The sequence below is a fragment of the Pistacia vera genome, unplaced genomic scaffold (assembly GCF_008641045.1).
Source record: "Pistacia vera cultivar Batoury unplaced genomic scaffold, PisVer_v2 Contig123, whole genome shotgun sequence".
NCBI classification, from domain to species: domain Eukaryota; kingdom Viridiplantae; phylum Streptophyta; class Magnoliopsida; order Sapindales; family Anacardiaceae; genus Pistacia; species Pistacia vera.
Genome location: NW_022195282.1, coordinates 770854 through 831801, shown reverse-complemented (window position 1 = coordinate 831801; position 60948 = coordinate 770854). Strand labels below are relative to the sequence as shown.

Below are 60948 nucleotides of genomic sequence, written 5' to 3'. Positions count from 1 at the left end.
CATCCATTTGTCCCCATTTGTCTCAACTAAGGCCATTTCTGTGTCCGTTTAGTTTAATTTATTGTAGTATTAATTACAATAAAACTTAAAAAAAAATTATTTTTTTGTTTGATTGGGAAAATGTGAAGAGTTTTTGAGTTTATCCTGTTTTAAAAATTGATTGCTGATATCAAATTGTTTTTTATTGAGCCTATATTATTAAACAAATATGAAATAAAATAATTCAACTATGAATTTGAATGATACTTTTTTGTATTGTTATATTTTCAATTCCTACATGAATGATGAATTTGGTTACTAAAAGTTCAACATGGCACCCTGCACCCTGCACCCATTAACAAAAGGTTCCAAAAAAGCCATCAAGCCCTCTTGGTAAACCTCATGAGGCCGCCCACATCTTATCCCTTCTCACAGTTAATAAATAAAATAAACAATAAACCAATCAACATCCCGTTGACCTGAATTGAAACGCAGAGATAATTCACACACCACCCGCGTTTTACCAAGTCGAAGACTCCTACATCACTCGTTTTTCGTGCTGTAATGCTGGTTGTCTGATTCTCTTCCCTCTTCTTCATTGACAGTAACCAGTAACCACTAACCCCACTTGACTGGAACTCCCACAACTTTGCCGCACGTTCAACACGCTTAAGCTAAAACCAACTTCTAAACTTGGACCAAATGCAGGGAGAGTCGAGTGTTTCCCACCTGGTAAAAACCCTAGCTTTAATAATGTTTTTGTATTCATTTTGTCTCTTTCGTTCTTGAGGTCCCACTTTTTTGAACTATGTGAAATGTGGGTTGATTGCAGGTTATTTGTGGTACTTTTTTTATTAATGTGGACCATTGTTTATTTATGTTGCTCATGCAGTATGATGCCTTTTTTTTTTTTTTTTTTTTTCATATTTGTGCACGCACTTTACTGTTCATGGAATGTAGGAACAGGAAATTATAATTAATATTTTTTTGGTATTTTATTTGTTAAAATAAGTGCGGTGTTTGTGCTTTTTTGGGATTTTTTAAACACTGTTTTAGGTTCTCAAAGTTGATATGTCACACATACTGTGTAGAAATAATGGTGATGGGTCTCTTGAGCTGAAGACTCACTTAGTACAGCCGCTCGGGGTTGCATTTTATTTTATTTTGTATTTTTTCCTTATTTGCATCGTATGTGGAATCAATTGATCTCTTATTCAGTAACTTATCTTGGACAAGCATGGGTTTGCAGACGAGATCCCGTAGTGAATAGGGTTTTGGCTAAGTTTTATTTAATGTTCACCATAGTTGGTTACTAGGAAGAATAAATAATGAAACAATCTTAACTAAACTTTATTAACATGGCATGTGACAACCTTCAAGCTCACATTAAGAGAGGAATCTTAAATCCTGTCCTTCATGCCATGCAGTGACATATTAAATGGTGTTAAATTTGGGGTAACCTAAGAGAAAAAGAATGGATGTCAAGTCTTGTTTGTATTTAATTAAGTTCCTTTTTGTTTCCTCACTAATAGATAACCATGTGTTCCTTTTTGTTTTCTTACTGAGAGATAACCATCTATACCAATAATTGAGATGAGCTTTTTTCGTTTTGCAGGACAAACCATGTGACATTTGTGGTCATTTTGGTTTTCAGGAACTGCTTGTAACTTGCTCCAAATGTTGTTGCGCTCGTGAGCATGTGTAAGATGTCTAGAAACTGCTATATGTATGTATGTGAGCATGTTTGTGTATTCTTTTTTTCCTGTTTCCTATTGTCAATTGTATTATGTGTGCCCTGCATATAATTAATCAAATAGAAAGCAAGCTGCATCATGTGATTGCTAGCTTCTTCAAGGTTAACCAATTGCTTCATTTTCTTTATCCAGTTGTCTTTTATAGCTTAGTACCCTGCTGTATGTAATACTGTTATAACCCTTATTGCTGAACATGATATCCTCTTTTTGTAGTTATTGCATGAGGGTTTGTACTGAGGAGGTGCCACAAAGTTGGGTTTGTGAAGCATGCCTATTGAGCAATGACATGCTTTCACCAAAATCCGGAACTATCAATAAGGCTTGCAATGATTCACAGTTCCAGGTTCACTCGAAGAAGCTAAAGTCTGTTGAATCCGGCAAGGTCAAGTTCCTTCCCGCAGAAGAAGCTATTAGGCTATCATTAGGATCCCAGAAAATGGGATCTTCTCAACGAATTAACTTCGGATTAAAATGGGGTTCATCAAATACCGTTCTACCTAGGAGCAGAAGAACTCCCATTCCGTCCAAAATTGTGAGTCAAGTCTTCTCCTGTTTGCCAGAAACGACAAATCCTAATGTTATATCCTAAGGATTTTTAAATTCTTCTTCACAGAGTGGTGCACAAATTAATTCCATGATGAATGATCAGGCAGCAAATATGTCAAAACAATCAAAAGGTGAAAATGCTTTTTACATATTTGTTTTCACAATTTTTGTTATCCATAGGATTCACCGACTTAAAGATGAAAGAAGTTAATCTACCCTGCCTTTCCTAAGTCAGGCCCCATGAGTTATGTTATCTAGTTATGTCCCTAAGTGTCACAGGCATGCCTGTCCACTATGTCCTGTTGCGAGGCTCCGCCCTCACTCTGCATTGGATGACTTCAGTGTCTTTACTTGAGTATTAGAATGAAGGCTACAGGCTTCCTTAGTCCCTCTGGAAGCCGTTTCCCTTCTTGGCCAGCCTTGGGAATAACAGGCACTGTTTGTGTCTTTTAGTGACTTGATAGCTTCTTGTAAATTATGGTGCCAAGACTTCCGACTAGTCATTTGGAGAGGCTTTAATTTTTGGGTTGAGTAGTCATATAACATGATATCAAAGCCAAGTTCACCAAGTGGTCTTGCGTTTGAATTCTCCTCTTGTGTCATTTATTATAATAAATTGTTTGTGTTAGACATATGTGTTGTGTACATGTGAAGAGTGTTCGAAATTTTCCTCTCAATTAATGACATTATTTAATGAGATTGAAATTCTATTGTTGTTGCCTGTTATGACCATGTTCAGCTATTTGATTATATGGTAATTAAATTGCCTTTTCAGTTGGTCAACCTTTGTTTCCCTTTTCCTAATTATTTCAGGCAAAGCTATTCATGTTGCTGAACCAAAAAAATTTGCTGTTGAGGAAAGAGATTTACAGAATATGCGGCTTAAATATGAGCAGCATCGTCGATATCTCCCTGCTTTGGAATCAACTTGGAGGTGGGTAGCCTATTCTTTTACAATGTTATAAAATCATGAATTTATTTATTTGCCAATGCATCAAAGCGAGGTGGAGCTATTTATGGTCCTGGACCGAGGTCCCACAAAAAGTTTCAAATTTCATCCCTCAAATTTCCTTTTTTTTTCTTTGGTCCCTTCATTTGTTGAATGCTACACTTTAGCCCCTTTAAATGCAATTTCCTTAATTTATTTCCTATTTTCCATAAATTTCCTTACCAGCCCAATGTAATTTATGTAAATTTCCAATTTCTCAATAAAGAGACTTCAATTAAGATCATAGCTATCTTAGTACAAATAACAAGCTAGATTTCTTAAGTTGTTGTACCAACTAGATCTGTCTTTTGGGATAAGTCACATGATTGTTGGACAGACACAAGGTTAGTAATGCTTGAAAAACAGGGCATGGTTAAACTTGGATAGGGTGTTTAAAACATCTACAAGTTAATCATGATTGGTTGGTTAAGGTTGATGGAAAAAGAGTCATTTTAATGATCTTTTATCTCTCAAAATCTGAAATTTCCTTGAAGGGAGTCCAGCATCAAGTTGTAAAAGATTTGCAAATTTTAATTAATTTCACTCTTATATAATTGTCAGTATCTTAAAGTTTGATGTTGTTGTTAGATAATTTTGTAAAATTAAAATTTTCAAGGAACACTTGTTAGTCTTGGCATGGTTTTGCTCCTTCATGTTGTTCTCTTGTTTTCTACCTGGTCACTTTTCTTGCTACATTAAGGACACTAAACTATTTACCAAACTGCATGAATTCGATAAATGCATGTTTAATGAATTTCGGCTTTAGCTCATAGAAGAGCATTTTTCCTTAGAATGTGTAGGGTTTCTGTTTATATAAGGTAATACATAATTGCAGTAATTCAGGGAGAAGCTTTTTTAATCATGAAAATGTTATTTGGTAGCTGAGCAAATGTCCCTTACGTGTATTAAAGCATGTAATTTGATGATTATAGTTTACTTTAACTGCACTCAAGCATTTACCTTGATTTACTTGAAGACAAAAAGCATCGAAGAACCGGATGCCTAATTATACTTATGCCCTTTTTCAGTGGAGGCTTCAAATTTTTTGATTCTGCTACTCCCGGTAAATTTTATGGTGGTATCCAGGCTCAACCTCCAAGCAGACTTCATCCTATAGCCCTTGAGTTTGCACAGAGAATGCCTAAAGTCGTTCAGGTTAACCTACTGCCTAGACGCCAGTTTTGGGCAGATTTATTTGGGAATGATTTCCCTGATTACTGTGACATCTCACTGTATTTTTTTCCGGCTGATAATATCGAAAGGTTTGTATGACATCTGATATTGGTGTTGTGATTTCTTATTTCCAATTTTGTTGTCCTAAAATTTTCTAACATGTGTTCTGTTGACTTTTAGATCCAAGCAGAATATTTTTTGCCTCTTTGAGCTGTTGGAGAGCAATGATTCCTTGATGAGAAGTTACATTGATGGTCTGGAGTTGCTGATATTTTCATCTAAACAACTGCAAGAGGACTCTCAGAGTGAGCTCTCTAGTTTCTTTAACATTATCCTTCAACTTTCATTTAAATGAGTATGTTAAGGAATTGCTTTCAGATTTGTTTAAGGTGTTTTTATTTTTTAGAGAGATATATTGGCAATGAAGGCCAAATTTCAGGAAATAGATTGGCAACAAAGTCCAATTTTTTCTGAAAAGAGACTCAGAGACAGTGAAGGCAAAAAGAAAAATAAGAGGTTTCCAATATCAATATCTCTGATACATGTTGAAAAAGAATGTCCTTTTCATGTGAATTAAGTTTTCTGGTATATGATAAACTACAGGATACATGTTATTTTGGAAATAATCTTCCTAAACACCTAAATAATGAGGGTCAACTATTACAAATAGGAAATCAGGGATACAATTATGGGCTATACATACAAACTAGTGTGATATAACTTTTTTATTGACACATCATTCACCTATATTTATAAAAACATTTATTGAATTGACTTTTTATATGCACTTATTCATTCATTCACTTTGTGTCACGTCAATTTATTTGGAAGAGTTTATACATCTAGTATGATTCTACAAAATAGTTTACAAATATCTTACATTTGTGGGATTTGAATTAGGTAACTTTCCTCTTTTTTGAATTCAGCAAGATGTTCTGTGAGGAAGTCAGTACTAAATGACTTATTTGTTGCAATTTTAAGGGTAACCTTATTGAAAAAGCCATTGAAATCAATATGCTATTGGCCTTACATATTGGTATTGCTATATAGTTTGGCATCTTCGTTTAGCTTTTTCTATTGTCTCATTGTTTGTGTGGAGAGTACATAAAACACTGGACCCTCTTTTTTGCCATTGTCACATTGCCGAAAAGCTTTTTTTTTTTTTTTTTTTTTTTAAGTGCATGAATAGCTGGATTTGTGAAAAGTTTGAGCTCAATCTTTCATTGCCTTCATGAAGATAATTGAAACTTTTTTATTAATAGGAATTATTGCAAGGAAAAACACAGAATACTTCTTATGGGGAATCTTTCGCCTTGTAAAATCTGATCAAATTCTTCACAAGGGGCATGAAGAACTCCCTTCATTGGTTTCCCCTAAGGAATGTGCTTTTGATTATGCCAAAACAGAGAACTTTGACGTTATAGATATGGATGTTGACATGGAAGGTGGAAGGATTGTAGGGACTGTTGATTTGGTTGTTTCGAAAGATTTACCACGGATTACATGTGGAATTAATGGAAAAATAGATGTGGATTCTGCTGCTGAGAAGATATTGTTAGAGCAGAAGCCTAACTTTTTTGATTCATCTACTAAATTTACAGAGAAAATTCAGCAAAAGTTTGCTTTTGAGCACCCAATGCAAAGCTGTCGAGGGAAGTTAGCAAATGCTAAAAATGACATTGGTGTTTCTCCAGGTTTCAAAGAGAAATCAAGTAAGAAAGAACCAGAAGTTGTTCCATTTTCTGATGAGCATGCAAATTCCGTCAGTAGAGGACATGCTGAAGATAGAAATAGGTGTCGCGAACCTTACCTTGTAGAAGTTAAAACTGAAAGCAAGATGGATGTGCCAGTACACTGGAGTCCTCCCCCAAAAGATTGGGTGAAATTAAATATTGAAGGCAGTTCAATATGGCAGCTGGGTTGTGCAGGAGCTGGTGGAATTGTGCGCAATGAATTTGGCAAGTGGCTTCTGGGCTACACCGAAACCCTAGGGAATTGCAGTAGTTTGGCAGCAGAGTTGAATGCTCTTTATCAGGGCTTAAAGCTTGTTTGGGAAAAAGGGTTTAGAAAAATTCTGGTGGAATCTGCCTCCCTTGAGGTAGTAAAATGTTTGGAGCAAGCTTCTGCTTCTTTGGATCCTAATAGAGATCTCATTGAATCCTGCCGAGATCTGCTCAAGCGCAACTGGGAATGCAAAGTGAAACACAGTCATAGAGAAGCAAACTTGTGTGCTAATTGGTTTGCAGCTCACGCCAAATGCCAACCATTGGGGACACTGACAATTTTCAAGAACCCACCTTGGGGGCTGATTCCTATTTTTCATAAAGATTGTACAGGGACCACTCAGGCTCATGTTAGCTAGTCTCAACCACGCTACGCCTTAACAATGCACAGATGAAGATACTTAACTGAACTGCAGAATAGGTTACTCTATAGACACCGCTCATTTACACGGCTGCGAAGGTGTAGGATATGTCTGTAAAGATTCTGTACATGAAGACTCTGCTTATCACTTTACCACTAGTCATGGGGATCTAACCCTTCAGTTGTTCATATGTTGAAAGTGAAACTACTTTCTGTAAGACCACGATTTCTTCCTTGCTGGGTTTGTAGTAAAATTGATGCTAATTGTTGTCTATCTGTGATACAAATCTTGTTTATATCCGGTGCTAAATGTTGCAATCGCACATCATTAAATTTGTTTGTTTTATATAAGGATTAAATGGTTTATCCATCACCAAATTGCCCACAATTTTCCTCATATTGAAACACCATCAACTATATAATCTTTTTTACATATTTATTTTTGTTAAATTTTGAAAGACGATTTTTTGTTTCTATAATATTAAAAACTATAGCTACATTAATTATCACAAACAATACATTGAATTTATAAAGCAACTTCTCTCCCATGTCCCAAAATTAATACTGATACTGTGGAAAAAAAAAAATAGGAGGCAATTTCATTTCAAAATTTAAATCCCAAAATTTGACTTTTCGCCTACTCAGAACATTTTCACTTGAGCTTGTGTTTGAATAGAGAAAAAGAGAGAGATGTTTAGGGCTTGAAAATGAAGGTGGAATCAGGTGGGAGCAAGACTTAAAAAAGAAGCGTTGGGTTACTCCACCACGAAAGAATGTATAAACATCATGATCCTGATGATGATCAACATCCCGAGAATCAAAGCGAATTAAAACAATTGGTCCTGAGATTTGTTAATGACACGGACCAAAACAAATCTGACAGAGACTAAAATGTTACTGAAATTTTGTATTAGACTAAAGTTTATTTAAATCAGATGTAGGGATGAAATTGGTATATTCCTTATTTCATTGTGACTCGATCTGCCATGCTTCAAATAAAGGGTGAAGGACATTTTCCCACACTCAAGGTTTAGTGAAATGACGCATTCCCACCTTTTGTTATATTCTATTTGTGTTTTCTGTTAAAATTTAGTTAAGTTAAAAACTTTAATTAATTAATTAAAAATATTGATTTTCTATGTTAATTAGTAAAAATAAAAAATATTATATTATGAAGAACATTATAAATTTAATAAATTATTGAATAATAGTGATGAGATATTGATGATATTATAAATAAATAAATATTAAGGTCAGTTAACTTTAAACAATTTTATAGTATTATTCTTAATTTTTTAAGTGGGGTTAACTATTTTTTCTTTTTTGACTTTTTGGCTAATTAAAAATCATAAAAAATTTATAAAGTTAAATATTTATATGTATTTTTGTCTTTTCTGTAAAATATTAACAAAAAGCATAACAAAACCTGAAGAAGGATGGGAAAGTGAAACTTGAAGGGTGGATACTGTCGTTTCACGAAACATTGGGTGAGAAATGTCGTTCTCCCTCAAATAAATAACCAATTTGGGCCAGGATTGCCCGAGTGAGGCTCCATGTGTAATTAAAAAGTGAGAGTCTGGGCTAGGGAAAAGGCCCATTTTCTTTATGCCCTGGCTGGGCTTACCCGGGCTTTTTGGCCCGGTTAAGTGATTACAACATTGTTTAAGTCTTATATTTAATTCAAATTTGATTTAATTGTTAAACTTTTAAATAATATTCATTTGTAGACTTAGAAGTTAGAAATAATATTCATTTCTTTTTTATATTTTTTTTTATATTTCTGAGGTTATCATGGGTGAATTTGTTGTCACTGTTACCGTTTGATGAATTTGTTGTCATTTTTTTTTAATGTAATTTTATATTAAATATGATTGATAATTATTAAATTTAATACTTATGTTCGTGTTGGATTGACTTTAGGTACTGTTAATCTAATCGGGTGGTCTTTTAACATGTATTTTAAAATAATAAAATGTTATTTCAATATAGTAGCAATTATTATTTTTAAATAAATTATATTGATATGATTAACTTTTTTGCCACATACTAAATGATGACATTAGTTTGTTTTTATAATTGCAAATTATTCGATTTATACTCACTACTCAAAATTTTCTAAAAGTTGATTCAAGGAATCGGTTACAAGAATCAATTACTAACATTGGGAAAACTTTTTCTTTTAATGTATATATGCATAATATCCGGGGAAATTTGATACAATTTATATGACTTATATTTATATAAATTCAGTAAATATTATGTATGCAATATTGGCATCTCAGCCAATAACTGATATACAACTCCCATAATGTTAAATCAATAATACTATATATCCCAAAATTCCTCTCTTAACTGATGTGTTATCATATGTGATACGTAATGATATGAAAATGTTATGTAAACTAGTTTGAGATATGATTTTTGGAATATATTTTGGGATGAGTAATATCACTCATATTAAATTGAAATATCAAATAATGTGATTGTTGTTTATCAATATCACATTAATTGTAATGTTGTATTAATATGTGTATTGCGCATCAATAATTTAACGTATCCAAAATTAGGATTCAAACTTTATATAAATAACATTATTTGTACAAATTTTCATATTTATGAAAATCTTAGGATCTATTTAGTACAGCTATATAAAAGAGTAAAATTTATAAAACAAATGGGGATAGTTTTGAAATTTTAATAAATATTTTTCAATATTTATGGCTTAAGCTTTATCCATAAGTCGCAAGATAAATTCTTTAAATGCATTAAACAGTGGAAAAGACTATTTAAAACTTTAAATAATCTTTTTGAACCAATAAATAAGTCGGAGTTAACGACGTCAATCCTCTTAAGGTATGATACGATAACATTTTTTTTTAAAGATTTTTGAAATGACATAAATCCTATTGTCTTTAAAAAATTATTAATGAGTTATTAAAATTTATATTATTAACTATCTGTGAGTAATTGATGGTTCGATAAAGACTCTTGAATATCATGATTTTGAATCTCTTTTCGATTGCTAATAGCGTTAGCCACTAAAACTCTTACCTGATCAGTAATTTTAGGGTCTTGAGAGATTAGTTGATGTACTCGTAAATTGACCCAGATACCCCAGTCATCAAAATAAAATAAAATTTATACTATTATAAATTAGGAAATATTATCTAATTACCTTTCTCCTGCTTATTTTAACACTTTAATAAAGAAAATTTATGTTATTTTAAAAATCTTAAAAATATTTATATAACTATATAATCCTGAAGCCCACCCTCTTTAGCGATTGCCATTTGGACTCTACATAGGATTCTAGCTAGATCTTTTAAATTCCATGTAGGCTTCTAGCTGGATCTCTATAAGTGATACAGGTGTTTGGCCTATTTGCTTTGTAGAACATTCAATGTTCTGTGTAAATTACTCGCATCCACATTCGCTTTGGTTTGTAGAACTATTCGCATTCGCATTCAATGTTTTCTAGAGGTTTTTGACATTTTGTTTGTTTATTGTTTAATTTGATAGATATTGATAATTCGTATGCATTCATTGTTTTGTAGAAACCTTTGGCATTTGTATTCACATAATTGTTTTAATGGTTGAATTGCTTTTGTATATGTAAATGTGAAGTGGCGCATTTTTTTTTTTTGGTTTATTATTTAATTAATCAGATAAATACTGATAATTTATATGCATTAATTGTTTTGTAAAAACCTTTGGTAATAGTAATTGTTTTGATGGTTATATTGCTTTTGTATATGTGAATGTGAAGTTACGCATTTATTTATTTATTTATTTTTTTGGTGAACGGCTATACATGCATGGATACACATGAATAGTAATGGATTGATAACGTGTATTATTGATTTTTGTGAATGTGAAGAGAGACATTGTATCAGTTGCAGAATTAATGACTTTGAATCCTCTACATATAGGTCAATTATGTAACAGTTTGTTATACCATTTATCTGAAGAAAGACAGGTGTGTCATTCCTAATTGTTATTTGTCATTGTTTTATTTTAGTTTTGTCAGTTTATTATTAAACTTTTGATGCTCATGATGTATTAATTTGTCTAGGAATTTTTAATTGGTTTGAATAATTCTCTGTTGTATTGTTATCCTAGTTAGCAAATACGGGTATGGCAAAAAAAGGGTACGGGAGTTTTACGGGTATAATACAGCAAACAGTGAAAAATACGTTTATAAAAATTTGGCCATAAAATTCGGACACGGGAAAAATACGGTACGGGTATATACGGGTTTAATACAGTGCATTGTCAATAATACGTTTTGAAAAATACGGCAATATCAATCTTAGTTTTAATACTTTTATGAATTACTTGACTAAAATCAACATAGTATTTCAAATGTAAAGTATTCAATTAACCAATAACACAAATATATAATATATAACTGATATTTAAATTATAGTCTCCAGACTCAAACACAATATTTAGCTATGATTCTTTACTAATTTAAAACTTGATAAGTTTGATATTAAATGCAACCAATTTTAACTTCCTATTAATCCATTAAATTATTTAAATCAAAAACTAAAATTTTGTCTCACAAATCTATATAAAAGATTAGTGTTACAATAGTCCAACTATTATTTTATACCTATAATATATGACCTTTTTTTTTTTTCATAATAAATTATTATTTTAATTTCATTAATCCAATCTAATTTATTAGATAGCATGGAAATAATTTAAAATATGAAATGTGTTTTGACTCAATATCATAATTAAGCACATTACTATTTAATTCAAGAAAATTATTCATCACAAAATGAATACAAAGAGGTAGGTGAAAACGTGAAATCTCCATATTACTTTTGAGTTTAAAATGTAAAGGTGTCAGGTGTGGGGGAATGGGCGGGAAAATGGATGTCTTTGGGCGGGTTAGTTTTTTTATTCCCCCCCTTTTCCAATCTCTTCTCTTATGCCTTACCACTGACTTCTTCTTCCCCACTAAAACGACGTTGTTTCAATTATTATTATTATTTTTTTAAAAAATTCACTAATAATTCGCGAATGATTCGTGAATTATTCGCGAATGAATCATTCGCGAATTATACGGATACTCCTATAATTCGCGAATAATTCGACAGTCCTTTATAAAATACGTAAATACGCGTTTTATACGCTAATTATACGGCTAGGATTGTTATAGTCCTGTTTGATTTGCAGGTTATAAGAAGATCTAGGTGGACTACGTTGAATAATTTTTTTGTCTATGTGGTGACCAATTTTGAACAATGCTTTTGTTGCTTGATGAACAATCCTGTTTAATCCAATAATTGTAGTCGTTGCTGAACAGTCCTGTTTAATGTTAAGAGTCAGGTTGCAAAGTCATTGGTATGTACAATGCAAACTTTTGATGCTCATAATGTATTAATTTGTCTACGAATTTTGAATTGGTTTCAATTTATTCATTGTTTTGTTATTATAGTCCTGTTTGATTTGTAGGTTATAAGAAGATATAGGCGGACAATGACGAACAATTATTTGTGTCTATGTGGGGACCAGTTTTGAACAATGCTTTTGTTGCTGTTTACCGATGCATTTGCCACACCGTTTCCCTATAATTGTTGCCATTGATGAACGATCCTGTTTAATCCTATAATTGTAATTGTTGCTGAATAATCCTGTTTACTGTTAAGAATCAAGTTGCAAATTCATTGGTTTGTACAGTGAGATTATAATTGATTATTTGCCGAACATTTACAGTTACCAAATGTAATATTGTAATGCCCTTTTCGGTTAATATTATATTAAAAGTTTTTTTGTTTCATTCATGGTAATTGATGCAATGAAGTTGCTGATCAATATGTTTTTTCGCAAATACTGAGCATTTTTTTATGGTATTTTTTCTGATAAAGTATCTTCTTATTGCAAGAATTTCCGGTTCAAAAGCATCAGGTTCAAACGTGCATCGTACAGTAATAGCATATTATAGTAAACTCAATTTTCTCCTGTGACTTACTTTTTTCACAACCCGCAAAGTCAACTTTTTTGGAGTATATCCTCACCAAATCCAGAAGAAGTATGAAAGAACTTTATATGTTACAGCATCAAAGTCATTTAGCAAGATATCCTGTGCAAAGCAAAAAAAAAAAGAGATAGATAAAGGGGAAGAAAGTAAAGTGGAACCAGAAATAAACAAAAAAATGCACTGAATTAAGATGTGTAGTATTCTGTTTGCCGAACAATAGTGTTGAACTTAATGAACAATTACAATATATTGTCTACCGCACAATCCTGTTGAACTTATTACCCATTAACAAAAGTAATATTGTAATGTCCTTTTTAGTTCATATTATATTAAAAGTTTTATGTTAACTTATTTGTGATAACTGTTGCAATCAATTTGCCGAAAAATATTTTACATAAAAGTTAATATTGTTAATTTTTATCTTTGCACGCAAGTTATGACAGTGTCAAATATTACGTTTAAAGATATTAACTAATCACGAGATGATTGGATACTTACTTTTAGAGTATCCAAATTATGAAAATGTTTAAATTTCAGAAAGGATAGCGAGTTGATTAGCCTTGATATGGTTTTGATTGACGAACAGGTATAAAATATATTTCTAGAACAATATAGAGTTTATTGAAATTGAAACTATACAAGGTTAATAACATGTTATTTTTCCAATTACTCTACAGCATAATTTGATTCATGGAACTATACCAAAGAACAAAGTTGTAAAATATAAGAACCAAATACGTGAAGGTCTTATTTATTTAATTAAAAATGTCAAAGTCATACCATATTCTGGTGTTCACAAACCTGTTGAAGGTCCTTACCGTTTACAATTTCTCATGATAACTTCTATTGAGGAGATCAAAGAAGCTATAGTTGCCATTCCAAAATTTAAATTCCAATTTGCTGGTATTCATGATCTTCAGAATAGATCAAATGACACTACTTTGTTATCGGGTAAACTTCTTTTTGTTTATCCATGTTGTACATCTATACTAACTACTTTATTTCATAATATAACAAATGTTTTGTAGATGTCATAGGTGTTTTGAGTGGAATAGGAGAAATTGAAAAAATTGTATCAACCAAGAGTGATAAACGGGATATAATGTTGCAAATTGAACAGTAAGTCCTTCTGCAAATATTTTAATCACTTGATACAATCAAAATATCTTACTCCGATATTATTTGTAGTGAAACATTTACAGTCTCTTTATGGGGAAATATTTCTAAAGAGATTGATGAGAGTTGTCAAGTTGAGAATGACAAACCAGTTGTCGTAATTGTCACGTCTACCAATGTTAAAGAATTTCAAGGTATTTTAACCTTTTTATATTAGATTAGAAACTTTTTTGATAATTAATTTTTGAATTTTTATGTGCAGGAAAATTATATGTTAATAGTACTTCAGCATAACAAATTTATATAAATTTAGAAATTGACAAGGTGCATCTTCTGCAAAGAAAGTACATATCTTGGCAATTTTATGTTGAATTATACTATTAAATAATTGTATAATTTATATCTTATGTACTATACAATGTGCAATAACGATCATATTCTAGTAGTTAAATTGGAAAAGAGAAAGCTGAATGAAATTTTGGTTGAGAAGGAAATGTTTAAGAATAGAATATCTTTGAACCCGGTCTTACGTGACATAACTGGGATCGGACAACCGATTATACAATAAAGGCAACAATACTTGAAATTGAGAGTAGATTCGGTTGGTGTTATTTATCTTACAATACTTGCAAGAAAAAAAATCCCTAATATGGACAACAACAATTTCTACTATGTTATATGCAACAGAGAGACTCAATTCTCACAGATGAGGTATATCAGTTGTTATTCTAAATTGAATTGTTGGTATAAACTAATGCATGATAATCTTAAAATTGATGTTTAATAATGAATAATTGTTGATATAATAGGTACAAGGTTAATTTGCAAGTCACAGACAGCAATGTTGAAACAACGTTTATACTGTTTGATACAGTATGCCAGTCATTAATTGGGTTCTCATGTACCCAATTACTGAAAGAGTAATACTACACATACATCATTTTCATACAATATTTTTCATACAACATTATGTGGCAAGATATGATTGACTAATTTAAAGTTAAAATTAAACTTTCACCTAATCACATCTTGCCACATAATGTTGTATGAAAAATGTTGTATGGAAATGATGTATGTGTAGTATTATTCTTACTGAAAAGTCAAGAGAACAACCGTAAAACAGTTCCAAGTGTTTTAAATGCAATTTGTGGAAAGAGTTTTATTTTCAAAATTAGGTTGTCAAAAGATGGCTTGAAACAAGGATATGATTCGTATGCTATATTAAAACTTTTTCCCGTGAATGCTGAACTTGAAAATGAGCACAAGCTACAGCAATTGGAAGAGGTTAGTAAAGTTTTTAATTTTAAATAATGGATCATTGAACATTAAAATTATATTAATATTTTGTTAACTTTCAAATGATATTAATATTTTATAAAAAAACAACAGGCAATTGAAGACAAGGATGAAGAAGATTCTTCAACAGCAGATGTGTTTCAGTGTCAAACCCTAACACCAAAATCACTAACAGGTAAGCAAATATTGGATCATTTGTGGAAGGCCAAGAACAAGCCAGAGCATCAAAAGAAAAGGGCAAAGGAACAGAACATCAAGGAAAAGAAAGCAACATAAAGAAAAAATTGAAGTTTTGATAAAGATTCCGTTATGCAACACAAAAAACCTGGACAAAAATATAGTAATTAGCATAGATGTACAACATGGATAAACAAAAAAAAGTTTACCTGATAACAAAGTAGTGTCATTTGATCTATTTTGAAGATCATGAATACCAGCAAATTGGAATTTAAACTTTGGAATGGCATGAGAAACTGTAAATGGTAAGGACCTGCAAGTATTGAAGTTTTCATAAAGATTCTGTTATGTTACACTAAAAACTTGTACAGAAAACTATTGCAAACAATTTTAGAACTAATGTTTGTATATTTAATCTGAATCTGGTAATGCATTACTTAAAAAAATTGAACATTCATATATTCATTTTTAGTTTTGTATTTTTTGACACATGATATAAACCTCTTACAAATTTTACTAAAACTATATACACCAAATCTCAAAATGTTACTGCAGATATATACAAAACTTATGCAATATATACGTAAGATATAAAAGTGTTAATGCAAATATATACAAAACTTGAATATTCGTACAACTGTCGTAAGATATGATCTATCAAGGATCAATGGTATCAACAGAAATATGGGTAGTATTGCATTCAGTCTGATCCTCTTCCAACGTCGCATCTTCTAAAAAGTCTGCACTCTCATCTAGAAAACTTGATTTAAATGCTTCAGCACAAGCTTTTCGAGTTTTGACAAACATGTCTGTCACAACATCAAAAGCTTCATCTTTAGCAAGAGCATATTGTAAATTTGAGATTTTATCAAGTAATTTTCTGTTTTCTTTTTTGAGAATATCAACCTGTTCCTCAGCTTTTGCACAAGAATTTTCAGCAACTTTCACAATCTGCTTTTGATCCTTTAATATATTTACACCTTCTTCCAATCTGTTTTCCAAGCAAATTTTTTCGGTGATATTCTTCTTCCTGTCAAGATCTAAATTTTTTTGCTTTTTTTTCCTAATTTTGCAATCACATTGCCTGAATCTCGCCATCGTCGCTTCATTTCTAAGTAACCTAGCAAAGCCTATGAACAGAAATATGACATAAGGATTACAAAACAATTAATTAACTGGAAGCCTATCAATTGATATAACATTAATAATTTAAAACAAATTATTAACTAAAATAAATACAACAATGACAAAATTAAATGTCTGAAATGAGCAGAATTACCTCATCTGGTGCAAGTTTGTCTAGGTCTTTTGTAGACATAGCCTTGAGATCAATAAAAGATTGCTGGTTTGCATATCCTTCTGCATTTTCTTTTTGCCGCTTGCTTCACCTCATCAATTGGCACTTTTCTGTATCCTGATGTTCTTATTCAATCAGATTCTGATCTTCTTCAATTGTGGATTGTCCAGAATGCGGTGAAACCAGCAATTTGCGCAGCCAAACTGATTTTCAAGTCTTTGGAAGGATTATAACTTTTTCAAATATTACTTTTACGAAAAAAAACAAATAATAATAAGTTTGTAAGAATTACAAATTAAACGAAAAGCAGATGTAGTAAAAATTATAATACCTTCCTTTGATCGGAAATGCGAATATCTGTTTAACATAAAAGATATATCGAATGTTTTCTGATTCTGGACGAGTTCTTCAAGTGTTTGGATGTCACTTTCATAGCCTTCAATATGGCTGACATCATTGTCCCATTTTTTAATATTCGTCCACTCAATTGGTAGTCCCCTCCACCCTTTCTTGCAACCCAATAAAAAAAAATCTATCATTCCAACTTCGAAGTTTATTGCACAAACCTGTTAACAAACACTTTCCTCTCCTACTCTCAATAAAATAAAAAGGGCTATTGGCCCTTTTTTTAATCGCGTGAAAATAGTTAAAGATAGTGAAATAGGTCTGATTTTATGCATCAAGCATAGAACTTCGAAACTTAAAACTATTTTCTAACCATGCGGATGAATCTAAGTGGGCACAATGTTATAAGCAATCATTACTTCTTCAACAAATGGAGAAAAAGGAGGAACAAGTTCACATTGCAAAAACACTTCGTAGAAAGTAAAAAATCCAGAAGGAGGTTTGCTGCTTATATAAAAATTATTTGTATCACAAGGTAATAAATCAAAATCATCAGATATATTATATTGTTTTCGAAAAATAAAAAAGATCATCTAAAGAAATAGTACTAGGTATGTCTAAACCAAGCATTTTCGAACAATAATATGAATAGAAGGTAAGTAGAATAAGAAAAAAAAACTTGCGTACCAACAAATTGATTACAAAGACAGACAAAGGCAGACGAAACCAGTGATGAGAAACCAGAATATCGATCAAGTTTACTCTAATTAATTTATCTATTAACAACAGACTATGACGCTATTCCGATGAAAAAGGCGAAGAAGCAAAAAGAAAACAACGCCCTAAATCCCAAATTAATTTTAAACACCAGCATTACATTAAACACGACCGTATTAGAATAATTTAGATTTAACAAATTTAAAAAAAATTATAATTATAAAATTGAAATATTATACACATTACAAATAATAAAATCTAAAAATATTAATTATTATTAAATTAAATAATAGCAGAGGTTAAAAAATTTAAAGATTCATTGATTAATTATGTTTTTTTTTTTTTTTTCAGAATATGTACATTTTAATTAAATGTTAATATCAAACTATTTGTCTTGGAATACGTTAGTTGTTAAATTTTGGGTTTGGTTTCATATTTCTACCCATATTCCCAATCCTATTCCCCAAATATTGTTTCGCACATTATTTGAGAAATATTACTATATTTTTTTAATTACTTTTTGGCCCTTTAAGTTTATTAATTTCCTAAATACCCCTAAAAAAAGTTTAAAAATTAACAAAAATACCCCCACCGACCTATACTTGCTAGATTCTGGCAACCACCGTCGATGGTAGCCAGAATCTGTCACAACGGCCTACACCACGATCGAAACTGGCCAGTAATTCACTGATCTGGCCGTCGCAAAGAAATGGCCGTCGTTGATGGTCAACGACGACCATATCTTTGGCCGTCGCTGACATCCAAAAATGGACTTTTGCGGCCGTCGACGATCACATCTGGCTGTAGATTTGACATTTTTTGGCCAGATCTGTGGTGGATTTGGCCGAAAAAGGCCATATCGACGCCATACCTGCTAGATCCGACCGGTATGTGTCGCTACGTAATTTTTCGGCCAGATTCTGGCTGCGGTGGCCAGAATCTGGCACTGTTAGTGGTGAGTGTTTTTGTAATTTTACAAAATTTTTATATATTGGGGTGTTTAGTTAAATTAGTAAACCTAGGGGTTTTTTTATAAATTTTTAAATTTTACCTTGTAATACTCCCATATTTAACTACCCAATATTATTCCTAAAATCCTATCCAAAATAATAAAACAAATGGACCCTTTGTTTTTTTCTTCTCGACTGTTTGTACAGATTTAATATTTTATATTCTGGTAAATCAAAGTCATTATGTATATCTCGATACAATCTATATGAATTGACGGGACCAGTTCAAACCACATGTAATTTAAATCCAATATATAGTAAATTTCATGTTATCATATGTATATTTTAAAGTTACTTTATTAATGCTTATAGATATTTATTACAAGATAAACAGTTTGATACATTGTACCTATCAAGTCTTCTATTGTTATAAATGAACTGTGTGTTTTAAATAAATATGTTATATTTTTTGTGCAAACGAATATTAACGGATTGATGTACATTGCAATAAATATTTGCAAAACTTTTATAACCATATTAATCTTTCTGGCTTTTAATATTCAAAAATACAAATCAATCAATGCCCAATATCTTCCAAACTATTTCTTCACAAAATTTTCGGAAACATCTTTATAACTTTTAATATTCCGAAACCTGGATTAGTTCATTTGTAATCTCTGAAAAACCATTTCTTCGATTGAATCTATGTCAATATCTAGAAATTTGAGTCTATTTTATACAATTTATTTATTAGATCCTTAATTATATGCTAATTATTCTTTTTGAGTTTTAATATTGATAAAGATACACAAATCCATCTACAATTTCTGCAATGCTCGATATACAGTTCATAGTGATCGTATTCGTACAATCTTCAACTTTTCAGTATAGTTATTGATAAAGGTAAGACAATTTCGTTAAGAAATTTTATTGTATATATCATTCAGACTCGTTTGTTGTAAATCAATTATTTTTCTTTCTTTATTTCTCTATTTTGTTGTGAATTAATGAAATATTATGGATGTGTTAATATAAATGAACATGTATTTGAAAACATTGATATTTTAATGTGAATTTGTTCATTACTTGAATTTGTTCATTAGTACTTGTGATATATTTGTTAATTATTTTTTGTATAAAGTATTTGCAAGTACAAGTTGTTTGTTTTATGACAAGCTGACAATGTTATTATTATTATTTTGAATACCAGATCAACTATTGAAGAAGGGAAAAAAAAAAACAAAAAAAACAAAAAAAAAAACAAAGAGGATACGACGTACAGAATGTCTAAATTAAAAAGAAAGAGATGTAATGGATATTTTGATTTCAAATAATTACAATTTCTTATTATCATATTATTTATCCAATTAATATATTCACAATTTGTAGCTTTTGATTTGCTTATTCCGTCGAAAAAACATCACAGGGATGAAGGCACTTCTAAGAACCAGAGCAATGTATTGCATGATGTACTTGAAAATCAAGGTAATTGTGCTTTTTTAAATTCATTTAATACGATAAATAAATATTTGTTAATTATTTTATGTACAAAGAATTTGCAATACATCTTATGAAGGCACTTCTGAAAACCAGAGCAATGTATTGCATGATGTACTTGAAAATCAAGGTAATTGTGCTTTTTCAAATTCTTTTAATGCAAGAAAAAAATATTTGTTAATTATTTTGTGTACAAACAATTTGCAATACATCTTTATTTGTTTTATAGCAATCTGATAATATTATTGTTATTATTTTGAATTCCAGCTAATATATCGAAAAAGCAAAAATTCAAAGAGAATAGAACATCCAGAATGGTTGAATTGCAAAAACTAAGAGGTAAGAAAATTGATGTTTTAGAATTATTACAATGTTTTAATTATCTTGATATTTATCTAATTATTACGTTTATGATTTGCAGCTCTTATCTTATCTAAAAAACAAAAAGGTCAAGAGAAGGTCACTCTGTCAAAAAAACAACGTGAATTTTACAAATTTTTGCAAATAATTACAATGTTTTGATTATGATAATATTTATCTCATTAATATATATAAATAATTTGCAGCTGTTAATGAACACACACACACACACACAAAATAAATCTAATGTAGACATTACTCCATCAAAAAAACACAACCATGAGGTTTATAACTATCATCGAATATATATTTTTTTTTCGAGCAATGTTATTATCTTCTTATGATTGCAATTGTTTTTTCGTGTGTACAACAAATGCAAAGCCATTGAACTTTGGTGAACCATTGTACACTTGCAAATATTGTGGAGCAATTTTGTGATATGAAGAGCGTACTATTAAGAGCAAAAAACCAATCTCCCTTGCATTTTCGTTATGTTGTATGGATGGCAAAGTTGAAATACCACTGTTGAAAGAACCACCTGAACCATTGAAATGATTATTAGATATAACCACTAGATCGAAAGGAGTTAAATTTAGAAACAAAACAAGAATGTACAATACAGTATTATTATTTATGTACTTCAATATAATGGGAGGGACAATTGATCATGACATCAACAAAGGGAGTGGTGCATTTGTTTTTAGACTTTGTGGACATAATTACCATCATATAGGATCGTTGCTTCCACCTACTGGAAGGAAACCTACGTTTGCATAGCTCTATATATACAACACATAGTGTGAAACCAGTCACAAATTGAATTGTATGAAAGATTATCCAGATGAAGGTTCCATTGATAGTGATTTGATGCAGGAATTGCAATTAATGCTAGACAGGAACAATGAATTGGTTAAAGTTTGTCGATTTGCCAGGGACGCTATTCATTCAAACAATGTTCAAGAAATTCATTTGCAATTAAAAATGCATAGAGAAAGAGATGGAAGATAGTACAATCTGCTAGCTGCGTCTAAAATTGTAGGTCTAATAGTTGGTGATATTGGACTATCTGAATGTGGAAAAGATGTTATTGTTTACCATTCTAAAGAAATTCTTCAGAGAATTACTGATTTACATCCAAGTTTTATGGCATTAAGTTATCAAGTTTTATTCCCATACGGGAAAGATGGATACAGAATTGACATTGATCATAGAGTTCTGGAGAACAAAAAAGCTTCTAAGAGAAACAGGTTAACAATGTGTCAATTTTATGCATTTCGATTACAATATAGAGTAAATGAAGGTCATACTTTGATGAAATCTGGTAGATTGCTACAACAATATATTGTAGATGCATATATGACTATCGAAGAAGAAAGATTTCATTGGATTAGAAATAATAAAAAAAATTAAGAAGTGATTTGTACAATGGATTGATGGATGCTATTTCAAATGGAGATGTGAATCCACAGCATCTAGGCAAATCTACATTGTTGCCATCTTCTCATACCGACGGTCCCCAATATCGTGTTCAAAATTATCAAGATGCTATAGCAATTTGCAAGGCTTCTAGATATCCTGATATTTTCTTGACATTCACATGTAATCCAAAATGGCCAGAAATTCAATTTATACAGAATGCTATTGGGCATTGTGATGAAGAAGGCAGGGTTATTGCAGTGTGCAGAGTGTTTGAGATAAAATTACTTGAATTAATGAGAGAAATAAAACACGAGAAATATTTTGGTGAGATTGAAGCAAGTAAGTACTCTGATGAATAACATATGCATTCTTTTAAATATAACTGCTTTATTAATTATTTATCATATACGATTAATGAATATTAATAATATCATATTCTTTTTTCCAGTTGTCTATGCAGTTGAGTTCCAGAATAGAGGACTTCCACATGCACATATATTGCTTTTTCTGGCTCCTAAGTACAAAAATCCTCCGGTATCAAAAATAGATCATATGATATCTGCTGAAATACCAGATAAAGAAAGCGATCCTCTTGCCTTTTGCTGCTATTGAAAACTACATGATTCATGGCCTATGCGGTGATGCGAATAAAAAATCCCCTTGCATGCAAAAAGGAAATGTCAAAAACATTTTCCAAAGAAGTTTGTCAAAACCACAACTAGCGATGATGAAGGATACCCACTATATAGAAGGCGGGATACTGGCGCATTTATTGAGAAAAAATGAGTCAAATGGAATAATCTTTTTGTTGTTCCTTACAATAGGAATTTATTGTTAAAGTTTGATGCCCACCTTAATATCGAGGTCTGTAATCAACACAGATTAATCAAATATTTGTTCAAATACATTAACAAAGGGCCTGATAGAATTACAATTTCTATACAGTCTAATAACAACAGCGGAGCGAGTTTTGAATCTACTAACGGTGGAATGGTGGACGAAATCAAAGCTTATCTTGATTGCAGGTATATACAAACAGATAACATATAATCTTATAGGGGGCGTCAGTAGCGGATCCAGGAATTTCTTTTAAGGTGGGCCAAAATAAAAATTAATTATACATTAATATTTTTATCCATTAATATTTTTGTTAGGGTGGACCAAAATATATAAATTATACATATTAATATTTAAAAAAAAAATTGAGGGTGGGTCATGGCCCACCCAAAAAGTGGCTGGATCTGCCCCTGGGGGGCGTTTGATTCAAGGGAATTACTAGGAATGTTAGATTACTGGAATCTTATATTACCTTGAAGATTACTGTGAATCTTTAGGAAAATATGTTTGGTTAGTTGGTAGGTATGTTATATTAATATGTTTGGTTAGGGGGAATAAATTGGTGGGTATGTTATTTAAATTACTAAACTGTCCCCTTTTCAAATATTAATATAATATTATTTTTATTATTAATTTTTGGATAATTTCTTTAACCCCTAATATTTTAGATTTAGCTAAAACACCCCCGCTTATATAAAACTTTAATTTATGACGAAATCACCCCCACCCCCACCCCCTGCCGCCACCGCAAACCACCGTCGAAAGTCTTTGAAAGCCACTGTGAGTAACTTATCGTGACCACGAGGCTTCGATATGGCTGTTTCTGGCCATATTGATGGTAAAAAACGGCCATATCAGGCCAGATCTGTCCCTAGCCATTATCGGCTAGATCTGGGCAAGATTTGGCCGTTAATGGCCAGGGATCTGGCTGAAAATGGCTAGAATAGATTTGCCTAGATCCATCAATCTGGCTTGATATGGCCCTTTTCGGCCATCAATATAGCCGTTTTTGGCCATCAATATGGTCGAAAAGCCTCCCACCGAATCTCGATCTTTTTTAGGGACTCCAACGACTTTCCGGTGGTGGTCCATGGTGGTTGGCCCGCTGTTGACGGTGGTGGCTGGGTGGCAGTGGTGGTCTGTAAATTGTTTAAATATAAGGGCATTATTGTCCAAAAAATTAATTAAACAAGCGTAAAATTGAAATGGTATATTAATGTAAATTTATTTTAAAATATGGGTATTATTGTCCAAATTTTTTATTAATAAAGGATAGAATTGTAACAAAAATAAGATTACCTTAGTAATCTTACAATACCTAAGAAAATAGAGGTAATCAGATTACCTCCAATATTATTAATTGTAACAACTATTGGTAATGCAAGATTACCGGAATTTTATATTACTTAACAACTAAACATGGTAATTAAGTAATATAAGATGACATAACCCTAATAATCTTCCATTACCTCCAACCAAACGCCTCAATAGTATCATTCGTTATTATTTATTACAATTATAACATTAATGAATTCAATATTCAAATTACAGATACATATCTGCTATGGAATCTTGCTGGAAGATATTTCGATTTGATATCTATTACAGAGAACCGGTGGTTGAGAGATTACCTTTCCACCTGCAAAACGAACAAAAAGTAATCTTCGATCCAAATAAGTGTTTAGTAACATATTTAGAAAGTAGAGCTATTACACATACTTAATTAACAGAGTGAATGAAATGCAATGAAGAAAACCCTCAAGCAAGATCATTGACGTATTCTGATTTTCTAAGTAAATGGGTTTGGAATGATACAGAGAGAAAATGGACGGAAAGAAAAAATGGAAGATGAATCTACTTTGCAATTACAGGTAGTGGTGAGAAATATTATTTACGAATGCTCCGAAATTTAGTTAAAGGACCAACATCGTTTACATATATTAGAACTGTAAATGGAGAAATACATCGTACATTCAAAGATGCATGTTACGCTTTGGGTCTGTTGGATGATGATAAAGAATGGAATGATTGTCTAGATGAAGCATCAGTGTGGGCTTCTGGAAGTCATTTACGACAGTTGTTTGTAACCATTCTATTATTCAATGAAGTTGTTAGTCCTGCAGATTTGTGGAGAAAAAATAAATTTAAGTTATCTGAAGATATGGCATATATTCTAAAACAGCAAACGGGAATGAAAGCAGCTAGATTCAGTGATGAACAACTACAAAATCATGCATGGATTGAAATGAAGACTTGATTAAAAAGGGAGGGAAAACAATGGGTGATTTCCATGGAATTTCGATTCCAATGTTCTGAATTCAGAGTACACATAATAGATTGATTGTTGAGGAGATGAGTTATGACATTGCTAGCAGTATAACATTGCACGATGATTTGTATGATGGTCTCAAGATGGGCAAGAAATATATATTATTCAATTATGGATTCAGTTGAAGATAAAAAAGGTACAACTTTTTTTGTTTACGGTCACAGTGGAAAGGCAAGACATTCCTATGTCAACAATAATAAGCAAGTTACGATCTAAGGCAAAATTGTACTTGAGTTGCAACCTCAGGAATTGCTGCATTGTTATTACCAGGAGGAAGAACAACACATTCACGTTTTTGGATACCTTAGATACATTGACAAGAGTACATGCAATATTAAAAAGGGCACGCAATTGGCAGATCTTATCCAAAAAAGTGTTTGAATTTGGGATGAGCACCTTATGCAAATAGGATTGCTTTGAAGCTCTTGAAGATCATTGAAAGATATTTTATGTGATGATGACCAATCAAACGTTGACAAGATGGGAGGTATGACTATTGTGGCGGCGATTCAGACAAATTTTGCTTGTTATCCAAAAGGAAAAAATTCGATATAATGCAAGCTGTTATGTTCATCTCATCTTTGGAAAAATATAACACTGTTGAAACTTACAGAAAACATGAGATTGAAAAAAAACACAGCAGCATTGCAGTTTTGATAAGATGTCTGCTTTTGACAATGGTTACTTTGTATTAGAAAGAATAGGTGTATCAGAGATGAAAGCCTGTTAGAAATCCTAATGACTAAACCTTACTGAAGATTGTGCTCACAAGAGCAATTCTCAATGTTGTTTTCCTAGGTTTAAGTGATCAAATAGGGAAATGCTCATATTGAGGGAGAGAGCAATTCTTACAGCAAAGAGAAAAATTTACAATGACCGGCCATCTCAAGTTTGGATTTAAAAAAATGACCTGAAAACTGTTTACCATTTTTTTTTTTATTTAGAGAGAGACGTGGCACAGTTAGGAGCCATTAAACATGGTAAAATGGGTTAAATGAAAAGATTAAAAAACATATAAGGACAAATCATAATTATGAAAGTTTTAAAATTTAAAATTTACAAAAGAGGCCAAATATTCAAATCGCTAATCGAAACCAATTAAGGCAAAAATTGATATCTCAATCCCTAAACGCATCTTAGCAATTTTCGACGATATCAGTCCACATTCCGGCGATAACAGTCCACAATCTGGCGAATTTTCACACCCAAATTCAATCCATAACTATCTTCCTTCTTAAAAACTATGGCTGAGTTTAATAATGAGGAGGAAAACCCAACGCCTCTTCGAATCGTAGACTCCGGCCACGCAAGCAGTTCAATGGTGTTCGGTGGTCTCGATCAGTGAAGGTGTTCCAGCAACGGAGACGACGGCGGCACACAACGAGAGAGAGAGGAGCAAAACGGTTCTGAAAGGGAAGAGAAGGCCGAGATAATTCAGGCTAGGAAGAGGAGTCCGGCGAGACTTAAGAGAGGAGGAGGAGGAGGCCGCGGAGGAGGAGGCCGCCAAAGAGGAGGAGGCCGCCGAAGAAAAAGGTATTTGTACTTGCCGAGACCTAAGATGCTTAAGCGATCCTTTGTATCACTTAAGCAATTGATGGCTTTTACTCTTAGTCTTAAGCCATTTTGGATGCTTAAGAGTAAAATCGATGAATCCCTAAGCAATATAAAAGATTGCTTAAGCGATCTTGTAGACTGGCAGATGTTGATTCTGTCTCGTACAAGATCTTCTTAAGCAATCTGTAATCGCTTAAGCGATCTCTTCCGAGGCAGAACCAAATCTGCCCAGATCTATAATCTCTTAAGCGATCCTTTGTACGCTTAGCGATATTCAGATCGCTTAAGAGTCTTATATGAGGCAGAATCATCTGCCATCGCTTAAGCGATTCTTCGGAGCGTATTTTATTATATTTGATTGGTTGAAATTTGTTGCTGAATTTTGTTTATATCGATTGTGCAGATTTTTCGTGAGCGTAAACTATAGAGAGTACGGATTGGAGGTTGTAAGTGATACGGTATCGTAATTCCCTGTGAGGGTGACAGTGAGTCAAGTGGGATGTTTTAATGAGAATAATAGGGATTTTAGGGACAATGAGGAATGTGTGAAAGGAGATTAAAGAGATTGTTTCAGTCATTTTAGGATATGGACACAAAATGGAAAAAGACATTCTGGGGGTCGGGAGTGCGTTTATTTGCTGCACTCAATAAAAAGCAACAAAAGCACGAAATGTGGTTGGTGGATGGAAAGCCAGTACGTTTCGGGATGATGGAATATGCGTTGGTGACTGGCTTAAGATGTGGGGAATTGCCAGGTGAGGTTGAGGAAAAAGAATAACGGACAGTACGAGAGCCAAAGGTGGCTAACAAGGTTTTGGCGGGAAAGAGTCTATTAAGGCACAGGAATTAGAGGACAGGTTAAAAGATGGTGAGTTAACGATTCAGAGACATTCAAAACTGTGCTTGGTATTGTTCTTACATTCGATCCTAATGGTCTGGACTCAACAAAAGCCATTGATATTGTTGGGTGAAGTTTGTAAGCAACTTGAACTTCTTTAATGCTTATCCGTGGGACGGGTATCATTTAAGCGAACCATGGGTCCTTGCAAGCAAAAGACCTGCGTTAAAGCACTCCCAATGGGCCGAGAAGAAAGACCGGCGACGTACAATTTGTTGGCTTCCCATGGGCAATGCAGGTAAATATAATAGCTTTTTGTTAATTTTTTTAAATATGTGTTTGAATTATGATATGGACTATTTTTAAAATGTAGGCTTGGATGTATGAGGCCATCCCTATCTTGGCTAAGGCAAGGGGAGGATTAGGGCTTCGGTTGTACAACAGACATTCCTAGGATGTTACGGTGGCATGACCAGAGTGTACCCATTCGGATTATGAGTAAAAGAGATTGAAATTCAATCAGGGTAAGATTAAAGGATTAAGCTTGAAATGCACTTGCTTTAAATGTCGATTAATCTGATTGATTTTGTTTCTTATTACAGGGGGTTGTCCGTCCCTTCCTCACCGCTACTGGGGGTGAAGCGCAACAGCACTATGTCACATCTTTTCGAGCACTGAGGATCAAAGGGATGAAGGGATAGACCGCTGACGCGGGACCTAGAAGGGGTCACACATGTGAGGGCAGTTGCAGGGCCACTGCTTGAGAATGGTTGACGCTGAGGAGGATGAAGGCGCAATCGGTGGAGGGGGAGGAGGGGAGGGAGGAAGAGGTTCGTTTGTTGTAGCAAACCGGTACAACAAGTACCGCTTTGCGAGGCGGCGGGGGGTCGGGAGAGTGAGGTGGTTGACTCATAAAGAGTTGTTGATAAGATGAGAGCAGTTGAAAAGGGGAGGAGAAAGCGGATAAGGGGCAGAGAAAGTTGTTTGGTGGAGGAGGAAGTTGGTAGGGTGCAGGAGGAAGTTGGTGGAGTATTGAAGGCGGTTAAAGTGCAACCTGGGCTGAAAAGAGAGAGCCGAAAGAGCAGGTTTGTGGAAATCACCTTACACTGTACTAACACATGGAATTAAGAGGAAAACAAGAACAAATTGAGAGAAGCCAAAATTGAGGGGTTAAAGAGGTTTCTGGAGGAAGTGGGGTAGTTATAATGGAGGAGGTTGAGACGGGAGCAAAGGAAGTGGGGAGTTACAAATAGGAAGGGGGAGGAAGCGGGCAAGCAAAATGGAGTCCACTGTCGATTGATAGGCCAAGAGGAGGAAAGAAAAAACCCTTCTATGCCTATACAATGAATCCGGAAGTGATGCCCTTGAAAGTGTAGACTGGGGATTATTCTCGGGATTGGTTTGAAAAGATTTGACGATGGGTAGCTGGCTTCACGACTCAGTGAGTTATTTTCTCTTAATTTTCCTTATTTTTGTTATATTTTCCATGAGGTATTGTATACTATCATTTTGTTTTATTTGATGCAGCACCATCGATGAGGTATTGGCACTGATGAGGCTGCGACAAACCAGCAATGGTGATCTACATATTCCCAATTGTGCCATCACCGATGTGGCCTTTGGCATACACTGGCATCGACATATCATAGTACATCTGTAGTAAAAGGGCCAAGCGAAATGATCAGGACAGAAGACTTGGACTGCGTCCCTAATGATTTTAAGTTTGATGACAGGTGATGCAGTATGTAATGGGGGACAGGCCCAAATATGGCCACAGTTGGGCAAAGGTTAAAAGTGTCTACTGATCATCCTGGTCAAGGAAATGCACTGGATATCAGTCGTCGTGCTCTTAGAGGAGAGGTTGCTGAAGATCCTTGACTGCAACCCAACATTTTTTCGAGACAAGCAGTTGGAGGCCGAGTTGGAGGAACTGTCCGTGTTGTTCCCACGGCTGTTGCGGAAAGCGGGATGTTTGAGGCCTCGGTGATGAAACATGACGGGAAAGTGGCCACTCAAGCGCGTTCTCGTCCCAACAAATGTCAAGGTAAATTTGTATAAAACTAATTTACATAATACAATTGTTCTATAAGCTGATTCTAATGCTAATGGCATCTTCCTATTGTAGTGCTGATTGTGGGGCATATGCCCTGAAATTTATTCAGTTCGACATGACCAACAGCCTGATGGACGGATTGAATGACGAAACAATGACCATCTTTCGGGAGCGCTGGGCTGTTGGTGCTTCCATGGGGAGATGAATCCGTTTTGAGTGACCACAACCCAATCAAAAGGTTTGGAGCTTGTACTTTTAATTTTGTAGTTTATGTGATGTTCATGTTGAACTTGGGTTATGGTGCTGATGTTGCAGGTGTCATGCTTATACACAGCTTTACTGAAATAGACGGACTCAGTGAACTTTTAAATCTTGCACTCCTTAACTTCGGTTCGTGAGGAGAGAACATTTTACTGTCCCGACATCCCAACTTTCCATTTAACAAATTGGCCCTGAAAAACTTTTTTTTTTTTTGTGTTTTATTTAGAAAAGCTGACGTGGCTGCAGTGGTGCTGGAAAATTTGCAGGTTGCTGGCAAACAATGAGAGGGAACTCCTCAAACTGGCTTGGGCTGTCAGATTAGGCTGCCGACAAGGCATCTGCAATCAAGGTGGTGGCTAGGGGAGGCAGTGCAATCAAGGCTGCTGGCAAGCCATGGTACCATGAAATGATCTCAGACAGTGATTATACCGAATTTGAAAACTTCTCATAGTGGCGGCATCTGCAATCAAGGCTGCTGGCAAGCCATGGTACGAAAAGATGATCTCAGATAGTGATTATACCGAATTCCAAAACTTTCAAACTGGCTTAGGATTTATTCATTTTTGGCACTATTATGAATGATATTATAGTATAAACTTTCAATTACATTGTGTCTCTTTATATTTGATCTGTGATGGATTAGATTGATGTAAATGACTCATTTTGCTGCTTATTTTTTTCGTATTTAGGAGTAAAAGTTGTTATAAATGACGATTATTACTAATACGGAGAAATGTAGGATTTTTTTTTTCATGATCGCTTAAGCGATATATGAGCGACCAAAATATCTCTTAAGCGACCAAGATTTTTTCTCAAATGATCGCTTAAGCGATCTACAATCGTTAAGCGACCAAGAGTGAAAGCGAAGAATCGCATGAGATACCAGAGGATTGCTTAAGCCATCATAGATCTGGGACGATTTTATTTTGCTCGGAAGAGATCGCTTAAGAGATCCTAATCGCTTAAGCGACCAAGGTAAAAGTGAGGAATCGCTAAGAGATACAGAGGATCGCCAAGCGATACAAGAGATCACCTAAGCGATCATAGATATGGCAGATTTTATTCTGCTCGGAAGAGATCGCTTAAGAGATCCTAAATCGCTTAAGCGACCAAGAGTAAAAGCGAGGAATCGCTTAAGCGATACAAGATGATCGCTTAAGCGATCGAGATCTGGGCAGATTTTATTCTGCTCGGATGAGATCGCTTAATCGATCTTAATCCTTAAGCGACCAAGAGTAAAAGCGACGAATCGCTTCAGCGATACAAAGGGATCGCTTAAGCGATCATAGATATGTGAAGATTTTATTCTGCCTACTGAGATCCGTAATCGATCCAAAATCGCTTAAGCGACCAGGAGTCAAAGCGAGGAATCGCTTGAGCGATACAAGAGGATCGCTTTAGCGATCATAGATCTGGCCATATTTTATTCTATTAAGAGATCCTAAATCGCTTAAGCGACCAAGAGTCAAAGTGAGGAATCGCTTAAGCGATCATAGATCTGTGCAGATTTTATTCTGCCTCAGAAGAGATCGCTTAAGAGATTCTAATCGTTAAGCGACCAAGAGTAAAAGCGACAAATCGCTTAAGCGATACCAAGGATCGATTAAGTGATATCTTGTCTGGGCAGATTTGTTGTCCTTTTGTAAGAGATCGTCAACCGACCAAGCGCGACTAAATAAACACGTAAAATAGGTTAAAATGAAAGGATTAAACATATTGGGTTGAATACACAAATTTTTTTTTTTAAAATTTGAAAATCTCAAAACAAGCCGCAGTAACTGTCACCTCGCTTAATCGAAATTCATTAGGGCAAAAATCGATTTCTTGAACCAAAGGGAGACAGGCAATTTCGATCGAACCCCGCAAATTTTCACACCATATTCAATCGTAAACTCAATTTCTTGAACCCTAAACGGAATAAGACGCGATTTCTGTGTGATAAGTCACGATTTTCTATCAATTTCTTGAACCCAAAAATCATTTCTTCAACTGTAAATGGATCTGTGCGATTTCCGGTGATACAGCCTATTTCCGATCCAAACTACAAATTTTCACACCAAATTCAATCCAAAACCATGGCTAACACTCCACAATGACGACGACACACCAACGCCACTTCGAATCCTAGATTTCAGTGGCGCAAGCAGTTTAATGGCTGCTCCGGTGGATCATCCGATTAGTGAACGTGGTCGACAGGGAGAGGAAGACGCCCACGGCACAAGAACAGAGGGAAGAATCGTCAAACGGTTCTAAAGACGAGGAGTTGGGCGATCATTCAGGCCAGGGGAGGATTCCAGTGATAATTCAGGGCAGGAGGAGTCTTCTGAGGATTCAGGCGATGGGATGAGGCGGGCGGGAACGAGCATGCAGCCGAAGAAAGGGTATGTTCTTAACTATCGCTTAAGCGATCATTTGTATTGCTTAAGCAATTAACCTTTTACTCCATCTGCCCAGATCTAAGATCGGCTAAGCAATCCTTTATATCGCTTAACGATTGATTAAGTTGACTCTTGGTCGCTTAAGCAATTTAAGATCGCCTAAGCAATCGCTTAGGCGATCATTTGGAGTCAGAATCATAGATATAAAATCGCTTAAGCGATCTTGCACAAGGCAGAGTCAAGATCTCTTAACCGATCTGACATCGCTTAACCGACACAGTCGTAACTTTATTGTTGATATCTTGTTATTAGTTGTTTGGGTTTATTTTGTTGATCACTTTTGTTTATATCGATTGTGTAGATTGTGCGGGCCGTAAACATCAAGACTACGAGTTGGACCTATAAGCGATAAGGTGCCCTACTTCCCTGCAAGGTGACGGTCAGGTCCAATTGGGAAGTTTGACAGATACAGGACATTTTGGATGGAATTAGGAATGGTAAACGATATTTCAGTGAAACTTGTTTTGGTCAGTTTTAACGACTCGAAAATCATTGGAAAAAGGCATTTTGGGGGCGGAGTGCATACATGTTGCTGCACTCAGTAAGATGCAAAAAAAAAAAAAAAAAAAAAAATGATGGAATATGCCCTCGTGACGAGCTTAGGATGTGGGGAAGTGCCAGAAAAGAAGGCAGAGAGAGTAAAGAATAGTCGGGGAGCCATACAGTTTCTTATAAAGTTTTGCAGGGGTAACTCTATTACAGCACAGGGTTTAGAGAAGAGTCTAGAAACAGTTGAATATATGTTAAAGAGAAAGTAAAAGTGTGCTTGGTTTTGTTTTTACATTCGATCTTATTAGCTGGTGACTCAACAAAAGCTGTTGAGAAAGATTGGTTTTTGATTGCAAGCAACTTGAAGTTCTTTAATTTTATCCATGGGACTGAAATCATATGACGACACCATCAATATGACAAAACTCGACATGGCGGTAAAGCAGTCCCAATGGGATGGAAGGATAAATCAAGCACGTACAATTTGTTTGGCTTCCATGGGCAATGCAAGTAAATATTAATAGCTTTTATTTATTTTTTGTAACATATGTGTTTGAATTATGATATGGACTGTTTTTTTTTTTTCAATGGCAGGCTGGATGTATGAGGCCATCCCTATCTTCGCTAACCGGGGGGGGGGGGGGGAAGAGCAATAGTTTGGCTATGAACAGCAATTTCCTAGGATGTTGCGGTGGCATGTCCAGAGGTACACCCATTCGGATTACGATCAAATAGATGTTGACATTCAAGCAGCTGCGGTAAGATTGAAGGACTAAGCTTTTGCATATGCAGTTGCTTTAAAATTTCGCTTTAATCTGATTGATTTTGTCTTATTGCAGGGACTGTCCGTCCCTTTTCTCACGCTACTGGGGTGAGAGCAGAAGAGGACTATGTGAAATCTTTCAAGGCACTGGAGGATGCAAGCGATGAAGGGATAGACCGCCTGGCGGACCTAGAAGGGGTCACGCATATGATGGCAGTTGCAGGGCCACTGCTTCACAACGTGGTTGACACCGAAGAGGATGAAGCTCCAATCAGTCGGAGGTCCGAGGAGAGAAGGAGAAGGAGAAGAGGGAGGAAGAGGTTCATATGCCTCAGCAAACCGTACAACAAGTACCGCTTTTCCGAGACATCGGCATCGTGAGAATGAGGTTGTTGACCTCATAAATGGCTTGTTTGAGAGTTTTACAACAGCCGTTGAAGCAAGTTTGAGAGTTTTACAACAGGCGTTTATGCAAGGTTTGACAAGATGGAAGAGTGCCTGAAAGGCTGGAGGAAAGTGTATAAGTTGCGAGAGAAAGTTGGTACAGTGGAGGAGGAAGTTGCGGGAGAATTAAGGTGGTTGAAGTGCAGATTGGCTTGAAGAGAGAGAGTCGGAAGAGCAAGTTTTGTGAAATCGCCTTACATGGTAGTGACACGGGGAAGAATAAGAAAATTAAGAAACAAATGGAGCAAGAATCAGAAATAGAGGAGGTTGGTGGAGGAAGTGGGGCGGTGATAATGGAGGAGGGCGAGGTGGGAGCGGAAGAAAAGCAGGGATGAAAATGGAGGAAGCGGAGGAAGGGAGGAAGTGGGCAAGGGGAATTGTAGTCAAATGTCGATTGTATAGGCACAATAGAGGAAAAGAAAAAACTCTTCTATGCCTATTACAATGGATCAGGAAGTAATGGCCATATAAAGTGTAAGACAGGGGATTACCCGGGAATGGTTTAGGAAGTTGTTGACGATGTGCCATGGCTTGAGGACTCGGTGAGTTTTTTTTTGCTTAATTTTCCTTATTTTTGCCTATGTTTCCATACTTATCTGTTGTTCTTATTTGATGCAGCATATCGATGAGATATTGGCACAATGAGGCAATGACAGACTATTGATGGTCATTATTGTATACGACTGTGCCATCACTGATGTAGCGTTTGGCCAAAGGCTTGTTTTGGCATATCGCACTTTACTTAAAAATGTCGTTGCTAGTGGTGTAGTAAAGAACCGAAGCAAAAAGATTGGCCCAGTACAGATGGACTGCATCCCTGATGATTTCATTTTGATGACAGAATGATGCAGTAATATGGGGGGATCACCAAATATGGCCACAGTTGGGCTTTGTCAAAAGAGTTACTGCATTATCCTCGTCAAAGAGATACACTGGATAGCAGTCGTTGCACATCTAGAGGAAGGGTTGCTAAAGATCTTGACTGCAACCCCACTATTGTCGAGACAAGCAGTGGAGGTGGAGTTGGAGCCACTGTACAGGTTGTTCCGCGGCTGTTGCGTGACAACGGGATTTGGGCACTTGGGTGATGAAGTACTAACTGGAAAGTGGCCAATAAGCGCTCTACCGGCCCAATAAATGAGTCAATGTAACTTCTGTATAAAACTAACTTATATAATACAATTGTTCTATAAGTTAATTCTAATGCTAATGTCTCTTCCTATTGTAGTGCTGTGAATGTGGGGTATATGCCCTGAAATTTATTGAGTTCGACATGACCAACACCCCGATGGATGGGTTGAATGACGAAACAATGAGAGACTGTTGGAAGGGCTGGCTGTCGATTGCTTCCATGGGCAGATGGATCGTTTTGAGTGAGCAGAGAGGTTGCTGGGAAGGCATGGTACAAAATAATGATTTGAGGGAGGTTGCTGGCAGTGTATAGGAAATTTTGTTAAAGAATTGGATCTGACATTTGGCAGATAATTTTTTTTGTCCATATAAGATATCTCATTAGCAGGTTGAATTTACTATGTATGGTGTGATCATTTGCTTCACCAAGCCGATAATGGTTTTTAGCATTTTGTTTCATTTTGTGTATCACTACAACGTGTGATATACAGGTGTGATTATTTGATTCACCCAAGTTGGGGCTAATGGTTAGTTGTCCATATATTTTTGATATTTGCCGCATCCCATGCCTATTTTTATTTTCTTTCAATTACATTGATGTCTCCTATATTTTGATTTTGTGATGAATTTGATACAAATTCTTTTCGGATTTGCGAGGGAATGAGGGATGTACAAATGTTTCCAAATGACTAAGACTTATCCAGATATGATCGCTAAGCGATCTAAATACGCTTAAGCGATAGAGACACGTTTAGGAAGCATCGCAGCGAACCGTTAGATCGTTTAAGCGAGACCATCTGGCGATGTCATGTTCTGCCTTATAGAACGCCGTTAAGCGATCTAAAATCGTTAGTGACAGAGACGTTTAGGAAGCATCCGCTTAAGCGATACGTCAGATCGCTTAAGCGATTACCCATATGGGCAGATGTCATTCTGCCTTGATAAAGATCGCTAAGCATAGAGACTCGTTTAGGAAGCATTGCTTAAGCTACGTCAGACGCTGAAGCGATTACCTATAGGCAGAGTTCTTCTGCCTTGATAATGATCGCTTAAGCGATCCTATAGCTTAAGCGACAGAGCTCGTTTAGGAAGCACTCGCTTAAGCGATACATAAGATCGCTTAGGCGATCATAGATCTGGGCAGATGCATTCTGCCTTGGCCAAGATCGCTTAAGCGATTTCAGATCGCTTAAGCGATCAAGAGTGTTTTATTTGAATCGCATAAGGAAACAATGGTAGCTTAAGTGACCAGGAGTAAAAGCAATCAATGCTTAAGCAATACAGATCGCTGAGCGCGATCATAGATCTTGGCCAATTCATCTGCCTTGGCCACGATCGCTTAAGCGATTTTAGATCGCTTAAGTGAGCAGGAGTAAAAGAACGATCGCTTAAGTGTTCCTATGTATTCGGATATTATTAGTATTTCAGAGCATCGGTTTAGCGATTAACACTATACTAAAGATATAGGGTTACGATTCGTCTTTGTGGACTATGCCATTATATTTATATTAAACCATAGTTCTTTTACGTCAGTATGAAACAATAAAGATAGAATGTATACGTCTATGTAAACATATAGGGTTACGATTCGTCTCAGTGGACTATGACCGTTATTATATTTATATTAAAGGTATAGTTCTTTTACGTCAGTATAAACATATAAAGTGTAGAATGTATACCTTTATGCTAAACATATAGGGTTTACGATTCGTCTTTGTTGACTATGACCGTTATTATATTTATATTAAACATATAGTTCTTTTATGTCAATATGAAACATATAAAGTGTAGAATGTATACCTTTATGCTAAACATATAGGGTTTACGATTCGTCTTTATGGACTATGACCGTTATATATTTATATTAAACCTATAGTTCTTTTACGTCATTATGAAACATATAAAGTGTAGATGTATACGTCTATGTAAACATATAGGGTTTACGATTTGTCTTTGTTGACTATGACCGTTATATATTTATATTACACTATAGTTCTTTTACGTCAATATGAACATATAAAGTGTAGAATGTATACGTCTATGCTAAACATATAGGGTTTATGATTCGTCTCATGGACTATGATCCGATTATATTATATTAAAGGTATAGTTCTTTTACGTCAGTATGAAACATAAAAGTGTAGAATTATACCTCTATGCTAAACATATAGGGTTTACGATTCGTCTCAGTGGACTATGGCCGTTATTATATTTATATAAACCTATAGTTCTTTTAGTCAATATGAAACATAAAGTATAGAATGTATACCTTTATGCTAAACATATAGGGTTTACGATTCGTCTTTGTGGACTATGACCGTTATTATATTATATTAAAGGTATAGTTCTTTTACGTCAATATGAAACATATAAAGTGTAGAATGTATCCTTTATGCTAAACATATAGGGTTTACGATTCGTCTTTATGGACTGACCGTTATTATATTTATATTAAACCTATAGTTCTTTTACGTCATTATGAAACATATAAAGTGTAGAATGTATAAGTCTATGCTAACATATAGGGTTTACGATTCGTCTTTATTGACTAGACCGTATTATATTTATATTAAACATATAGTTCTTTACGTCAATATGAAACATATAAAGTATAGAATGTATACGTCTATGCTAAACAAATAGGGTTTATGATGTTCGTAGGACTATGACCGTTATTATATTTATATTAAGGTATAGTTCTTTTACGTCAGTATGAAAATATAAAGTGTAGAATGATACCTCTATGCTAAACATATAGGGTTTACGATTCGTCTCAGTGGACTATGACGTTATTATATTATATTAAACTTATAGTTCTTTTACGTCAATATGAAACATAAGTAGATAGTAGAATGTATACCTTTATGTAAACTATAGGGTTTACGATTCGTCTTTATGGACTATGACCGTTATTATATTATATTAAAGGTATAGTTCTTTTACGTCATTATGAAACATATAAAGTGTAGAATGTACGTCTATGCTAACAATATAGGGTTTACGATCGTCTTTGTTGACTACAATCGTATTATATTAGTTAAAGGTTAGTTCTTTTACGTCATTATGAAACATATAAAGTGTAGAATGTATAGTCTATGCTAAACATATAGGGTTATGATTCGTCTTTGTTCAGAACATAAGGGTGCGTTTGGTTTAATATCGATAAAAATTATAATCCTATTCCCATAATATTCTTTTTTAATTATTTAGCAAATATAAGTATTTTTTTAATAAATTTTAGACCCATTAACTGAATTAATTTAATTAATACCGCCTGAAAAAGTTTCAAAAGTAACAAAAACACCCCCACCCACCAACGTCCTAGATTCTGGCACCACTGACGGCTACAAATGACCAAAATGGCCGGTAATTCATAGATGCAACTTTCTGGCCAATCCCTGTGGATCTGGCCGAAAAAAGCCACATCAGGTCGTCATCGACTTTCAAACGAAAGGTTGAGTTGAGGTCAACGACGGCCAAATCTTGGGCATTGTTGACCGAAAATGATGGCCATATCTTTGGTCGTCGTTGACGGCCAATCAGTCGTATTTTCCATCCATCGACGGCCAGATATGGCCGTGATCTGGCCTTTTCGGCCACATCCATGGTCGATGTGGCCTGAAAAGGCCATATCGACGCCCTATCAGCTAATCCGCCGCAATGCGTCATAACGCCCTTTCGATAGGTTTCCAGCAGTGGTGGCAGTGATCTGAGAAGTTGGGTGGTAGGGGTGTTGTTAAATTTTCAAATCTTTCGTTGGTCCATTAAGCGATCGTAATAAAAGGAACTTCGTTTACACAGGGTCTCTTAAGCGATCATAGATGTTAAGCGATTCTTTACTTTTTAGTTGGTCGATTAAGCTATCGTGGATCGTTAAGGGCAGATTTGATTGCCCAGGTGCATGATCACTTAAGTGATTCTTCTCTTTTTGTCTTCGTCGATTAGGCGACGTAAATCGCTTAGGCGATCTCGCACCTGGGCAGAATCAAATATTTCCAGGTGCACGATCGCTTAAGCGATCCGTGATATCGCTTAAGCGATTCTTCTCTTTTTGTCTTGTTCGATTGAGCGAATGGATCGCTTGGGCGATCGTGCCCCTGGGCAGAATCATCTACCCAGTTGCACGATCGCTTAAACAATTCTTGTCTTTTTGTCTTGGTCGATTAAGCGATCGTGGATCGCTAAGAGATCATGTGATTGCAGAATCAAATCTGCCAGGTGCATGATCGCTTAAGCGATTCTTCTCTTTTGTGTTCGTCAATTAGGCGATCGTAAATTGTTAAGCGATCGCGCACCTGGGCAGAATCAATATTTTGGGTGCACGATCGAAGCGATCCGTATATCGCTTAAGCGATTCTTGTCTTTTTGTCTTGGTCGATTGAGCAAACGTGGATCGCTTGGGCGATCGTGCCCCTGGGCAGAATCATCTGCCCAGTTGCATGATCGCTTAAGCGATCCGTTACATCGCTAAGCGATCCTGTATGAAAAACCGTAGTCGCTAAGTGATATACTAGTCGCTTAAGCGATCATTGGCGATATATACTTTTCCTGCTTTTCTCCGAATTGACAAACTAAAATTACAACATGTATTAATTCCATACTTTCTCCTCAATTTCACAACCTAATTCCAAACTAAAATCAACAACAAATATTTAGGCCATGAACAAGAAATATAAATTTATAACATCAATAATTGAAAACAATAACTCATCAACGGTTGGCCTTGGCAACTCGCTGAATTTCATCCTTCTTCGAACCTAATTTTCTGGATGTGCATGTGATTGCTTTTGGAAACTGCTTCTCTTGTGCCCAAGTTGCTTGCAAATTGAGCACTTATTCATCTTTTGCGGAACCTCAAGGGCTGATGGAATATGCTTAACTCTTTTTCTCCCCTTTGCTGTCTTCTTGAATGGCGGGTGGAGATAATGTTAGCACCTTTGGCGGCACTACCCACTCTCTTCTGGTGCGGACCGGATATATCGTTTCTGATAAGCTAGCATGTGTGATCTGTCATATAGAGAGGGGAGCAAAGTTCCATGTAATTCTTACCAAAATTCGGCTTCCGTTGTGTTTCAATGCTGCTAGTGCATGAGGACAAGGTAAACGTGAATGTCAACACTTATAGCTGCAAGTTTTCTAACAAGGTTAACTAGACAATCCGGACATAGCCACACACAGTGAACTCTTGAGCATTAGAGGATAGGCAAACAGTGATTTGATAGTTCATACATTCTCGCAATAATTTTTCAGTTGACGGAACAAGGGTTGTAGTAAAATTATCTACTCCACAACGCTCATGGACACCGCGACAGTGTCCTTTGGATTGCATCAAAAAGTGGAACTATTGGAAACTCTCTTTCTATTAAAAAGCTTCGAATTGATGGACTCGGCTATGTTCGTGGTCATGAATCAAACCTTCTTCCAGGAAAGTAAGCTTACTCCTGCTCGAAACCAACATAGGCTCAAGTAATTAGAACTCTATCATCCTTGTTCGGATTTGCTGGAACTGCCTCGAGTGCATCAACCCGATAAGCTTTTGCTGCATGTAGTATGTCTGAAGGAGGCCAGCACACTTAAACTTTTGTTTTATATTCTTACCAAGGTGCCTCATACAGAATCCGTGATGTGCTTGACGGAATAGTGGCAATCCCTTCTTTATAGAGTTGTGCCTATCGGATATTATGCATAACTCATCCGTGTCAGGCACTATCGTATGTAACTGCGGAAAAAACCAGTCCACGACACTCGTCATTCTCAGAGTTAACCACACATCATGCAATAGTATTAGTGTGATTCTCGCTGTCCTGCGCAGTGGCCACCACAATGTACCTCCATACTTTCCCGTCAGAAAGCAACCATCAACAACCAACACCTTTCTCATGTTTACAAAACCCCTTATAGCAGAATCGAAGCAATAAAAAAATATTTAAACATCATATTCCTGTCCCACTTCAAAGTCGTCTTGCTACCTTGGTTTGTCAACTCAAGCATATAACGATACGCTTCTAATACTGCGTACCCGTGCTCGGCGTGCCCCTAACAAAATCTTGTGCATGTTGTCTCCTTTCCAGCATTTCCAATAACTAACAGCACATCCCAACTCTGTGCACACAAGTCTCTGAATGTCTTAGGAGATGGACATTTTCCTTCAACGAACCGACTTTTGACAAATTGTCCAATAACATTAGCGGACGCTTGTCGATGCTCACTGAAATATGTCCCAAACCAAAGTGTGTCCACGGGTATATGTGCTAAACATAAATTTTTCCGACTTGCCACCTCTACAATAAATCCGCCACTTGCACTTTTGGTCACGACATGCAACTGTCACAGCCAATGAATTTGACTTTTTGGTGATGAACTCAAAATTACCTCTCATGGCAGCAAGTTTTAGCTTCTTCACCACTTCCTCTTTGTTGCAAATAAATACCCTATGTACAACTCTGATCCATCTGTAAAAACTGACCTGATTCACTATTACCTCTACTGCCCTCTCTGAACCTGCATAAACGACCATGGTGTTTCTCTCACAACTACGCCTCTGCATAATCTGTATTTAAAGGAATCTCTACATCTGTGGGAACATCTACGGGGTCCTCTCCTCAAATTTCATTCTGCCCCACTACACCAACCTCTTTACAGTGTCCTCCTCACCACCCAATTGACCGTCTACTCTTGATTTTTCAACTAACAAATCATTGGCCTTGTAGTTCAAATTAAAACAGGCAAATCTCCGCCTACTCCTCGTTATCCCCTTCCTTGAACCAATTCGAACGGTTTTTCTACAAGAGAAACCCGTAAATCGACCTCCAACCATTATCGGCCACATCAATCATATATACTTCACACTTTTATCCGACTTTATATAACAGGAGGACTTATAATTTTCAGGAACTCTGCTTAAAGATACTTCACAACTATATCACTACGCGAGCAACGCAAATTACCTCTTCTAATTATTCATCAATCAACGCATCAAAACTAACCTATGTCACAGCAATTGGTATAGCTCTTTGCTCTTCCCAATCCACTGCCAGCTACGTGCTCCCTCCACCCACTCACCCAAAATATTCAACACCCAAAACAAACTTGTCCCATGTGTATAATAGCTAACTACCTGTAATGAAGAAAAAAAAAAAAATTATAAATGCTGTACTAAGGGTTCAAATATTTTAAAAGAATCTGCCACAGTAGAGTGGCTTAATGGTCTGCTGTATCGCTTAAGCGATCATGGTTATTTATACTGGATCACTTAAGCGATACAATTGATCGCTTAAGCGATCTAGTATAAACAACCATGATCGCTTAAGCGATCTTATGCCATTTACTGATCGCTTAAGCGATCTGCTCCCATACACTAGACTTTTACTAGATCGCTTAAGCGATCTATCTGCTGCATACCTGATTACTTAAGCGATCTATCTACTACATTACCAGACCTACAAGATCGCTTAAGCGATATACCAGATCGCTTAAGCGATCCATCATACCCAGAACACATTTTCTATCATCTCCACCTACAATGGATTCCATCATACCAAGAATAAATTTTCAACAAATTTCACTCCTTTCAACTTGCATTACATCAAACACAACCCAATAACCTAAACAACTAAATCAAAATCAAAATCCTAACCCAAACCCCATCCATTATTAAATCTTTGTAAATCTAAATATGAAATGTAAAAAGGAAATACACATACTTAGAGGAAATGTCAGGAGGAGGAGAAAGGGGATCTTTGGCGGAGAAGATGTTAATGGTGGAGGAAGAATAAAGTGTTAATGGCGTAGGAATAAGAAGATATAGAGGAAGGAGGAAGAAGAAGAAGATGCAGAGGAAGGAGGAAGAAGAAGAAGATGCAGAGGAAGAAGAAGATGTAGACAAAGCTAAGAAGAAGAGAAGAAGATGTAGAGGCAGAGATGCGTTAATGGCGGGAAGGTGTTTGGGTTTGTTTGCAACAATTTCGGGTTTGTGGGAATATAGTATAATTTTAAAAAGATTACATAATACTTCATTAATCCTAATTAAGCACTAATTACCCTTAATCAATAATATGTTTATTTAGTTAACACTTTAAAACTTGATAGCCTTTTAATTAAATGCAAACTTGAAATGTCCTTTTAATAAACTGCCCCCAGCAAAAAACGACATAGTTCATGAACTAAATGAGTATATTATTTAGACGTTGTCGTCACAAGAGAAGACATACTACAGTTTGGATACAACTTGCAAAGCAGGAGGAACGTCAAACGATGATGATATCCTATACCTAATTGAGTTTCTAAACACCTTGATATGCTCCGGTATGTTGAAACACGAATTAAAGTTAAAAGTTTAGGTTCCAATTATGTTGCTACATAATTTGAACCAAGCAGATGGTCTTTGCAATGGCACGAGATTAATTGTAACCCATCTAGTGAATTGGTGCACACAAGCAGAGATTATTACATGATCAAATATTGGGCATAATGTTGTGATTCCAAGAATAGTGATGTCCAATGCCGACGCAAGATGGCCCTTCAGACTGAAAAGAAGACAACTGCCAATTGTAGTTGCATTTTGCATGACAATCAATAAAAGCCAAGGCCAATCTTTGAAAATAGTGGAGTTATACATGAAGCATCAGGTATTTACTCATGGATAGTTATACGTTGCTCTATCAAGGGTAACTTCAAGAGAAGGAATCAAGATCTTATTGGTGCAACAAGAAGATGAATCAGGAGAGAAATTAAAAAACATTGTTTATAAAGAAATGTTCAACAAAATACAAGGATAGATCTATTGCTGCTTTTGTAATTGTACCAAAAAGACCATATCAAAAGTTCATTCAATATTACAAACAGCAGTTACACACCGTTTTCATTTCTACAGACTGTAACACAAACTTTGCTAGAAGAAGAGGGTCCTCCTTCAACACAACTTTCTCTAAAAACACGGAGTCTTTATTTGGATATTTCAATTTGAATGCATTTGCACAGGCTTTCCTGGTGGCCACATACATATATGTCACAATATCACAAGCCTCTTCCTTTTCTTTTTCAGCCTAAACAATTAAAGATTCTATCTTTGCAATCTCCTCACACAATTCCTTTTTTTTTTTTTTTTTGAGAGTTCATTTTCTTCGTGTTGAATTCCAATTTTGTGTTCGACACTTTTAAGTGCATCATCACAACGTTTCAAATCATGTTCAACCTTATCTAACTTCTCTTTCAAAACCTTCTTCTCCTCTTCAATTTTACGGTTGTCAGAGCTTATGACTTCGTTTTGTTGCTCTAAATTTGACACCATGGCTTCTGAAGCTAGCCACCATTCCCGACTTCTAACATAACATCATGACCTTATTTCAAACAATTCAAAAAAAAAAAAAAAAATTAATATCAGAATATTAAAAATATTACAAATGAAAATCTTAAATCAATAGTGTCAAAAAATATACATGTCTGGCGACATTCAAGACTATATTATCTAAATCTTTAGCAGGTAAAGCTTGAAAATCAATACCAGATTTTCGATCAACATTCTCTTGGTGATATGTTTTCTGCATTTTATCAATCTACATAATGGAAGCTCTTCTATGTTGATGCGTGATTTTGACACCAACAAAATGCACGTGTGAAACGCTGAGCTGGCTCAGAAGACACACGTGAATATAAAGAAAAGAGGATAAATGCAATGAGAAAAGCGTTTTTAAAGTGGTTCGGATGCTAAGGAAGCAAGTCCTACGTCCACTGTTATATTATTAATGATAGAGGTCAGGTCACATGAGCTAACTGACCTTCAAGTGATAGTACAAGAAAGAGAATACTTTTGTATTACAGAGATAATAGTTAATCAAGAGTAAAAATGAGCGAATCCCTTGAATGAGAGAGGAACTCTCAATTTATAGTGGGATGCATTGAGCTAATGATTACTGGATCTGTGAGTTGGTGGGATTATCTGTGCAAATCCTTCTTTATGTCACATTGCCCACCTTCTAGAGTGATTTGCGCGATTTGGCGCAGGGATTGGACACGTGGGATCACCATAACTTCTGGCTGGTGTGGCGCGCACCCATTATTCTGACAGAAGTAGGCTGTGGGTGTACCCATGTTTTGACTTTTGCAAGCTGACTGAACCTTACGTCAGCCCTATATTTTTTGGGCATAACAGAAGTCCCCTAGTTTTTAAGGTTTGAGGATCGAACCTTGGAAACTATAAGTCATGCCGCGATTGGAGGATTTCTGGAAATTTTGGTGATTCCGAACTGCTTGAAAATAGGTCAAGGTAGCACTCTTTGTGAACACAACCTCGTATGGCCATTGCTTGTTAAGGATGAACGACCTGACTTCGTCAGGCATTATCTGCTATACTTTTGGTACATGTGCATTTAATGAATCAGTTTTTGTGCTGACGGACGTGTCCTGTGCGTGATAAGTGCCAACCAAGCGCATTAAATGTGTTGTATGCTGACACGGTACCACTTTATCAGAACATTAAATGTGTGACATGCTGAAACGACAACCCTTATCAGAGCATTAAATGCAGATTAGGGCGTAATTAATGCTGAGAGGGAGAGAGTGCCGTCGCTTGAGTTTTTCAACGGAAAAGATGAAGATTTGATTTTCTTTAATCGTGAAGCTCACTCTTCCTCACTGATCTGCGACACGTGGTAATGATCAGTGGTGAGAAATTTTGCCGCCCAAATGTAGTTTTGATTCTGAGAAAAAAAAAACGTCGTTTCTCATGCTATAAAAACTCAAATCTCAGGCAATATCGCCACACTCGTCTTTTTCACAGAGAGCAAGAGATTTTCGCAAGCTTGGAGTCTTTGCCTTCCAAACCAGCGTTTTTTCGATATTCAAAGCAGAAGCCATTTTCGTACTCCGAGAGGTAAGAATCTTTCTTTGCTTTTATTTTCTTATTCCCGTGGTTGGTAAATGGCATTAGTCTTCCGGTAACTCATCGGAGACGAACGCTCATATCGGGTTTGAGCCATGAATGGCGGCTCGAATCATGCTGTTAGGGTTTTCTCTAGGTTTTAGGGAGTTTCTTTCCATGTCATCGTACGATGGCTAAATGACCCTCATGTTTGTCGCTTTTGCAGACCAGTAGAATGGGCCCCTCAACGACCAGATCCGAGGAAGGAACTGGTTCGTCCTCGTAGGGTGCTCCGAGTATCACTCTTGAGGTCTACGGTACTTACCGGGGAAGAGCTCGAGAGGGTGATAAAGTAGTATGGTATTGACGTGGATGTTTTCCTCGACGTGGCCCACTCATTGCTATACACATCTAGTGGGATGGCCACGATCTCCAAGGAGATCATCAAGGGTGGGGGATTGATCCCCTTCCACCCTTTTGTTAGGTCGATCTTGGATTACTTTGGGATAGCGTTGATGCAGCTCACTCCGAACGTGTATGTTGTTGCTGTTGCCATGTACATCGCGTGTTGTGAGAACGGGCTAGGCTAGTTAACCGTGACGGAGCTCGGCTGCTCGTATTACTTGAAAAAGAGCAAGGACAAGGATTCTTATTACTTGTCCAGGTGACCTTCTATTGCCGAGGGGATATGATCGTATCTTTCGGTTTCCTACCCGAGGCTAGTCGTGACGCAAAGAAGCTCTTGACGACCGCGAATTTACAAAAATACGGTTTCTTCAATGCGAACGCTTCTTTAGAAACCCCCACTGAGTAAGTCTTGCTAACTGACTCTTTTCTGGTCGTGAAATGAAATATTTTTGCTAACGATACTTGTGTGCAGCGACCATGCCTCCAAAGGTGCCAGAACCGATGCGACGAAGGCAATTCAACTTCTCGCGATCAAAGACCACCAAGACGACCGATGTGGCTCCTGCCGATCCCCCGGTTAAAGGTGCCACATCGGGTGCCCAGGTGCAACCTGCTGGGACTTTAGAGGACGTACCACTCCGAACAGTGAAGGCTTTTCAGCCATCGGCCACTCGCCCGAGGCTAAAGACAACGGCTCAACGAGCAAAGTAGAAGAGAAGGCAAATCCAGGTCGAAGAGTCAGAGACTGAATCCGAGGGTGATGAACCCATGGGGTCGCAGCCAGACGTTGGGAAGAGGTCGGGTAAGGAACCGATGGGTGACACACCCCCTGCGGAAGGCACGAAGAAGGGAACTCTAGTGCTAGACTCGCTGGGGAACCTGCCAGAGTACCTGCAGATGATAGTCTACACTTTGCCGGAGTGTGGACTCTCAGAAGCATTTGAGCAGTTCTTAGGTTCCAACGATGTGGACCCAATGTCCACACCCTCCAGCACTTAAGCAAGGTAAACGAACTATCCTTGGCGAGGACTTCCCTTAGTTCATTTTGATAAACTTAACTCGCTATTTTTTCTCGTTCGCAGGCCCTGCTTTCCATGCAACTGTCCCTGGAGAAGGTTCGGCTGGGAGCTGCAAAGGGACAGGTCGCACTAAAGGAAGAGAACGCACAACTCAAGCGAAGCCTGGAAGCCGTCGAAGAGGAAAGAAACCTATCCTCTGAGTCGGGAAACTGATACCTAAACGAAAGAAATGCGGCTCTTCGCACGATAGACTTCCAAAAAGTTGAGCTCGAGAAGCATGGAAAGGAAATGAGAGAGCTTCAAAGGACCATAGCCAGACTCTCCAAGGAGGTCGGAGAGAAGGACCAGGAGCTCAAAGCGACCTCTCTGCGGGCATGGCGAGTAGATCAAGAAAGGGATGCCTTCGAGAAGCAAAGGCAAGCTCTCGAGGCCGAACTTAAGATAAGTCAGGGAAAGGTTGCTTCCCTGACCGAAGAGATGCAGAGGCAGGCAGCAGAGGTCGAGGAGAAGGCTACTTGATATGTCTGACCTCCTGGAGGACTAGTGGGAAACTCTGTTGTCCATGGTGCGGGAGGATGATGTGGCGGCAACCGCCCGAAAATCCAATCAGACAGAGGGTTCGGGACATGCCTCAGAGAAGCCCCCAGCTGACCAGCCTTAGGACGATGAGGTTAGTCCTCGAGGAGTCAGATTAGGGCTAATAGTCTTATCATTTTGCCTGTTGTACTCTTTGCATTAACGAAATACATTTTGCTTTTACAATTTCTGTTCGCTTTATTATACAGGAGTTTACATTGTCTGAAATATTGGAACAAGTCTATGCGAACATGATAACACATTTATATGAACAAGATTACATGCAAAGACTGTTACAAGCTAACAAAATAATACTTTATAGGGAAATAATTTACAAAGATCAAAAATTAATTTACAGGGAAAACTGAGTTCGGAATTACGGATAGTATGGTCGAAGGTGCCCAGCATTCCAAGCTCGAGGTACTTTGGAACCATTCAGCCTTGCGAGATGATAAGTCCCCAGTCTTATCACTTTGTCGATGCGGTATGGACCTTCCTAGTTCGGTCCAAACACTCCCGCACTTGGTTCCCTAGTGCCGAGAAGAACTTCTTTTAACACAAGGTCGCCGACCTGGAAGTCTCTTCATCTGACCTTGGAATCGAAGAACTTCTTCGCGCGTTGTTGATAGGCTGCTATCCTTAGCGAAGCCTTGCTGTGATGTTTTTCAACAAGGTCAAGACTTGCTCGCATGAGTGCTTTGTTGTCGACTTCATTGTACAAGTCCCTCCGTAGCGAACCAGTTCCTACCTCCACAGGGATCATCGCTTCACAACCATATGCTAGCGAAAAAAGGGTTTCTGAGATAGAGGTTCTCAGAGTTGTCCTGTACGCCTATAGGACTTTGGGGAGGTCGTCAGCCCAATTCCCTTTGGCCTTGTCGAGTTTGGCTTTTAGAGTGTGCTTGATGGTCTTGTTGACAGCTTCAACTTGATCATTTGCTTGCGGTCTTGCGACTGAGGCGAATTTTTTATGGATGCCCAACTGGCCGCAAAACTGCTTGAACTCCTCGTTGTTGAACTATTTTCCATTATTCGAGATGAGGGTATGAGGAATTCCGTAGCGGCACATAATATTATTGAAAACGAAGTCTTTGATCTTTCTGGTCGTGATCGCGGCTAGCGGTTAGGCTTCCACCCACTTGGTGAAGTAATCCACTACGACCATGACATATTTGACTCCCCCTTTACTGACTGGCATGGGTTCGATGAGATCAATTCCCCACATGGAAAATGGCTAGGGGCTGGTCATTGTTATTAGCTCGTCGAAAGGAGCTCGCGGTACGTTCGCGAACCGCTGACAGTTGTCATACCTCTTGACAAAGTTGTAGGTGTTATCTTGGATTTGAGGCCAATAGTACCCTTGACGAACAACCTTGTTCGCAAGAGATCGTGCGGTGGTGTGATTACCACAGATCCCTTCATGTATTTCCCTCATGATGTACTTTGCTTCTTCGTTGGTTACACATCGGAGGAGAGGGGCACTAAACCCTCGCTTGTATAGCTGGTCCCTGATGAGGGTGTAATGAGCAGATCTTGTTCGCAGAACCCTTGTCTCAACCTTGTCGTCAGGCAAGGTTCCATCCTTGAGGTATTGAAAAATGGGAGTCATCCAGGAATCTGATTCTGTTGCATTCACGGCCTATTCGACTGGGCTGATACTAGGGGCCTCGATAAATCGAACAAGAATGCTATCCGGTGCTTCTAAGTCCAACGATGAGGCGATCCTCACTAAGGCGTCTGCCATAGAGTTGCTATCTTTAGGAATCTGGGTGATCGCGAAGTGCTTGAATGGCTCGAGTGCGGCCTTAGCTTTCTTCTGATAGCGGATTATATTTTCTTCCTTGGCTTGATACTCTTCTAAGATCTGGTTAACGACTAGCATGGAGTCGCTATAGATGTGATCTTGGTTACGCCCATTTCTCTAGCCAATCGTAATCCAGCGAGCAGAGCTTCATACTCGGCCTCATTGTTGGTTGCCTTAAATTCGAACCAGAGAATACCGTGAACGCGAGCCCCCTCGAGACTCAAAAGGAGAAGACCTGCACCGGCCCTCTTTCTGTTCGATGATCCATCGACGTAGAGGCTTCAGGTCGACAGATTCTGAGTAGTTTCCTGGATGGCTTCGCTGGGCTGTTGCTCCGACTCACTTGGAAGATAGAAAAATTCTAAGATGAAGTCAGCAACAGCCTGCCCTTTGATAGTCGATCTTGGCTTGTACTTCAGATCGAACTCACTCAATTCCATGGCCCATTTAAGCAATTTACCCGATGCCTCAGGTTTCTGGAGGACTTGCCTGAGCGGGTAGTTAGTCATTACATGGATAGTATGGGCGTGGAAGTAAGGTCCCAGCCTTTTGGAAGCGATCAGCAGGGCATAGGCTAATCGTTCCATTTTCAGATACTGCATCTTGGCATCCAACAACGCTTGCTCGCGTAGTATACTGGCTATTGACCATTTCCTCTTCCAAAACTAAGGCTGCACTAACCGCGAACTGGGAGATGGATAGGTACAGGAGTAGGATCTCTTGCGGAAGAGGCTTGGACAGGAGAGGTGGCTTCCCGAGGTGTTCTTTTATACTTTGGAACGCCTGTTCGCACTCGGGAGTCCACTCGAACTTCTTATTGGCCTTCAAAACATTGAAGAATGGTAAACAGTGATCTGTTAGCCTCGATATGAAGTGACTCAGCGCCGCTATTCGCCCATTAAGGCTTACGACCTGCTTTTTGCTGGTAGGGCTTTCCATATCGAGGAGAGCTTGAATTTTCTAGGGGTTGATTTCTATTCCCCGCTGGTTAACTATGTACCCTAGGAATTTTCCTGAAGATACTCTGAACGAACACTTGAGAGGATTCAGCTTCATTTTGTATAGTCGGAGGATGTCAAACATCTCAGTGAGATGTGCTATGTGATTTGAAGCGACATGTGATTTGACCAGCATGTCATCTACATACCATTGACTTACCGATCTGGTAGGAGAACATCCGGTTAACCAATCGCTAGTAGGTCACACCAGCATTCTTGAGGCTGAAGGGCATAACTCTATAGCAGTACAGTCCTCGATCTGTAATAAAGGATGTATGCTCTTTGTCCGGCGTGTACATCAAAATTTGATTGTACCTCGAGTACGCATCCATAAAACTTAGCAGCTCGTGCCCCGAGGTGGCATCCACGAGCTGGTCGATTCTTGGCAGGGGGAAGCTATCCTTAGGGAATGTTTTGTTAAGGTCGCTGAAGTTGACACAGGTTCACCACTTGCCATTGAGCTTCTTTACCAGAACCGGGTTGGCAACCTAGGTCGGGTAGAGTGCTTCTCTGATGGACCCGTTTCGAGGGAGGTTATCCACCATTAGCTTTAAGGCTGCATATCACTCCGGATCCATCGCCCTTCTTTTTTGGCGAACTAGCTTGGCTTCGCTGTTGATGTTCAACGCATGGCAGATGATATAAGGGCTGATCCCGATCATATCTGCGTGCAACCAGGCGAACACATTGATATTTTCTTTCAGGAAGCTGATCAGTTCAGATGCGAGCTGGGGGTTGAGATTACTCCCAATCCTTAATACTCGGCTCGGTTCCTCCTGGTCGATCGACACTTCGGACAAATCCTCAACTGGCCCACTGGAAGGGCTATCTTGAATTCGAGGGTCCATATTATTCTCGGCTGGACCTGGCTGTGGCTTGATTCGCCTGATCGCCATAGTCTGGCGGGGAATGCCACGCTAGATACCCTTCCCTTTGCATGCCATTTTCACTGCTTTTATGTAACAGTCGTGAGATGCGCTCTGAGATCCGCTAACTTCTCCTATCCCTGTCAGGGTGGGGAACTTCATCTTGAGATGGTATACCAAAGTGACTGCCTTGAAGTGTCTTAGTAGAGGTCACCCCAGAATTCCATTAAAGGCAGATGGGCAATCCATGACCAAGAATTCAGTAACCTTAGTCACTTCGTCATAGTCGCCAGCATGACTGGAAGTTGGATCGTTTCTTTGGGGATCAGGTAGTCACCTGTAAAACCATATAAAGGGATCGAGGCAGGCTTCAGGTCGGCCTCGTCCAAGTTCATTCTTTCGAAAGCGGTCTAGAACAGGATGTTCACAGCGCTTCCATTGTCCATAGCATCCTGCGGACATTATGGTGCCCTATGATGGGTGTAATCACAAGTGCGTCGTCGTGGGGATGATGCAGATGGGTTGCATCCTTTTCGGAGAAGGTAATTGGCTCCTCCTTGCGAACCTTTTGTTGTCGCTGTGACGTGCTCATCACACTGATTGGGTCCTGATGAGCCTCGCGAGCATATCTTTCTTGGGCACCTCTGTTAGTGTATATTAGTGTATGCCCTAGAAACCATTCGTGTTGTCGGTTTCAGAGCATTTTGTCTTGTATCTATATATATCATAAATAATAGAAGAAAGAGTTCTTCAATTCATATATGTAAATTGCTTCCTTTATTCAGTCATGCATTTAAAATAAAGTATGTATATGAATCGTCCAGATGATTCATTTAATAGGTAAATGAATTATCGAAAAGGGTTCCCTACGGAAGCAATATAAATTTGGGTAACTATATTGCACAGTAGGCATACTGGATGCTTCCGAAAGATATCATGAGTTGATATAAGTACAGATGACGATGATAGTCATGTCACTGGGGCATTGGTATGGATTAACGGTTGGTGAACTGTTTTTCGAACGTGAGCAAATAACGACAAATCACCTAGAAAAGCATGTAGTCAATGATTTATCGTTTGGTTATATCAGTGTACGATGTAGTCCTTTGACCTGAGACATTGTAGTCGGATCCGATATGGATGCGTATGGTTCACACGGTGTATAAGTACGAGACTAATCATGTTTCGTACAATAAAGCCTATTTGGTCATACGTTGTTCATATGCGGAAACGAACGATGGTCAAGAGGGGATCCATTGACTCGAAATATAGGATCGGGAGTACCGCTGACTCCATCCGGATTCGAGTTCCTAGACGAACATCGATAAATTCGAAAACTGAATCCTGGGCAGAGTCTATTATTAGTCATACAAAAGTAAAGTAGTTGATGACAAGTTCCAGACATATTGTCGACAATTTCGTAGAAGATCGAGTTTAGATTTTGACGTTCCATGAATCCATACTCCTTAGGATTCTCAATGGAGGGACTTTACCTGTGTGGTACGTATGATCTGAAATGGGTTTGATGAAGTATTTCTTCATCGTTGGTTTAGGGACTATTGGCACATTGCTAGATGTTTACCATAGTCGTTGGCCTTTGGACAAGTTTTTCGGATTCATCAGAACTGCGCACGGCTAATCCATGGTGGAATCTACATGGTCACACCAATAGCCTTGAGAGATTAGAGAAGGAGAGTACGAGAAATGATATCCGAGAGAGGCTAACACCTCTTCCGAGGGTAATAACGGGATTTCTTGTATAGTGTTACATAGAATCATTTGTGACATTTTAAGGTTCAACATGGTCAAGCAATATTAATTATATTTAGTTATTTATCTTAACATGTTAAGATTAATGAGATGAACAAAAATATCCTTTTAATAGTTAAAGGGTAACAAGGGTAAATTTTTGGTTGTTAATGTAAACTAGTTTAGTTTCATGGCCCTGAATAATTTTGATTATTCAAAGGGTAGCATATTAAATTCGTGGGGTCCCTTTATAAATAAGATTTTATTGGGCTTGGAAGTGAAAATAAATAATTGCAATAATGCCCAATGTATATAAGTTGCAAAAGGTTGCCTTTTGTTCATTTCTTGACTAGTTCAAAAAACAAAAACCAAACTCTCTCTCAAACCCAGGCCGCTCTCTAATCTCCAAGTTGGTGTAAAGTGTGGAGGTTTCATCCTTTGAAGCAATCTTCATCAATCCAAAGCAAAGGAGTAGGTAGAATCCCTTTTCCAAGCCTTGTTTGAAAACTGGTTTTAGAATCCATACTTTCTGCTTTCATTCTCCACTCTCACCCCTCTTCATGCAGGCTGATTCTTTCAATATGTATCAGAGCTAAAAGCTCCTTGCATGTCATGATTATAAGCAAAAATGACATTTTCCAAGTGTTCTTGTGTTAATCATGTATGAAAGTGAACATGCATTCTTGTTTTGGCCTAGTAATATGATAATGAAATGTTTATTATTTTTCATTGGAAATCAGATTCGCGCCAGTAACATAAATGTAAAAGATGTTTAATTTTTAATTTGAAGCATGCAAGAATCATTATATGTTTAATTTATAAATATATATATTTATGGTGACAAAAGTGTTATGCATGCCTTGATAATGTGCATAGAATATCTCTTGCTAGATTCGGCCATGCATGTTCTTTGTTCATTTGATTCTGTTTTTTAATAAATAAGTTTGTAATGTGTTTTGAAGTTGTTCCATAAAGGGCTCGAAATGTATGCTTGGATGGTTGTTGCATGATGATTATTTAGAAAAAGTTCATGCATGTTCATTTCCATGACTTTGATTAAATGATTTATGCTTTGACATGCTAAAAGTGTTATCCTTTATTTGATTAAAGTATATTTTTGCATGAAGTGTATGAAATGTTGCAAGTGGTTTAGTGGTGGAATTTGATGTTAGCATAAAGTATGGATTATTCATTCATATTGAATTATGATATTATATATGAGGGTGGTAATTTTTAATGTAGGATATTTAATTTGATTAATTATCTATAATAATGCATCATTGCGTGACATAAATTCTATATTTTTGAATGTATAATTTGGTTGTTTGATCGTATCAAAAATTGATGAGCAAGATGACATGATTGTCTTGAGAAGACAAATGTGTCATAAAATTATTACTTTAGTTAAAAGTAACTTGTGTTATAGAATGATACTCTTGGAGTAATACTCATTTATCTATGCCATGCATGACTTTTTAAAATATTGAAATGATGATAATGTTAAATAATATATCTTTGGGTGGAATATTCAAAAGTGTTTGTGTAATTATTCCTATAAAATGTGTAATTGTTGCATCACCCAAAATTATAATTAAATTACCGCATGATATATATACAATTCTATAATATATGAGCTATATTTATATATTTATCTTCATGCCTTTAATAATTGTTTATTAATTTTGGTATGAATGTTTAATATTTATTTATGTGATGATGATATTAGATTGAGAGTTGATCATGGGCCCATTTGGTTTTCAAAATATTCAAAAGTGTTTGTAATATTCTTTTATTAAATGGCTTGTAATAATTAAATTTTACTTATTTATTTTAATCGGGCCTATGTGCCTAAATCCATATGTAATGGAATCGCTAACGGGAACCGAAGAGCATCCGATGATGATCCAATCGAAGATATAGTATTAGGGTAATAGTTTTGCCTTTAGGATGTATTTTGCGAAAAGCCCCATGGTCAACCCACCCGCTTTAATTTATGCATATATGTGATATGTATGAATTGTTAATTAAACATGCATGCTAAAATAAATTAACTAAAAGTTAACCTAAATCTCCCCAATTTAAAATTATTAAATCCAAGTCTCCATTATGGGATACTAAATTCTTTGATATAATTTTAATATCCAAGATTTCTATTATGTGAGGGATATAATCTTTATATCATAGAATTAGTTGATCTGTTCTTGGATGGATTTTTCACCTTGACCAGAATTATATTATGTAGGACATGATGAAAAGTGCCATCCTAAGAAAGCACAATGGTTCGGATTTTAACTAGCCTAGGGTACCTAGAATTCTATTAGTGAGGTATCCGAAGCTAGGACAAGGAATATGAATCAAACCTTATAATGATATAAAAGGAAAAGAGTTTCCTACTTATTAGACATTATAACCAAGAATTCTATTATGTGAGGTTAATTTGAATTTGATAAGAAATTGATTCCCCACTAGAAATTTAATCCAATGAAATTTCCTGCTCCTATTTAAGGGAGTGTAGGACGTCGAATAAAATAGTGGAGCTAATTGATTATGCATTAAAAGTTTAAAGATTACAAGACACTAATAAATTACTTTTCTTTGCATTTTCATCTTTGTTAAATAATCGAAAAATGGCCAACAATGTCCTCCTAAGGATAATGGCAATAACATGTTAACCGGATCCAACCTAAAAATTGGCTAAGAATCTTACAATTGTTCTAGTTTTGAAAGAATTGCCTATGTCCTGGATGCACCTCTTCCACTTGATATTGACCGGATGCTCCACAACTGAGCTTGATGCTCTTGAAAAGGAAGAGAGGATAGCAGGAGGGCTAAATTTACATGTTAGCCTCCATGAATAGAGAACTTCAAACTAAGCATGAAGAGGTTTCAAATGCTTATGATATCCTCATCAGCTCTACAAGATTTGTATAGCGAAAATCAAAGAGTGGTTGAGTATGAATGTGTGCATCCCTCTTTAGCATGAAGTTGAGGGAACGGAACCTCCAGCTGATCATACTCTTAAAATGATCAATGGATTAGATCGACTGGATGGATATGGGGTGGTCATGCCAGACCGCCTCAAATGAATTTGATTCTACAATCCCTTCCTCCAATTATAAACCGTTTATAACTAACTACAATCTCAATAGGATTTAAGAGAAACCTCTCTGAACTGCTAAATGAGCTTAAAGAATTTCACGCAGAATGTGAAAAGGAAAGGACATGAGGATGTCTTTGCCGCCTCCACTAGCAGGCCAATAAAAAGCCCAAGTGCTACAAAAGAGAGGTCCAAAAGTTGGACCCAAGAATAAGAGCTTCAAGAAGCCAGTGGCAAAGGCAAGAAGGCCAATCAAGGGAAATGTTTCCACTGTGAAAAGATGGACATTGGAAGAGGAACTGTCCTCAATACCTGAACAGTCTGAAGAAAGGCAAAGGAAAAGCAGGTACGAACCAATGTCTCATGATTGATAGAATTACGTGTTAATTCAGATAGTCATTCCTGATTTAGATTCAGCAGCAACATCTCATGTTTGTATGTCTTTGCGGTACTTCAGAATGTTTCTGAGGTGACAAAGGGCGAGATCATTTTGAGGATGTGCAAATGGGGCACGAGGTGCAGCCGAGCCATGGGGACTTGCTCCACTAAGACTACCTTCAAGACATGTTTTGATTTGTTTAAAGTATTGTACTTTGAAAAGGCCAACAAGAAACATCATTTCTATTTCTGCTTTGTGTAAGGCAGGTTATTATGTACTGTTTAATGGAAATGAATGTTCAATACATTTTGGAAATGTTTTAGTTGTAAAGCTTGGAATACAAATGGTTTGTATAGTCTTAGAATTGAATGACTATGCTTCAATCAATACCATTTCTAATAAAAACTCGATCTAAATAAATCCTAAAATTCTATGGCATCATAGATGGGTCATATAGGAGAGAGAAGATTAATACAGCTTGGAGAAAGTGGATCCTAAACTCATTGTTTCTGAACCCTATCCAACCTGTGAATCATGTCTCAAGGAAAGATGACCGTCTCCCTTTAAGAGTAAAGGAGCAGCGAGCTAAGAACTTTTAGAACTCATACATACATGTGTGTGGACCATTTAGTACTTTAGCTAGGGAGGATTTTGAAAGAACAACATGCATGCATGAAGAGGTGGAAATGGAGAAGAAAGCAAAAAATGGATTCAAGAAAACGGTTTTAAAAACACAAAGCTTGGAAAAGAGATTATACCTACTCCTTTGCTTTGATTGATGAGATTAGCCTCAAGTAATGAGACCTCCACACTTTAACACCACCTTGAGAGGTTTAGAGAGTGGTCGTGGCTTTTAGAGAGAGTTTTGGTTTTGCTTTGAGTGAACAATGTGTGTTATGAACAAAAATGCAACCTTTGCATTTATTAGACTTGGGCAAGTTTTGCAATTATTTATTTTTTCACTTCAAACCCAATAAAACTCTTATTTTAAAGGGACCCCACGAATTTATTATGCTACCCTTTGAATAATCAATATTATTCAAGAGCCCATGTAACTAAACTAGTTTACAATGACAACCCATAAAGTTACCTTTTACCCTTTCTATAAAAGGTTATTTTTGTTCATCTCTTAATCTTAACACTTTAGATTTAATCTTAACACTTTAAGATTAATCATTAAATATAATTAAATTTTGCTTGACCATTTTAATCCTTAAAATGTCACAAATGTTTTTCATGTAACTATTACTATAGAAATCCCGTTATTACCCTCGAAGGTGCTAGCCTCTTCGGATATCATTTCTCTCTCTCACCCTTCTCTAACTTCTCAAGGCTATTGGTGTGACCAGTAGGTCTATACCGTGGATTAGCCGTGAGCCGTTTCTGGATGAATCCGGAAACCTGTCCGGAGGCCCAACGACTATGTAAACATCTAGCATGTGTCATAGTCCCTAACCACAATGAAAAAATACTTCATCGAACCCATTTCGATCATACGTACCATGTAGGTAAAGTCCCTCCATTGAGATTACCTAATCGAGTATGGATTTCATGGAACGTCAAAATCCTAAACTCGATCTTCTACCGTTGTCGATCAATATTGTCGAAACTTGTCATCACAAACTTACTTTTGTATGACTAATATAGACTCTGCCCAGAGATTCAGTTTTCTGACATTTATCGATGTTTGTCTAGGAACTCGAATCCGAATGGAGTCCGGTACTCCCGATCCTATATTTTTGAGTCAATGGATCCCCTCTTGACCATCGTTCGTTTCCGCATATGAACAACGCATGACCAAATAGGCTTTATTGTACGAAACATGATTAGTCTCGTACTTATACACCGCATGAACCATACGCACCATATCGGATCAGACTACATGTCTCAGGTCAAAGGACTACTCGTGCACTGATATAACCAAACGATAAATCATTGACTACATGCTTTTCCAGTGATTTGTCGTTATTCTCACGTTCGAAAACAGTTCACCAACCGTTAATCCATACCAAGCCCCAGTGACATGACTATCGACGTCCATCCATACTTATATCAACTCATGATATTCTTTCGAAGCATCCGGTATGCCTACTGTGCAATATAGTTGCCCAATTTATATTGCTTCCGTAGGAACCCTTTTTGATAATTCATTTACCTATTAAATGAATCATCTAGACGATTCATATACTACTTTATTTTAAATGCATGACTAATAAGGAAGCAATTTACATATAGAATTGAAGAACTCTTTCTTCTATTATTTATGATATATAGATACAAGACAAAATGCTCTGAAACCGACACACCGATGGTTTCTAGGCATACACTAATATACACTAACAGTTGGACCGTTTGGACCAAGCCGTGCCATCCAAATCAGCTGGGGCGGTACAACCGCCAAAAACGCCTACAGGTCATGCGAAAGCGCAACAAAGTGGAATAGCCCATGCCACGAGCCTGTAGCGCATCGACGAAAGGGAAGCAAGTGGCAAAAATGGGCCTAACGGGCTCCAAAAGCCTGCGAACATCGACTGCATCCCAGTAAAATACCAGTTTTTGTTAAGGCTCGGTGAAGACACAGCCCAAGCTGTCCCATGCCACGTCGCAAGTACACCCTAGTAAAAGTGCTGGCGGGACAATTCTTATCACAACGCCAGCAAAATGATCCCGATCGTCATCGTGTAAGAGGTTCCCACGCTTCGTGGGGCGGTTCGTACCACCACCGCGAAGGTCTTGAAAATACCTCACACTGTTCATCACCATCACATGGCTCTAGCTAGCATGTGTCGAGAGTGTGTTGAACTACGCCAGCTGAGGCAGGAGGAACCCAACCTCGGACTTTCCCTCAACCGTAATTGCGAGGGTCGAACTCGCGTGGGTGAAAGTAATCCCCAAGTGGCTCCATTGCCACAAATTGAGGAGCTACAGCGAGCTCTAGATCTACTAAGAGCTCAGCAAAATGAGCAAGGGCAGGTCATGTCTGCGTCCCCCTTCTCTCCCCGAAGTGCTAGTCTCTCCACTTCCATCAAGATTCAGGATGCCCGACATGTGAGCATTTGATGGAAATTCTTATCCACAGTATATGAATTCAATGACCTGATGGAGCTTCACACCAGGTCTCAGATCTAGCAAAATGTCGTTGTTTGCCGTGACTTTAACCTCTCATGCCAAACGGTGGTTCAGGTCACTCCTAGCGATCGATCAGTTCGTGGCCTCATTTAGCGCGACATTCTAAGGCATTTTCAAGCAAAATCAAAAGTTCTCGATGCCTTTGAGCTACCTCAGTAATATAAGGCAGAAAGGGATGAATCCCTCCAGTCCTACATCGACCGTTTCCACAGAGAACTCACAAGGTGGCTCATACTCCCGAAGAGTCTGTTCGGACTCTCATCATACAGGATTCGTCCACAAACCGACCTGTGGAAAGAATTACAGCTGAGGACGATGTTTCCCTCACTCCCGAATTCTATAACCTTGCAAAGAAGTACATCCGAATAGAAATTCATTGGCGGCACTCTGCCATCGCACCCCGGCGCTTCAGGCAGTACGCTTGGTCGGGGGAAACAGATTAGCTGATCGCAGAGGGGCCGCTGACGATTAGCGAAAGAAAGAAACCTTGCTACGAGCCCAAAAGTCCTATGCTGCCGTCCCTCGTCGTAATCACGACAGAGATCAATATACACCTCTAAATGCATGTATATCGGCTATTCTTGACAAATCAGAAGAAGCCAGCCTGCTTGAGAGCCTGAGCCCATGAAAACTCCCGTGTCAGCTAGAAATAATAAAGTATTGTCGCTTCTATCAGGATAACGGGCATTACACATGAGGATGTTGAGCTGTCAGCTGGCAATCGAAGAGCTTATTAAGGAGGGGCATTTCAAGGAGTATATTAACGACTCTGCTCCTACGCAAGAGAAAGTCAAGGGGAACAAGAAGGAAGCGACGTGATCACAAAGGGTATAGTAGTGTCACATGATCTTTGGAGGGCCGCACCTTGTGGGGAACATGCAGGTTGAAAGAATCGCATGCATGAAAGTGGTGGAGATGAGAATGAAAGCATGAAAGCATGGATTCTAAAACCGGTTTT

The 60948-nt window shown here is 37.0% G+C and overlaps 1 protein-coding gene and 1 long non-coding RNA gene across 3 annotated transcripts; both read left to right on the top strand.

Annotated features, from left to right (window-relative positions):
* Positions 1-1527: 1527 nt before the first annotated feature.
* LOC116116317 lies at positions 1528-2414 on the top strand. 2 transcript variants are annotated; one of them, XR_004125791.1, is made up of 3 exons: positions 1528-1680; positions 1947-2265; positions 2347-2414. It is a non-coding gene; the product is annotated as an uncharacterized LOC116116317 (long non-coding RNA). The 2 variants fall into 2 exon arrangements; XR_004125792.1 differs by lacking the exon at positions 1528-1680 and adding an exon at positions 1758-1834.
* A 684-nt stretch (positions 2415-3098) lies between these two features.
* On the top strand, positions 3099-6815 carry LOC116117284. Its single transcript, XM_031403319.1, has 4 exons — positions 3099-3213; positions 4296-4529; positions 4621-4745; positions 5703-6815. Exons 1-4 carry the CDS (start codon positions 3155-3157, stop codon positions 6800-6802), a joined length of 1518 nt encoding a protein of 505 aa, XP_031259179.1. The 5' UTR covers positions 3099-3154; the 3' UTR covers positions 6803-6815.
* Positions 6816-60948: the final 54133 nt, after the last annotated feature.

Bases quoted from the DNA above. Each gene is read 5' to 3' on its own strand.
- LOC116117284 (XM_031403319.1), top strand. From the start codon at position 3,155: ATGCGGCTTAAATATGAGCAGCATCGTCGATATCTCCCTGCTTTGGAA. The intron at 3,214-4,295 runs GTGGGTAGCCTA...GCCCTTTTTCAG, and splicing joins GCTTTGGAATCAACTTGGAG to TGGAGGCTTCAAATTTTTTG. The intron at 4,530-4,620 runs GTTTGTATGACA...GTTGACTTTTAG, and splicing joins CCGGCTGATAATATCGAAAG to ATCCAAGCAGAATATTTTTT.